The 67,437-nt window shown below is 46.4% G+C and overlaps 27 non-coding genes across 27 annotated transcripts; all 27 read left to right on the top strand.

Annotated features, from left to right (window-relative positions):
• Positions 1-29,577: 29,577 nt before the first annotated feature.
• TRNAY-GUA (transfer RNA tyrosine (anticodon GUA)) lies at positions 29,578-29,650 on the top strand. Its single transcript has one exon. It is a non-coding gene; the product is annotated as a tRNA-Tyr (tRNA).
• A 368-nt stretch (positions 29,651-30,018) lies between these two features.
• On the top strand, positions 30,019-30,091 carry TRNAY-GUA (transfer RNA tyrosine (anticodon GUA)). The gene has a single exon. It is a non-coding gene; the product is annotated as a tRNA-Tyr (tRNA).
• Positions 30,092-30,459: 368 nt separating this feature from the next.
• Positions 30,460-30,532, top strand: TRNAY-GUA (transfer RNA tyrosine (anticodon GUA)). Its single transcript has one exon. It is a non-coding gene; the product is annotated as a tRNA-Tyr (tRNA).
• A 368-nt stretch (positions 30,533-30,900) lies between these two features.
• Positions 30,901-30,973, top strand: TRNAY-GUA (transfer RNA tyrosine (anticodon GUA)). Its single transcript has one exon. It is a non-coding gene; the product is annotated as a tRNA-Tyr (tRNA).
• A 367-nt stretch (positions 30,974-31,340) lies between these two features.
• On the top strand, positions 31,341-31,413 carry TRNAY-GUA (transfer RNA tyrosine (anticodon GUA)). Its single transcript has one exon. It is a non-coding gene; the product is annotated as a tRNA-Tyr (tRNA).
• Positions 31,414-31,781: 368 nt separating this feature from the next.
• On the top strand, positions 31,782-31,854 carry TRNAY-GUA (transfer RNA tyrosine (anticodon GUA)). Its single transcript has one exon. It is a non-coding gene; the product is annotated as a tRNA-Tyr (tRNA).
• Positions 31,855-32,810: 956 nt separating this feature from the next.
• TRNAY-GUA (transfer RNA tyrosine (anticodon GUA)) lies at positions 32,811-32,883 on the top strand. The gene has a single exon. It is a non-coding gene; the product is annotated as a tRNA-Tyr (tRNA).
• A 368-nt stretch (positions 32,884-33,251) lies between these two features.
• TRNAY-GUA (transfer RNA tyrosine (anticodon GUA)) lies at positions 33,252-33,324 on the top strand. The gene has a single exon. It is a non-coding gene; the product is annotated as a tRNA-Tyr (tRNA).
• Positions 33,325-33,692: 368 nt separating this feature from the next.
• Positions 33,693-33,765, top strand: TRNAY-GUA (transfer RNA tyrosine (anticodon GUA)). Its single transcript has one exon. It is a non-coding gene; the product is annotated as a tRNA-Tyr (tRNA).
• Positions 33,766-34,133: 368 nt separating this feature from the next.
• Positions 34,134-34,206, top strand: TRNAY-GUA (transfer RNA tyrosine (anticodon GUA)). Its single transcript has one exon. It is a non-coding gene; the product is annotated as a tRNA-Tyr (tRNA).
• Positions 34,207-34,574: 368 nt separating this feature from the next.
• Positions 34,575-34,647, top strand: TRNAY-GUA (transfer RNA tyrosine (anticodon GUA)). The gene has a single exon. It is a non-coding gene; the product is annotated as a tRNA-Tyr (tRNA).
• A 368-nt stretch (positions 34,648-35,015) lies between these two features.
• On the top strand, positions 35,016-35,088 carry TRNAY-GUA (transfer RNA tyrosine (anticodon GUA)). Its single transcript has one exon. It is a non-coding gene; the product is annotated as a tRNA-Tyr (tRNA).
• Positions 35,089-35,456: 368 nt separating this feature from the next.
• TRNAY-GUA (transfer RNA tyrosine (anticodon GUA)) lies at positions 35,457-35,529 on the top strand. Its single transcript has one exon. It is a non-coding gene; the product is annotated as a tRNA-Tyr (tRNA).
• Positions 35,530-35,897: 368 nt separating this feature from the next.
• Positions 35,898-35,970, top strand: TRNAY-GUA (transfer RNA tyrosine (anticodon GUA)). The gene has a single exon. It is a non-coding gene; the product is annotated as a tRNA-Tyr (tRNA).
• Positions 35,971-36,338: 368 nt separating this feature from the next.
• TRNAY-GUA (transfer RNA tyrosine (anticodon GUA)) lies at positions 36,339-36,411 on the top strand. Its single transcript has one exon. It is a non-coding gene; the product is annotated as a tRNA-Tyr (tRNA).
• Positions 36,412-36,778: 367 nt separating this feature from the next.
• TRNAY-GUA (transfer RNA tyrosine (anticodon GUA)) lies at positions 36,779-36,851 on the top strand. The gene has a single exon. It is a non-coding gene; the product is annotated as a tRNA-Tyr (tRNA).
• Positions 36,852-37,219: 368 nt separating this feature from the next.
• TRNAY-GUA (transfer RNA tyrosine (anticodon GUA)) lies at positions 37,220-37,292 on the top strand. Its single transcript has one exon. It is a non-coding gene; the product is annotated as a tRNA-Tyr (tRNA).
• A 1,982-nt stretch (positions 37,293-39,274) lies between these two features.
• On the top strand, positions 39,275-39,347 carry TRNAY-GUA (transfer RNA tyrosine (anticodon GUA)). Its single transcript has one exon. It is a non-coding gene; the product is annotated as a tRNA-Tyr (tRNA).
• Positions 39,348-39,715: 368 nt separating this feature from the next.
• Positions 39,716-39,788, top strand: TRNAY-GUA (transfer RNA tyrosine (anticodon GUA)). Its single transcript has one exon. It is a non-coding gene; the product is annotated as a tRNA-Tyr (tRNA).
• A 368-nt stretch (positions 39,789-40,156) lies between these two features.
• On the top strand, positions 40,157-40,229 carry TRNAY-GUA (transfer RNA tyrosine (anticodon GUA)). The gene has a single exon. It is a non-coding gene; the product is annotated as a tRNA-Tyr (tRNA).
• Positions 40,230-40,450: 221 nt separating this feature from the next.
• On the top strand, positions 40,451-40,523 carry TRNAY-GUA (transfer RNA tyrosine (anticodon GUA)). The gene has a single exon. It is a non-coding gene; the product is annotated as a tRNA-Tyr (tRNA).
• A 221-nt stretch (positions 40,524-40,744) lies between these two features.
• Positions 40,745-40,817, top strand: TRNAY-GUA (transfer RNA tyrosine (anticodon GUA)). Its single transcript has one exon. It is a non-coding gene; the product is annotated as a tRNA-Tyr (tRNA).
• A 514-nt stretch (positions 40,818-41,331) lies between these two features.
• On the top strand, positions 41,332-41,404 carry TRNAY-GUA (transfer RNA tyrosine (anticodon GUA)). The gene has a single exon. It is a non-coding gene; the product is annotated as a tRNA-Tyr (tRNA).
• Positions 41,405-41,772: 368 nt separating this feature from the next.
• On the top strand, positions 41,773-41,845 carry TRNAY-GUA (transfer RNA tyrosine (anticodon GUA)). Its single transcript has one exon. It is a non-coding gene; the product is annotated as a tRNA-Tyr (tRNA).
• A 367-nt stretch (positions 41,846-42,212) lies between these two features.
• On the top strand, positions 42,213-42,285 carry TRNAY-GUA (transfer RNA tyrosine (anticodon GUA)). Its single transcript has one exon. It is a non-coding gene; the product is annotated as a tRNA-Tyr (tRNA).
• A 220-nt stretch (positions 42,286-42,505) lies between these two features.
• On the top strand, positions 42,506-42,578 carry TRNAY-GUA (transfer RNA tyrosine (anticodon GUA)). Its single transcript has one exon. It is a non-coding gene; the product is annotated as a tRNA-Tyr (tRNA).
• Positions 42,579-42,799: 221 nt separating this feature from the next.
• On the top strand, positions 42,800-42,872 carry TRNAY-GUA (transfer RNA tyrosine (anticodon GUA)). Its single transcript has one exon. It is a non-coding gene; the product is annotated as a tRNA-Tyr (tRNA).
• The last annotated feature ends 24,565 nt before the right edge of the window (positions 42,873-67,437 follow it).

Genomic DNA, 67,437 nt, shown 5'->3' with positions numbered 1-67,437 from the left:
TCCACAATACCTGACGTCCATTTAATTTTTGGGCTTCCGAGGCGCAATGGTTATCGCGTTCATCTGCTTACCGAAAGGTTGGTGGTTCCAGCCCACCCGGGAACGTTGGTGTTAAGTTTTATAAGTAACGTAAAAAGTCAAAGTTTTCCCACAATACCTGAAGACCATTTAATTTTTGGGCTTCCGTTGCGCAATGGTTATCGCGTTCATCTGTTAACCGAAAGTTTGGTGGTTCGAGCCCACCCAGGAGAGGTGTTGTGGGGTCTCAGATGTAGCGTAAAAAGTCAGTGTTTTTCCACCACACCTGACGAAAGTTTAATTTTTGGGCTTCCGTGGCGCAATGGTTGGCGCGTTCAGCTGTTAAATGAAAGGTTGGTGGTTCGAGCCCACCCAGGAGAGGTGTTGTGGGGTCTCAGATGTAGCGTAAAAAGTCAAAGTTTTTCCACAATACCTGAAGACCATTTAATTTTTGGGCTTCCGTTGCGCAATGGTTATCGCGTTCATCTGTTAACCGAAAGGTTGGTGGTTCGAACCCACCCCGGGGCGGTGCTGTGAGGTTTCAGATGTTACGTAAAAAGTCAAAGTTTTTCCACAATACCTGAAGACCATTTAATTTTTGGGCTTCCGTTGCGCAATGGTTATCGCGTTCATCTGTTAACCGAAAGGTTGGTGGTTCGAACCCACCCCGGAGCGGTGCTGTGAGGTTTCAGATGTTACGTAAAAAGTCAAAGTTTTTCCACAATACCTGACGACCATTTAATTTCAGAGCGTCCGTGGCTCAATGGTTACTGCGTTCGGCTTTTAACCGATAGGTTGGCGGTTCGAGCCCATCCAAGAGCGTTGTTGTGAGGTCTCAGATGTAACGTAATAAGTCAGTGTTTTTCCACAATACCTGAAGACCATTTAATTTTTGGGCTTCCGTTGCGCAATGGTTATCGTGTTCATCTGTTAACCGAAAGGTTGGTGGTTCGAGCCCACCCAGGAGAGGTGTTGTGGGGTCTCAGATGTAGCGTAAAAAGTCATAAGTTTTCCACAATACCTGACGTCCATTCAATTTTTGGGCTTCCGGGGCGCAATGGTTATCGCGTTCATCTGTTTACTGAAAGGGTGGTGGTTCCAGCCCACCCGGGAACGTTGGTGTTAAGTTTTATAAGTAACGTAAAAAGTCAGAGTTTTTCCACAATACCTGAAGACCATTTAATTTTTGGGCTTCCGTTGCGCAATGGTTATCGCGTTCATCTGTTAACCGAAAGTTTGGTGGTTCGAGCCCACCAAGGAGAGGTGTTGTGGGGTCTCAGATGTAGCGTAAAAAGTCAGTGTTTTTCCACAATACCTGACGAAAGTTTAATTTTTGGGCTTCCGTGGCGCAATGGTTGGCGCGTTCAGCTGTTAAATGAAAGGTTGGTGGTTCGAGCCCACCCAGGAGAGGTGTTGTGGGGTCTCAGATGTAGCGTAAAAAGTCAAAGTTTTTCCACAATACCTGAAGACCATTTAATTTTTGGGCTTCCGTTGCGCAATGGTTATCGTGTTCATCTGTTAACCGAAAGGTTGGTGGTTCGAGCCCACCCAGGAGAGGTGTTGTGGGGTCTCAGATGTAGCGTAAAAAGTCATAAGTTTTCCACAATACCTGACGACCATTTAATTTCAGAGCTTCCGTGGCTCAATGGTTAGCACGATCGGCTTTTATCCGATAGTTTGGTGGTTCGAGCCTATCCATGAGCGTTGTTGTGAGGTCTCAGATGTAACGTAGTAAGTCAGAGTTTTTCCACAATACCTGACGAACGTTTAAGTTTTGGGCTTCCGTGGCGCAATGGTTGGCGCGTTCAGCTGTTAACCGAAAGGTAGGTGGTTCGAGCCCACCCAGGAGAGGTGTTGTGGGGTCTCAGATGTAGCGTAAAAAGTAATAAGTTTTCCACAATACCTGACAACCATTGAATTTCTGAGCTTCCGTGGCTAAATGGTTAGCGCGTTCCGCTGTTAACCGAAAGGTTGGTGGTTCGTGCCCACCCGAGAGCGGTGTTGTGAGGTCTCAGATGTGACGTAAAAGGTCAAGGTTTTTCCACAATACCTGACGTCCATTTAATTTTTGGGCTTCCGAGGCGCAATGGTTATCGCGTTCATCTGCTTACCGAAAGGTTGGTGGTTCCAGCCCACCCGGGAACGTTGGTGTTAAGTTTTATAAGTAACGTAAAAAGTCAAAGTTTTCCCACAATACCTGAAGACCATTTAATTTTTGGGCTTCCGTTGCGCAATGGTTATCGCGTTCATCTGTTAACCGAAAGTTTGGTGGTTCGAGCCCACCCAGGAGAGGTGTTGTGGGGTCTCAGATGTAGCGTAAAAAGTCAGTGTTTTTCCACAATACCTGACGAAAGTTTAATTTTTGGGCTTCCGTGGCGCAATGGTTGGCGCGTTCAGCTGTTAAATGAAAGGTTGGTGGTTCGAGCCCACCCAGGAGAGGTGTTGTGGGGTCTCAGATGTAGCGTAAAAAGTCAAAGTTTTTCCACAATACCTGAAGACCATTTAATTTTTGGGCTTCCGTTGCGCAATGGTTATCGCGTTCATCTGTTAACCGAAAGGTTGGTGGTTCGAACCCACCCCGGAGCGGTGCTGTGAGGTTTCAGATGTTACGTAAAAAGTCAAAGTTTTTCCACAATACCTGACGACCATTTAATTTCAGAGCTTCCGTGGCTCAATGGTTAGCGCGTTCGGCTTTTAACCGATAGGTTGGCGGTTCGACCCCATCCAAGAGCGTTGTTGTGAGGTCTCAGATGTAACGTAATAAGTCAGTGTTTTTCCACAATACCTGAAGACCATTTAATTTTTGGGCTTCCGTTGCGCAATGGTTATCGTGTTCATCTGTTAACCGAAAGGTTGGTGGTTCGAGCCCACCCAGGAGAGGTGTTGTGGGGTCTCAGATGTAGCGTAAAAAGTCATAAGTTTTCCACAATACCTGACGTCCATTCAATTTTTGGGGTTCCGGGGCGCAATGGTTATCGCGTTCATCTGTTTACTGAAAGGGTGGTGGTTCCAGCCCACCCGGGAACGTTGGTGTTAAGTTTTATAACTAACGTAAAAAGTCAGAGTTTTTCCACAATACCTGAAGACCATTTAATTTTTGGGCTTCCGTTGCGCAATGGTTATCGCGTTCATCTGTTAACCGAAAGTTTGGTGGTTCGAGCCCACCCAGGAGAGGTGTTGTGGGGTCTCAGATGTAGCGTAAAAAGTCAGTGTTTTTCCACAATACCTGACGAAAGTTTAATTTTTGGGCTTCCGTGGCGCAATGGTTGGCGCGTTCAGCTGTTAAATGAAAGGTTGGTGGTTCGAGCCCACCCAGGAGAGGTGTTGTGGGGTCTCAGATGTAGCGTAAAAAGTCAAAGTTTTTCCACAATACCTGAAGACCATTTAATTTTTGGGCTTCCGTTGCGCAATGGTTATCGTGTTCATCTGTTAACCGAAAGGATGGTGGTTCGAGCCCACCCAGGAGAGGTGTTGTGGGGTCTCAGATGTAGCGTAAAAAGTCATAAGTTTTCCACAATACCTGACGACCATTTAATTTCAGAGCTTCCGTGGCTCAATGGTTAGCACGATCGGCTTTTATCCGATAGTTTGGTGGTTCGAGCCTATCCAAGAGCGTTGTTGTGAGGTCTCAGATGTAACGTAGTAAGTCAGAGTTTTTCCACAATACCTGACGAACGTTTAAGTTTTGGGCTTCCGTGGCGCAATGGTTGGCGCGTTCAGCTGTTAACCGAAAGGTAGGTGGTTCGAGCCCACCCAGGAGAGGTGTTGTGGGGTCTCAGATGTAGCGTAAAAAGTAATAAGTTTTCCACAATACCTGACAACCATTGAATTTCTGAGCTTCCGTGGCTAAATGGTTAGCGCGTTCCGCTGTTAACCGAAAGGTTGGTGGTTCGTGCCCACCCGAGAGCGGTGTTGTGAGGTCTCAGATGTGACGTAAAAGGTCAAGGTTTTTCCACAATACCTGACGTCCATTTAATTTTTGGGCTTCCGAGGCGCAATGGTTATCGCGTTCATCTGCTTACCGAAAGGTTGGTGGTTCCAGCCCACCCGGGAACGTTGGTGTTAAGTTTTTTAAGTAACGTAAAAAGTCAAAGTTTTCCCACAATACCTGAAGACCATTTAATTTTTGGGCTTCCGTTGCGCAATGGTTATCGCGTTCATCTGTTAACCGAAAGTTTGGTGGTTCGAGCCCACCCAGGAGAGGTGTTGTGGGGTCTCAGATGTAGCGTAAAAAGTCAGTGTTTTTCCACAATACCTGACGAAAGTTTAATTTTTGGGCTTCCGTGGCGCAATGGTTGGCGCGTTCAGCTGTTAAATGAAAGTTTGGTGGTTCGAGCCCACCCAGGAGAGGTGTTGTGGGGTCTCAGATGTAGCGTAAAAAGTCAAAGTTTTTCCACAATACCTGAAGACCATTTAATTTTTGGGCTTCCGTTGCGCAATGGTTATCGTGTTCATCTGTTAACCGAAAGGTTGGTGGTTCGAGCCCACCCAGGAGAGGTGTTGTGGGGTCTCAGATGTAGCGTAAAAAGTCATAAGTTTTCCACAATACCTGACGACCATTTAATTTCAGAGCTTCCGTGGCTCAATGGTTAGCACGATCGGCTTTTAACCGATAGTTTGGTGGTTCGAGCCTATCCAAGAGCGTTGTTGTGAGGTCTCAGATGTAACGTAGTAAGTCAGTGTTTTTCCACAATACCTGACGAACGTTTAAGTTTTGGGCTTCCGTGGCGCAATGGTTGGCGCGTTCAGCTGTTAACCGAAAGGTAGGTGGTTCGAGCCCACCCAGGAGAGGTGTTGTGGGGTCTCAGATGTAGCGTAAAAAGTAATAAGTTTTCCACAATACCTGACAACCATTGAATTTCTGAGCTTCCGTGGCTAAATGGTTAGCGCGTTCCGCTGTTAACCGAAAGGTTGGTGGTTCGTGCCCACCCGAGAGCGGTGTTGTGAGGTCTCAGATGTGACGTAAAAGGTCAAGGTTTTTCCACAATACCTGACGTCCATTTAATTTTTGGGCTTCCGAGGCGCAATGGTTATCGCGTTCATCTGCTTACCGAAAGGTTGGTGGTTCCAGCCCACCCGGGAACGTTGGTGTTAAGTTTTATAAGTAACGTAAAAAGTCAAAGTTTTCCCACAATACCTGAAGACCATTTAATTTTTGGGCTTCCGTTGCGCAATGGTTATCGCGTTCATCTGTTAACCGAAAGTTTGGTGGTTCGAGCCCACCCAGGAGAGGTGTTGTGGGGTCTCAGATGTAGCGTAAAAAGTCAGTGTTTTTCCACAATACCTGACGAAAGTTTAATTTTTGGGCTTCCGTGGCGCAATGGTTGGCGCGTTCAGCTGTTAAATGAAAGGTTGGTGGTTCGAGCCCACCCAGGAGAGGTGTTGTGGGGTCTCAGATGTAGCGTAAAAAGTCAAAGTTTTTCCACAATACCTGAAGACCATTTAATTTTTGGGCTTCCGTTGCGCAATGGTTATCGCGTTCATCTGTTAACCGAAAGGTTGGTGGTTCGAACCAACCCAGGAGCGGTGTTGTGAGGTTTCAGATGTTACGTAAAAAGTCAAAGTTTTTCCACAATGCCTGAAGACCATTTAATTTTTGGGCTTCCGTTGCGCAATGGTTATCGCGTTCATCTGTTAACCGAAAGGTTGGTGGTTCGAACCCACCCCGGAGCGGTGCTGTGAGGTTTCAGATGTTACGTAAAAAGTCAAAGTTTTTCCACAATACCTGACGACCATTTAATTTCAGAGCTTCCGTGGCTCACTGGTTAGCGCGTTAGGCTTTTAACCGATAGGTTGGCGGTTCGAGCCCATCCAAGAGCGTTGTTGTGAGGTCTCAGATGTAACGTAATAAGTCAGTGTTTTTCCACAATACCTGAAGACCATTTAATTTTTGGGCTTCCGTTGCGCAATGGTTATCGTGTTCATCTGTTAACCGAAAGGTTGGTGGTTCGAGCCCACCCAGGAGAGGTGTTGTGGGGTCTCAGATGTAGCGTAAAAAGTCATAAGTTTTCCACAATACCTGACGTCCATTCAATTTTTGGGCTTCCGGGGCGCAATGGTTATCGCGTTCATCTGTTTACTGAAAGGGTGGTGGTTCCAGCCCACCCGGGAACGTTGGTGTTAAGTTTTATAAGTAACGTAAAAAGTCAGAGTTTTTCCACAATACCTGAAGACCATTTAATTTTTGGGCTTCCGTTGCGCAATGGTTATCGCGTTCATCTGTTAACCGAAAGTTTGGTGGTTCGAGCCCACCCAGTAGATGTGTTGTGGGTCCTCAGATGTAGCGTAAAAAGTCAGTGTTTTTCCACAATACCTGACGAAAGTTTAATTTTTGGGCTTCCGTGGCGCAATGGTTGGCGCGTTCAGCTGTTAAATGAAAGGTTGGTGGTTCGAGCCCACCCAGGAGAGGTGTTGTGGGGTCTCAGATGTAGCGTAAAAAGTCAAAGTTTTTCCACAATACCTGAAGACCATTTAATTTTTGGGCTTCCGTTGCGCAATGGTTATCGTGTTCATCTGTTAACCGAAAGGTTGGTGGTTCGAGCCCACCCAGGAGAGGTGTTGAGGGGTCTCAGATGTAGCGTAAAAAGTCATAAGTTTTCCACAATACCTGACGAAAATTTAATTTCAGAGCTTCCGTGGCTCAATGGTTAGCACGATCGGCTTTTAACCGATAGTTTGGTGGTTCGAGCCTATCCAAGAGCGTTGTTGTGAGGTCTCAGATGTAACGTAGTAAGTCAGTGTTTTTCCACAATACCTGACGAACGTTTAAGTTTTGGGCTTCCGTGGCGCAATGGTTGGCGCGTTCAGCTGTTAACCGAAAGGTAGGTGGTTCGAGCCCACCCAGGAGAGGTGTTGTGGGGTCTCAGATGTAGCGTAAAAAGTAATAAGTTTTCCACAATACCTGACAACCATTGAATTTCTGAGCTTCCGTGGCTAAATAGTTAGCGCGTTCCGCTGTTAACCGAAAGGTTGGTGGTTCGTGCCCACCCGAGAGCGGTGTTGTGAGGTCTCAGATGTGACGTAAAAGGTCAAGGTTTTTCCACAATACCTGACGTCCATTTAATTTTTGGGCTTCCGAGGCGCAATGGTTATCGCGTTCATCTGCTTACCGAAAGGTTGGTGGTTCCAGCCCACCCGGGAACGTTGGTGTTAAGTTTTATAAGTAACGTAAAAAGTCAAAGTTTTCCCACAATACCTGAAGACCATTTAATTTTTGGGCTTCCGTTGCGCAATGGTTATCGCGTTCATCTGTTAACCGAAAGGTTGGTGGTTCGAGCCCACCCAGGAGCGGTGCTGTGAGGTTTCAGATGTTACGTAAAAAGTCAAAGTTTTTCCACAATACCTGACGTCCATTTAATTTTTGGGCTTCCGAGGCGCAATGGTTATCGCGTTCATCTGCTTACCGAAAGGTTGGTGGTTCCAGCCCACCCGGGAACGTTGGTGTTAAGTTTTATAAGTAACGTAAAAAGTCAAAGTTTTTCCACAATACCTGAAGACCATTTAATTTTTGGGCTTCCGTTGCGCAATGGTTATCGCGTTCATCTGTTAACCGAAAGATTGGTGGTTCGAGTCCACCCAGGAGAGGTTTTGTGGGGTCTCAGATGTAGCGTAAAAAGTCATAAGTTTTCCACAAAACCTGACAACCATTGAATTTCTGAGCTTCCGTGGCTAAATGGTTAGCTCGTTCCGCTGTTAACCGAAAGGTTGGTGGTTCGAGCCCACCCGGGAGCGGTGTTGTGAGGTCTCAGATGTGACGTAAAAGGTCAAGGTTTTTCCACAATACCTGACGTCCATTTAATTTTTGGGCTTCCGAGGCGCAATGGTTATCGCGTTCATCTGCTTACCGAAAGGTTGGTGGTTCCAGCCCACCCGGGAACGTTGGTGTTAAGTTTTATAAGTAACGTAAAAAGTCAAAGTTTTCCCACAATACCTGAAGACCATTTAATTTTTGGGCTTCCGTTGCGCAATGGTTATCGCGTTCATCTGTTAACCGAAAGTTTGGTGGTTCGAGCCCACGCAGGAGAGGTGTTGTGGGGTCTCAGATGTAGCGTAAAAAGTCAGTGTTTTTCCACAATACCTGACGAAAGTTTAATTTTTGGGCTTCCGTGGCGCAATGGTTGGCGCGTTCAGCTGTTAAATGAAAGGTTGGTGGTTCGAGCCCACCCAGGAGAGGTGTTGTGGGGTCTCAGATGTAGCGTAAAAAGTCAAAGTTTTTCCACAATACCTGAAGACCATTTAATTTTTGGGCTTCCGTTGCGCAATGGTTATCGCGTTCATCTGTTAACCGAAAGGTTGGTGGTTCGAGCCCACCCAGGAGAGGTGTTGAGGGGTCTCAGATGTAGCGTAAAAAGTCATAAGTTTTCCACAATACCTGACGAAAATTTAATTTCAGAGCTTCCGTGGCTCAATGGTTAGCACGATCGGCTTTTAACCGATAGTTTGGTGGTTCGAGCCTATCCAAGAGCGTTGTTGTGAGGTCTCAGATGTAACGTAGTAAGTCAGTGTTTTTCCACAATACCTGACGAACGTTTAAGTTTTGGGCTTCCGTGGCGCAATGGTTGGCGCGTTCAGCTGTTAACCGAAAGGTAGGTGGTTCGAGCCCACCCAGGAGAGGTGTTGTGGGGTCTCAGATGTAGCGTAAAAAGTAATAAGTTTTCCACAATACCTGACAACCATTGAATTTCTGAGCTTCCGTGGCTAAATAGTTAGCGCGTTCCGCTGTTAACCGAAAGGTTGGTGGTTCGTGCCCACCCGAGAGCGGTGTTGTGAGGTCTCAGATGTGACGTAAAAGGTCAAGGTTTTTCCACAATAACTGACGTCCATTTAATTTTTGGGCTTCCGAGGCGCAATGGTTATCGCGTTCATCTGCTTACCGAAAGGTTGGTGGTTCCAGCCCACCCGGGAACGTTGGTGTTAAGTTTTATAAGTAACGTAAAAAGTCAAAGTTTTCCCACAATACCTGAAGACCATTTAATTTTTGGGCTTCCGTTGCGCAATGGTTATCGCGTTCATCTGTTAACCGAAAGGTTGGTGGTTCGAGCCCACCCAGGAGCGGTGCTGTGAGGTTTCAGATGTTACGTAAAAAGTCAAAGTTTTTCCACAATACCTGACGTCCATTTAATTTTTGGGCTTCCGAGGCGCAATGGTTATCGCGTTCATCTGCTTACCGAAAGGTTGGTGGTTCCAGCCCACCCGGGAACGTTGGTGTTAAGTTTTATAAGTAACGTAAAAAGTCAAAGTTTTTCCACAATACCTGAAGACCATTTAATTTTTGGGCTTCCGTTGCGCAATGGTTATCGCGTTCATCTGTTAACCGAAAGATTGGTGGTTCGAGTCCACCCAGGAGAGGTTTTGTGGGGTCTCAGATGTAGCGTAAAAAGTCATAAGTTTTCCACAAAACCTGACAACCATTGAATTTCTGAGCTTCCGTGGCTAAATGGTTAGCTCGTTCCGCTGTTAACCGAAAGGTTGGTGGTTCGAGCCCACCCGGGAGCGGTGTTGTGAGGTCTCAGATGTGACGTAAAAGGTCAAGGTTTTTCCACAATACCTGACGTCCATTTAATTTTTGGGCTTCCGAGGCGCAATGGTTATCGCGTTCATCTGCTTACCGAAAGGTTGGTGGTTCCAGCCCACCCGGGAACGTTGGTGTTAAGTTTTATAAGTAACGTAAAAAGTCAAAGTTTTCCCACAATACCTGAAGACCATTTAATTTTTGGGCTTCCGTTGCGCAATGGTTATCGCGTTCATCTGTTAACCGAAAGTTTGGTGGTTCGAGCCCACGCAGGAGAGGTGTTGTGGGGTCTCAGATGTAGCGTAAAAAGTCAGTGTTTTTCCACAATACCTGACGAAAGTTTAATTTTTGGGCTTCCGTGGCGCAATGGTTGGCGCGTTCAGCTGTTAAATGAAAGGTTGGTGGTTCGAGCCCACCCAGGAGAGGTGTTGTGGGGTCTCAGATGTAGCGTAAAAAGTCAAAGTTTTTCCACAATACCTGAAGACCATTTAATTTTTGGGCTTCCGTTGCGCAATGGTTATCGCGTTCATCTGTTAACCGAAAGGTTGGTGGTTCGAACCAACCCAGGAGCGGTGTTGTGAGGTTTCAGATGTTACGTAAAAAGTCAAAGTTTTTCCACAATACCTGAAGACCATTTAATTTTTGGGCTTCCGTTGCGCAATGGTTATCGCGTTCATCTGTTAACCGAAAGGTTGGTGGTTCGAACCAACCCAGGAGCGGTGTTGTGAGGTTTCAGATGTTACGTAAAAAGTCAAAGTTTTTCCACAATACCTGACGACCATTTAATTTCAGAGCTTCCGTGGCTCAATGGTTAGCGCGTTCGGCTTTTAACCGATAGTTTGGTGGTTCGAGCCCATCCAAGAGCGTTGTTGTGAGGTCTCAGATGTAACGTAATAAGTCAGTGTTTTTCCACAATACCTGAAGACCATTTAATTTTTGGGCTTCCGTTGCGCAATGGTTATCGTGTTCATCTGTTAACCGAAAGGTTGGTGGTTCGAGCCCACCCAGGAGAGGTGTTGTGGGGTCTCAGATGTAGCGTAAAAAGTCATAAGTTTTCCACAATACCTGACGTCCATTCAATTTTTGGGCTTCCGGGGCGCAATGGTTATCGCGTTCATCTGTTTACTGAAAGGGTGGTGGTTCCAGCCCACCCGGGAACGTTGGTGTTAAGTTTTATAAGTAACGTAAAAAGTCAGAGTTTTTCCACAATACCTGAAGACCATTTAATTTTTGGGCTTCCGTTGCGCAATGGTTATCGCGTTCATCTGTTAACCGAAAGTTTGGTGGTTCGAGCCCACCCAGTAGATGTGTTGTGGGTCCTCAGATGTAGCGTAAAAAGTCAGTGTTTTTCCACAATACCTGACGAAAGTTTAATTTTTGGGCTTCCGTGGCGCAATGGTTGGCGCGTTCAGCTGTTAAATGAAAGGTTGGTGGTTCGAGCCCACCCAGGAGAGGTGTTGTGGGGTCTCAGATGTAGCGTAAAAAGTCAAAGTTTTTCCACAATACCTGAAGACCATTTAATTTTTGGGCTTCCGTTGCGCAATGGTTATCGTGTTCATCTGTTAACCGAAAGGTTGGTGGTTCGAGCCCACCCAGGAGAGGTGTTGAGGGGTCTCAGATGTAGCGTAAAAAGTCATAAGTTTTCCACAATACCTGACGAAAATTTAATTTCAGAGCTTCCGTGGCTCAATGGTTAGCACGATCGGCTTTTAACCGATAGTTTGGTGGTTCGAGCCTATCCAAGAGCGTTGTTGTGAGGTCTCAGATGTAACGTAGTAAGTCAGTGTTTTTCCACAATACCTGACGAACGTTTAAGTTTTGGGCTTCCGTGGCGCAATGGTTGGCGCGTTCAGCTGTTAACCGAAAGGTAGGTGGTTCGAGCCCACCCAGGAGAGGTGTTGTGGGGTCTCAGATGTAGCGTAAAAAGTAATAAGTTTTCCACAATACCTGACAACCATTGAATTTCTGAGCTTCCGTGGCTAAATAGTTAGCGCGTTCCGCTGTTAACCGAAAGGTTGGTGGTTCGTGCCCACCCGAGAGCGGTGTTGTGAGGTCTCAGATGTGACGTAAAAGGTCAAGGTTTTTCCACAATACCTGACGTCCATTTAATTTTTGGGCTTCCGAGGCGCAATGGTTATCGCGTTCATCTGCTTACCGAAAGGTTGGTGGTTCCAGCCCACCCGGGAACGTTGGTGTTAAGTTTTATAAGTAACGTAAAAAGTCAAAGTTTTTCCACAATACCTGAAGACCATTTAATTTTTGGGCTTCCGTTGCGCAATGGTTATCGCGTTCATCTGTTAACCGAAAGATTGGTGGTTCGAGTCCACCCAGGAGAGGTTTTGTGGGGTCTCAGATGTAGCGTAAAAAGTCATAAGTTTTCCACAAAACCTGACAACCATTGAATTTCTGAGCTTCCGTGGCTAAATGGTTAGCTCGTTCCGCTGTTAACCGAAAGGTTGGTGGTTCGAGCCCACCCGGGAGCGGTGTTGTGAGGTCTCAGATGTGACGTAAAAGGTCAAGGTTTTTCCACAATACCTGACGTCCATTTAATTTTTGGGCTTCCGAGGCGCAATGGTTATCGCGTTCATCTGCTTACCGAAAGGTTGGTGGTTCCAGCCCACCCGGGAACGTTGGTGTTAAGTTTTATAAGTAACGTAAAAAGTCAAAGTTTTCCCACAATACCTGAAGACCATTTAATTTTTGGGCTTCCGTTGCGCAATGGTTATCGCGTTCATCTGTTAACCGAAAGTTTTTTGGTTCGAGCCCACGCAGGAGAGGTGTTGTGGGGTCTCAGATGTAGCGTAAAAAGTCAGTGTTTTTCCACAATACCTGACGAAAGTTTAATTTTTGGGCTTCCGTGGCGCAATGGTTGGCGCGTTCAGCTGTTAAATGAAAGGTTGGTGGTTCGAGCCCACCCAGGAGAGGTGTTGTGGGGTCTCAGATGTAGCGTAAAAAGTCAAAGTTTTTCCACAATACCTGAAGACCATTTAATTTTTGGGCTTCCGTTGCGCAATGGTTATCGCGTTCATCTGTTAACCGAAAGGTTGGTGGTTCGAACCAACCCAGGAGCGGTGTTGTGAGGTTTCAGATGTTACGTAAAAAGTCAAAGTTTTTCCACAATACCTGAAGACCATTTAATTTTTGGGCTTCCGTTGCGCAATGGTTATCGCGTTCATCTGTTAACCGAAAGGTTGGTGGTTCGAACCAACCCAGGAGCGGTGTTGTGAGGTTTCAGATGTTACGTAAAAAGTCAAAGTTTTTCCACAATACCTGACGACCATTTAATTTCAGAGCTTCCGTGGCTCAATGGTTAGCGCGTTCGGCTTTTAACCGATAGTTTGGTGGTTCGAGCCCATCCAAGAGCGTTGTTGTGAGGTCTCAGATGTAACGTAATAAGTCAGTGTTTTTCCACAATACCTGAAGACCATTTAATTTTTGGGCTTCCGTTGCGCAATGGTTATCGTGTTCATCTGTTAACCGAAAGGTTGGTGGTTCGAGCCCACCCAGGAGAGGTGTTGTGGGGTCTCAGATGTAGCGTAAAAAGTCATAAGTTTTCCACAATACCTGACGTCCATTCAATTTTTGGGCTTCCGGGGCGCAATGGTTATCGCGTTCATCTGTTTACTGAAAGGGTGGTGGTTCCAGCCCACCCGGGAACGTTGGTGTTAAGTTTTATAAGTAACGTAAAAAGTCAGAGTTTTTCCACAATACCTGAAGACCATTTAATTTTTGGGCTTCCGTTGCGCAATGGTTATCGCGTTCATCTGTTAACCGAAAGTTTGGTGGTTCGAGCCCACCCAGGAGAGGTGTTGTGGGGTCTCAGATGTAGCGTAAAAAGTCAGTGTTTTTCCACAATACCTGACGAAAGTTTAATTTTTGGGCTTCCGTGGCGCAATGGTTGGCGCGTTCAGCTGTTAAATGAAAGGTTGGTGGTTCGAGCCCACCCAGGAGAGGTGTTGTGGGGTCTCAGATGTAGCGTAAAAAGTCAAAGTTTTTCCACAATACCTGAAGACCATTTAATTTTTGGGCTTCCGTTGCGCAATGGTTATCGTGTTCATCTGTTAACCGAAAGGTTGGTGGTTCGAGCCCACCCAGGAGAGGTGTTGTGGGGTCTCAGATGTAGCGTAAAAAGTCATAAGTTTTCCACAATACCTGACGACCATTTAATTTCAGAGCTTCCGTGGCTCAATGGTTAGCACGATCGGCTTTTAACCGATAGTTTGGTGGTTCGAGCCTATCCAAGAGCGTTGTTGTGAGGTCTCAGATGTAACGTAGTAAGTCAGTGTTTTTCCACAATACCTGACGAACGTTTAAGTTTTGGGCTTCCGTGGCGCAATGGTTGGCGCGTTCAGCTGTTAACCGAAAGGTAGGTGGTTCGAGCCCACCCAGGAGAGGTGTTGTGGGGTCTCAGATGTAGCGTAAAAAGTAATAAGTTTTCCACAATACCTGACAACCATTGAATTTCTGAGCTTCCGTGGCTAAATAGTTAGCGCGTTCCGCTGTTAACCGAAAGGTTGGTGGTTCGTGCCCACCCGAGAGCGGTGTTGTGAGGTCTCAGATGTGACGTAAAAGGTCAAGGTTTTTCCACAATACCTGACGTCCATTTAATTTTTGGGCTTCCGAGGCGCAATGGTTATCGCGTTCATCTGCTTACCGAAAGGTTGGTGGTTCCAGCCCACCCGGGAACGTTGGTGTTAAGTTTTATAAGTAACGTAAAAAGTCAAAGTTTTCCCACAATACCTGAAGACCATTAAATTTTTGGGCTTCCGTTGCGCAATGGTTATCGCGTTCATCTGTTAACCGAAAGGTTGGTGGTTCGAGCCCACCCAGGAGCGGTGCTGTGAGGTTTCAGATGTTACGTAAAAAGTCAAAGTTTTTCCACAATACCTGACGTCCATTTAATTTTTGGGCTTCCGAGGCGCAATGGTTATCGCGTTCATCTGCTTACCGAAAGGTTGGTGGTTCCAGCCCACCCGGGAACGTTGGTGTTAAGTTTTATAAGTAACGTAAAAAGTCAAAGTTTTCCCACAATACCTGAAGACCATTTAATTTTTGGGCTTCCGTTGCGCAATGGTTATCGCGTTCATCTGTTAACCGAAAGTTTGGTGGTTCGAGCCCACCCAGGAGAGGTGTTGTGGGGTCTCAGATGTAGCGTAAAAAGTCAGTGTTTTTCCACAATACCTGACGAAAGTTTAATTTTTGGGCTTCCGTGGCGCAATGGTTGGCGCGTTCAGCTGTTAAATGAAAGGTTGGTGGTTCGAACCCACCCAGGAGAGGTGTTGTGGGGTCTCAGATGTAGCGTAAAAAGTCAAAGTTTTTCCACAATACCTGAAGACCATTTAATTTTTGGGCTTCCGTTGCGCAATGGTTATCGCGTTCATCTGTTAACCGAAAGGTTGGTGGTTCGAACCCACCCCGGGGCGGTGCTGTGAGGTTTCAGATGTTACGTAAAAAGTCAAAGTTTTTCCACAATACCTGAAGACCATTTAATTTTTGGGCTTCCGTTGCGCAATGGTTATCGCGTTCATCTGTTAACCGAAAGGTTGGTGGTTCGAACCCACCCCGGAGCGGTGCTGTGAGGTTTCAGATGTTACGTAAAAAGTCAAAGTTTTTCCACAATACCTGACGACCATTTAATTTCAGAGCGTCCGTGGCTCAATGGTTACTGCGTTCGGCTTTTAACCGATAGGTTGGCGGTTCGAGCCCATCCAAGAGCGTTGTTGTGAGGTCTCAGATGTAACGTAATAAGTCAGTGTTTTTCCACAATACCTGAAGACCATTTAATTTTTGGGCTTCCGTTGCGCAATGGTTATCGTGTTCATCTGTTAACCGAAAGGTTGGTGGTTCGAGCCCACCCAGGAGAGGTGTTGTGGGGTCTCAGATGTAGCGTAAAAAGTCATAAGTTTTCCACAATACCTGACGTCCATTCAATTTTTGGGCTTCCGGGGCGCAATGGTTATCGCGTTCATCTGTTTACTGAAAGGGTGGTGGTTCCAGCCCACCCGGGAACGTTGGTGTTAAGTTTTATAAGTAACGTAAAAAGTCAGAGTTTTTCCACAATACCTGAAGACCATTTAATTTTTGGGCTTCCGTTGCGCAATGGTTATCGCGTTCATCTGTTAACCGAAAGTTTGGTGGTTCGAGCCCACCCAGGAGAGGTGTTGTGGGGTCTCAGATGTAGCGTAAAAAGTCAGTGTTTTTCCACAATACCTGACGAAAGTTTAATTTTTGGGCTTCCGTGGCGCAATGGTTGGCGCGTTCAGCTGTTAAATGAAAGGTTGGTGGTTCGAGCCCACCCAGGAGAGGTGTTGTGGGGTCTCAGATGTAGCGTAAAAAGTCAAAGTTTTTCCACAATACCTGAAGACCATTTAATTTTTGGGCTTCCGTTGCGCAATGGTTATCGTGTTCATCTGTTAACCGAAAGGTTGGTGGTTCGAGCCCACCCAGGAGAGGTGTTGTGGGGTCTCAGATGTAGCGTAAAAAGTCATAAGTTTTCCACAATACCTGACGACCATTTAATTTCAGAGCTTCCGTGGCTCAATGGTTAGCACGATCGGCTTTTAACCGATAGTTTGGTGGTTCGAGCCTATCCAAGAGCGTTGTTGTGGGGTCTCAGATGTAACGTAGTAAGTCAGTGTTTTTCCACAATACCTGACGAACGTTTAAGTTTTGGGCTTCCGTGGCGCAATGGTTGGCGCGTTCAGCTGTTAACCGAAAGGTAGGTGGTTCGAGCCCACCCAGGAGAGGTGTTGTGGGGTCTCAGATGTAGCGTAAAAAGTAATAAGTTTTCCACAATACCTGACAACCATTGAATTTCTGAGCTTCCGTGGCTAAATGGTTAGCGCGTTCCGCTGTTAACCGAAAGGTTGGTGGTTCGTGCCCACCCGAGAGCGGTGTTGTGAGGTCTCAGATGTGACGTAAAAGGTCAAGGTTTTTCCACAATACCTGACGTCCATTTAATTTTTGGGCTTCCGAGGCGCAATGGTTATCGCGTTCATCTGCTTACCGAAAGGTTGGTGGTTCCAGCCCACCCGGGAACGTTGGTGTTAAGTTTTATAAGTAACGTAAAAAGTCAAAGTTTTCCCACAATACCTGAAGACCATTTAATTTTTGGGCTTCCGTTGCGCAATGGTTATCGCGTTCATCTGTTAACCGAAAGTTTGGTGGTTCGAGCCCACCCAGGAGAGGTGTTGTGGGGTCTCAGATGTAGCGTAAAAAGTCAGTGTTTTTCCACAATACCTGACGAAAGTTTAATTTTTGGGCTTCCGTGGCGCAATGGTTGGCGCGTGCAGCTGTTAAATGAAAGGTTGGTGGTTCGAGCCCACCCAGGAGAGGTGTTGTGGGGTCTCAGATGTAGCGTAAAAAGTCAAAGTTTTTCCACAATACCTGAAGACCATTTAATTTTTGGGCTTCCGTTGCGCAATGGTTATCGCGTTCATCTGTTAACCGAAAGGTTGGTGGTTCGAACCAACCCAGGAGCGGTGTTGTGAGGTTTCAGATGTTACGTAAAAAGTCAAAGTTTTTCCACAATACCTGAAGACCATTTAATTTTTGGGCTTCCGTTGCGCAATATTTATCGCGTTCATCTGTTAACCGAAAGGTTGGTGGTTCGAACCCACCCCGGAGCGGTGCTGTGAGGTTTCAGATGTTACGTAAAAAGTCAAAGTTTTTCCACAATACCTGACGACCATTTAATTTCAGAGCTTCCGTGGCTCAATGGTTAGCGCGTTAGGCTTTTAACCGATAGGTTGGCGGTTCGAGCCCATCCAAGAGCGTTGTTGTGAGGTCTCAGATGTAACGTAATAAGTCAGTGTTTTTCCACAATACCTGAAGACCATTTAATTTTTGGGCTTCCGTTGCGCAATGGTTATCGTGTTCATCTGTTAACCGAAAGGTTGGTGGTTCGAGCCCACCCAGGAGAGGTGTTGTGGGGTCTCAGATGTAGCGTAAAAAGTCATAAGTTTTCCACAATACCTGACGTCCATTCAATTTTTGGGCTTCCGGGGCGCAATGGTTATCGCGTTCATCTGTTTACTGAAAGGGTGGTGGTTCCAGCCCACCCGGGAACGTTGGTTTTAAGTTTTATAAGTAACGTAAAAAGTCAGAGTTTTTCCACAATACCTGAAGACCATTTAATTTTTGGGCTTCCGTTGCGCAATGGTTATCGCGTTCATCTCTTAACCGAAAGTTTGGTGGTTCGAGCCCACCCAGGAGATGTGTTGTGGGTCCTCAGATGTAGCGTAAAAAGTCAGTGTTTTTCCACAATACCTGACGAAAGTTTAATTTTTGGGCTTCCGTGGCGCAATGGTTGGCGCGTTCAGCTGTTAAATGAAAGGTTGGTGGTTCGAGCCCACCCAGGAGAGGTGTTGTGGGGTCTCAGATGTAGCGTAAAAAGTCAAAGTTTTTCCACAATACCTGAAGACCATTTAATTTTTGGGCTTCCGTTGCGCAATGGTTATCGTGTTCATCTGTTAACCGAAAGGTTGGTGGTTCGAGCCCACCCAGGAGAGGTGTTGAGGGGTCTCAGATGTAGCGTAAAAAGTCATAAGTTTTCCACAATACCTGACGAAAATTTAATTTCAGAGCTTCCGTGGCTCAATGGTTAGCACGATCGGCTTTTAACCGATAGTTTGGTGGTTCGAGCCTATCCAAGAGCGTTGTTGTGAGGTCTCAGATGTAACGTAGTAAGTCAGTGTTTTTCCACAATACCTGACGAACGTTTAAGTTTTGGGCTTCCGTGGCGCAATGGTTGGCGCGTTCAGCTGTTAACCGAAAGGTAGGTGGTTCGAGCCCACCCAGGAGAGGTGTTGTGGGGTCTCAGATGTAGCGTAAAAAGTAATAAGTTTTCCACAATACCTGACAACCATTGAATTTCTGAGCTTCCGTGGCTAAATAGTTAGCGCGTTCCGCTGTTAACCGAAAGGTTGGTGGTTCGTGCCCACCCGAGAGCGGTGTTGTGAGGTCTCAGATGTGACGTAAAAGGTCAAGGTTTTTCCACAATACCTGACGTCCATTTAATTTTTGGGCTTCCGAGGCGCAATGGTTATCGCGTTCATCTGCTTACCGAAAGGTTGGTGGTTCCAGCCCACCCGGGAACGTTGGTGTTAAGTTTTATAAGTAACGTAAAAAGTCAAAGTTTTCCCACAATACCTGAAGACCATTTAATTTTTGGGCTTCCGTTGCGCAATGGTTATCGCGTTCATCTGTTAACCGAAAGGTTGGTGGTTCGAGCCCACCCAGGAGCGGTGCTGTGAGGTTTCAGATGTTACGTAAAAAGTCAAAGTTTTTCCACAATACCTGACGTCCATTTAATTTTTGGGCTTCCGAGGCGCAATGGTTATCGCGTTCATCTGCTTACCGAAAGGTTGGTGGTTCCAGCCCACCCGGGAACGTTGGTGTTAAGTTTTATAAGTAACGTAAAAATTCAAAGTTTTTCCACAATACCTGAAGACCATTTAATTTTTGGGCTTCCGTTGCGCAATGGTTATCGCGTTCATCTGTTAACCGAAAGATTGGTGGTTCGAGTCCACCCAGGAGAGGGTTTGTGGGGTCTCAGATGTAGCGTAAAAAGTCATAAGTTTTCCACAAAACCTGACAACCATTGAATTTCTGAGCTTCCGTGGCTAAATGGTTAGCTCGTTCCGCTGTTAACCGAAAGGTTGGTGGTTCGAGCCCACCCGGGAGCGGTGTTGTGAGGTCTCAGATGTGACGTAAAAGGTCAAGGTTTTTCCACAATACCTGACGTCCATTTAATTTTTGGGCTTCCGAGGCGCAATGGTTATCGCGTTCATCTGCTTACCGAAAGGTTGGTGGTTCCAGCCCACCCGGGAACGTTGGTGTTAAGTTTTATAAGTAACGTAAAAAGTCAAAGTTTTCCCACAATACCTGAAGACCATTTAATTTTTGGGCTTCCGTTGCGCAATGGTTATCGCGTTCATCTGTTAACCGAAAGTTTGGTGGTTCGAGCCCACGCAGGAGAGGTGTTGTGGGGTCTCAGATGTAGCGTAAAAAGTCAGTGTTTTTCCACAATACCTGACGAAAGTTTAATTTTTGGGCTTCCGTGGCGCAATGGTTGGCGCGTTCAGCTGTTAAATGAAAGGTTGGTGGTTCGAGCCCACCCAGGAGAGGTGTTGTGGGGTCTCAGATGTAGCGTAAAAAGTCAAAGTTTTTCCACAATACCTGAAGACCATTTAATTTTTGGGCTTCCGTTGCGCAATGGTTATCGCGTTCATCTGTTAACCGAAAGTTTGGTGGTTCGAGCCCACGCAGGAGAGGTGTTGTGGGGTCTCAGATGTAGCGTAAAAAGTCAGTGTTTTTCCACAATACCTGACGAAAGTTTAATTTTTGGGCTTCCGTGGCGCAATGGTTGGCGCGTTCCGCTGTTAAATGAAAGGTTGGTGGTTCGAGCCCACCCAGGAGAGGTGTTGTGGGGTCTCAGATGTAGCGTAAAAAGTCAAAGTTTTTCCACAATACCTGAAGACCATTTAATTTTTGGGCTTCCGTTGCGCAATGGTTATCGCGTTCATCTGTTAACCGAAAGGTTGGTGGTTCGAACCAACCCAGGAGCGGTGTTGTGAGGTTTCAGATGTTACGTAAAAAGTCAAAGTTTTTCCACAATACCTGAAGACCATTTAATTTTTGGGCTTCCGTTGCGCAATGGTTATCGCGTTCATCTGTTAACCGAAAGGTTGGTGGTTCGAACCCACCCCGGAGCGGTGCTGTGAGGTTTCAGATGTTACGTAAAAAGTCAAAGTTTTTCCACAATACCTGACGACCATTTAATTTCAGAGCTTCCGTGGCTCAATGGTTAGCGCGTTAGGCTTTTAACCGATAGGTTGGCGGTTCGAGCCCATCCAAGAGCGTTGTTGTGAGGTCTCAGATGTAACGTAATAAGTCAGTGTTTTTCCACAATACCTGAAGACCATTTAATTTTTGGGCTTCCGTTGCGCAATGGTTATCGTGTTCATCTGTTAACCGAAAGGTTGGTGGTTCGAGCCCACCCAGGAGAGGTGTTGTGGGGTCTCAGATGTAGCGTAAAAAGTCATAAGTTTTCCACAATACCTGACGTCCATTCAATTTTTGGGCTTCCGGGGCGCAATGGTTATCGCGTTCATCTGTTTACTGAAAGGGTGGTGGTTCCAGCCCACCCGGGAACGTTGGTGTTAAGTTTTATAAGTAACGTAAAAAGTCAGAGTTTTTCCACAATACCTGAAGACCATTTAATTTTTGGGCTTCCGTTGCGCAATGGTTATCGCGTTCATCTGTTAACCGAAAGTTTGGTGGTTCGAGCCCACCCAGGAGATGTGTTGTGGGTCCTCAGATGTAGCGTAAAAAGTCAGTGTTTTTCCACAATACCTGACGAAAGTTTAATTTTTGGGCTTCCGTGGCGCAATGGTTGGCGCGTTCAGCTGTTAAATGAAAGGTTGGTGGTTCGAGCCCACCCAGGAGAGGTGTTGTGGGGTCTCAGATGTAGCGTAAAAAGTCAAAGTTTTTCCACAATACCTGAAGACCATTTAATTTTTGGGCTTCCGTTGCGCAATGGTTATCGTGTTCATCTGTTAACCGAAAGGTTGGTGGTTCGAGCCCACCCAGGAGAGGTGTTGAGGGGTCTCAGATGTAGCGTAAAAAGTCATAAGTTTTCCACAATACCTGACGAAAATTTAATTTCAGAGCTTCCGTGGCTCAATGGTTAGCACGATCGGCTTTTAACCGATAGTTTGGTGGTTCGAGCCTATCCAAGAGCGTTGTTGTGAGGTCTCACATGTAACGTAGTAAGTCAGTGTTTTTCCACAATACCTGACGAACGTTTAAGTTTTGGGCTTCCGTGGCGCAATGGTTGGCGCGTTCAGCTGTTAACCGAAAGGTAGGTGGTTCGAGCCCACCCAGGAGAGGTGTTGTGGGGTCTCAGATGTAGCGTAAAAAGTAATAAGTTTTCCACAATACCTGACAACCATTGAATTTCTGAGCTTCCGTGGCTAAATAGTTAGCGCGTTCCGCTGTTAACCGAAAGGTTGGTGGTTCGTGCCCACCCGAGAGCGGTGTTGTGAGGTCTCAGATGTGACGTAAAAGGTCAAGGTTTTTCCACAATACCTGACGTCCATTTAATTTTTGGGCTTCCGAGGCGCAATGGTTATCGCGTTCATCTGCTTACCGAAAGGTTGGTGGTTCCAGCCCACCCGGGAACGTTGGTGTTAAGTTTTATAAGTAACGTAAAAAGTCAAAGTTTTCCCACAATACCTGAAGACCATTTAATTTTTGGGCTTCCGTTGCGCAATGGTTATCGCGTTCATCTGTTAACCGAAAGGTTGGTGGTTCGAGCCCACCCAGGAGCGGTGCTGTGAGGTTTCAGATGTTACGTAAAAAGTCAAAGTTTTTCCACAATACCTGACGTCCATTTAATTTTTGGGCTTCCGAGGCGCAATGGTTATCGCGTTCATCTGCTTACCGAAAGGTTGGTGGTTCCAGCCCACCCGGGAACGTTGGTGTTAAGTTTTATAAGTAACGTAAAAAGTCAAAGTTTTCCCACAATACCTGAAGACCATTTAATTTTTGGGCTTCCGTTGCGCAATGGTTATCGCGTTCATCTGTTAACCGAAAGTTTGGTGGTTCGAGCCCACGCAGGAGAGGTGTTGTGGGGTCTCAGATGTAGCGTAAAAAGTCAGTGTTTTTCCACAATACCTGACGAAAGTTTAATTTTTGGGCTTCCGTGGCGCAATGGTTGGCGCGTTCAGCTGTTAAATGAAAGGTTGGTGGTTCGAGCCCACCCAGGAGAGGTGTTGTGGGGTCTCAGATGTAGCGTAAAAAGTCAAAGTTTTTCCACAATACCTGAAGACCATTTAATTTTTGGGCTTCCGTTGCGCAATGGTTATCGCGTTCATCTGTTAACCGAAAGGTTGGTGGTTCGAACCAACCCAGGAGCGGTGTTGTGAGGTTTCAGATGTTACGTAAAAAGTCAAAGTTTTTCCACAATACCTGAAGACCATTTAATTTTTGGGCTTCCGTTGCGCAATGGTTATCGCGTTCATCTGTTAACCGAAAGGTTGGTGGTTCGAACCAACCCAGGAGCGGTGTTGTGAGGTTTCAGATGTTACGTAAAAAGTCAAAGTTTTTCCACAATACCTGAAGACCATTTAATTTTTGGGCTTCCGTTGCGCAATGGTTATCGCGTTCATCTGTTAACCGAAAGGTTGGTGGTTCGAACCCACTCCGGAGCGGTGCTGTGAGGTTTCAGATGTTACGTAAAAAGTCAAAGTTTTTCCACTATACCTGACGACCATTTAATTTCAGAGCTTCCGTGGCTCAATGGTTAGCGCGTTCGGCTTTTAACCGATAGGTTGGCGGTTCGAGCCCATCCAAGAGCGTTGTTGTGAGGTCTCAGATGTAACGTAATAAGTCAGTGTTTTTCCACAATACCTGAAGACCATTTAATTTTTGGGCTTCCGTTGCGCAATGGTTATCGCGTTCATCTGTTAACCGAAAGGTTGGTGGTTCGAACCCACCCCGGGGCGGTGCTGTGAGGTTTCAGATGTTACGTAAAAAGTCAAAGTTTTTCCACAATACCTGAAGACCATTTTATTTTTGGGCTTCCGTTGCGCAATGGTTATCGCGTTCATCTGTTAACCGAAAGGTTGGTGGTTCGAACCCACCCCGGAGCGGTGCTGTGAGGTTTCAGATGTTACGTAAAAAGTCAAAGTTTTTCCACAATACCTGACGACCATTTAATTTCAGAGCGTCCGTGGCTCAATGGTTACTGCGTTCGGCTTTTAACCGATAGGTTGGCGGTTCGAGCCCATCCAAGAGCGTTGTTGTGAGGTCTCAGATGTAACGTAATAAGTCAGTGTTTTTCCACAATACCTGACGTCCATTCAATTTTTGGGCTTCCGGGGCGCAATGGTTATCGTGTTCATCTGTTAACCGAAAGGTTGGTGGTTCGAGCCCACCCAGGAGAGGTGTTGTGGGGTCTCAGATGTAGCGTAAAAAGTCATAAGTTTTCCACAATACCTGACGTCCATTCAATTTTTGGGCTTCCGGGGCGCAATGGTTATCGCGTTCATCTGTTTACTGAAAGGGTGGTGGTTCCAGCCCACCCGGGAACGTTGGTGTTAAGTTTTATAAGTAACGTAAAAAGTCGGAGTTTTTCCACAATACCTGAAGACCATTTAATTTTTGGGCTTCCGTTGCGCAATGGTTATCGCGTTCATCTGTTAACCGAAAGTTTGGTGGTTCGAGCCCACCCAGGAGAGGTGTTGTGGGTCCTCAGATGTAGCGTAAAAAGTCAGTGTTTTTCCACAATACCTGACGAAAGTTTAATTTTTGGGCTTCCGTGGCGCAGTGGTTGGCGCGTTCAGCTGTTAAATGAAAGGTTGGTGGTTCGAGCCCACCCAGGAGAGGTGTTGTGGGGTCTCAGATGTAGCGTAAAAAGTCAAAGTTTTTCCACAATACCTGAAGACCATTTAATTTTTGGGCTTCCGTTGCGCAATGGTTATCGTGTTCATCTGTTAACCGAAAGGTTGGTGGTTCGAGCCCACCCAGGAGAGGTGTTGAGGGGTCTCAGATGTAGCGTAAAAAGTCATAAGTTTTCCACAATACCTGACGAAAATTTAATTTCAGAGCTTCCGTGGCTCAATGGTTAGCACGATCGGCTTTTAACCGATAGTTTGGTGGTTCGAGCCTATCCAAGAGCGTTGTTGTGAGGTCTCAGATGTAACGTAGTAAGTCAGTGTTTTTCCACAATACCTGACGAACGTTTAAGTTTTGGGCTTCCGTGGCGCAATGGTTGGCGCGTTCAGCTGTTAACCGAAAGGTAGGTGGTTAGAGCCCACCCAGGAGAGGTGTTGTGGGGTCTCAGATGTAGCGTAAAAAGTAATAAGTTTTCCACAATACCTGACAACCATTGAATTTCTGAGCTTCCGTGGCTAAATAGTTAGCGCGTTCCGCTGTTAACCGAAAGGTTGGTGGTTCGTGCCCACCCGAGAGCGGTGTTGTGAGGTCTCAGATGTGACGTAAAAGGTCAAGGTTTTTCCACAATACCTGACGTCCATTTAATTTTTGGGCTTCCGAGGCGCAATGGTTATCGCGTTCATCTGCTTACCGAAAGGTTGGTGGTTCCAGCCCACCCGGGAACGTTGGTGTTAAGTTTTATAAGTAACGTAAAAAGTCAAAGTTTTCCCACAATACCTGAAGACCATTTAATTTTTGGGCTTCCGTTGCGCAATGGTTATCGCGTTCATCTGTTAACCGAAAGGTTGGTGGTTCGAGCCCACCCAGGAGCGGTGCTGTGAGGTTTCAGATGTGACGTAAAAAGTCAAAGTTTTTCCACAATACCTGACGTCCATTTAATTTTTGGGCTTCCGAGGCGCAATGGTTATCGCGTTCATCTGTTTACCGAAAGGTTGGTGGTTCCAGCCCGACCGGGAACGTTGGTGTGAAGTTTTATAAGTAACGTAAAAAGTCAAAGTTTTTCCACAATACTTGAAGACCATTTAATTTTTGGGCTTCCGTTGCGCAATGGTTATCGCGTTCATTTGTTAACCGAAAGGTTGGTGGTTCGAACCCAACCCAAAGCGGTGCTGTGAGGTTTCAGATGTTACGTAAAAAGTCATAGTTTTTCCACGATACCTGACGACCATTTAATTTCAGAGCTTCCGTGGCTCAATGGTTAGCGCGTTCGGCTTTTAACCGATAGTTTGGTGGTTCGAGCCCATCCAAGAATGGTGTTGTGAGGTCTCAGATGTAGCGTAAAAAGTCATAAGTTTTCCACAATACCTAACAACCATTGAATTTCTGAGCTTCCGTGGCTAAATGGTTAGCTCGTTCCGCTGTTAACCGAAAGGTTGGTGGTTCGAGCCCACCCGGGAGCGGTGTTGTGAGGTCTCAGATGTGACGTAAAAGGTCAAGGTTTTTCCACAATACCTGACGTCCATTTAATTTTTGGGCTTCCGAGGCGCAATGGTTATCGCGTTCATCTGCTTACCGAAAGGTTGGTGGTTCCAGCCCACCCGGGAACGTTGGTGTTAAGTTTTATAAGTAACGTAAAAAGTCAAAGTTTTCCCACAATACCTGAAGACCATTTAATTTTTGGGCTTCCGTTGCGCAATGGTTATCGCGTTCATCTGTTAACCGAAAGGTTGGTGGTTCGAGCCCACCCAGGAGCGGTGCTGTGAGGTTTCAGATGTTACGTAAAAAGTCAAAGTTTTTCCACAATACCTGACGTCCATTTAATTTTTGGGCTTCCGAGGCGCAATGGTTATCGCGTTCATCTGCTTACCGAAAGGTTGGTGGTTCCAGCCCACCCGGGAACGTTGGTGTTAAGTTTTATAAGTAACGTAAAAAGTCAAAGTTTTTCCACAATACCTGAAGACCATTTAATTTTTGGGCTTCCGTTGCGCAATGGTTATCGCGTTCATCTGTTAACCGAAAGATTGGTGGTTCGAGTCCACCCAGGAGAGGTTTTGTGGGGTCTCAGATGTAGCGTAAAAAGTCATAAGTTTTCCACAAAACCTGACAACCATTGAATTTCTGAGCTTCCGTGGCTAAATGGTTAGCTCGTTCCGCTGTTAACCGAAAGGTTGGTGGTTCGAGCCCACCCGGGAGCGGTGTTGTGAGGTCTCAGATGTGACGTAAAAGGTCAAAGTTTTTCCACAATACCTGACGTCCATTTAATTTTTGGGCTTCCGGGGCGCAATGGTTATCGCGTTCATCTGTTTACCGAAAGGTTGGTGGTTCCAGCCCGACCGGGAACGTTGGTGTGAAGTTTTATAAGTAACGTAAAAAGTCAAAGTTTTTCCACAATACTTGAAGACCATTTAATTTTTGGGCTTCCGTTGCGCAATGGTTATCGCGTTCATTTGTTAACCGAACGGTTGGTGGTTCGAACCCAACCCAAAGCGGTGCTGTGAGGTTTCAGATGTTACGTAAAAAGTCATAGTTTTTCCACGATACCTGACGACCATTTAATTTCAGAGCTTCCGTGGCTCAATGGTTAGCGCGTTCGGCTTTTAACCGATAGTTTGGTGGTTCGAGCCCATCCAAGAATGGTGTTGTGAGGTCTCAGATGTAGCGTAAAAAGTCATAAGTTTTCCACAATACCTAACAACCATTGAATTTCTGAGCTTCCGTGGCTAAATGGTTAGCTCGTTCCGCTGTTAACCGAAAGGTTGGTGGTTCGAGCCCACCCGGGAGCGGTGTTGTGAGGTCTCAGATGTGACGTAAAAGGTCACGGTTTTTCCACAATACCTGACGTCCATTTAATTTTTGGGCTTCCGAGGCGCAATGGTTATCGCGTTCATCTGCTTACCGAAAGGTTGGTGGTTCCAGCCCACCCGGGAACGTTGGTGTTAAGTTTTATAAGTAACGTAAAAAGTCAAAGTTTTCCCACAATACCTGAAGACCATTTAATTTTTGGGCTTCCGTTGCGCAATGGTTATCGCGTTCATCTGTTAACCGAAAGGTTGGTGGTTCGAGCCCACCCAGGAGCGGTGCTGTGAGGTTTCAGATGTTACGTAAAAAGTCAAAGTTTTTCCACAATACCTGACGTCCATTTAATTTTTGGGCTTCCGAGGCGCAATGGTTATCGCGTTCATCTATTTACCGAAAGGTTGGTGGTTCCAGCCCACCCGGGAACGTTGGTGTTAAGTTTTATAAGTAACGTAAAAAGTCAAAGATTTTCCACAATACCTGAAGACCATTTAATTTTTGGGCTTCCGTTGCGCAATGGTTATCGCGTTCATCTGTTAACCGAAAGATTGGTGGTTCGAGTCCACCCAGGAGAGGTTTTGTGGGGTCTCAGATGTAGCGTAAAAAGTCATAAGTTTTCCACAATACCTAACAACCATTGAATTTCTGAGCTTCCGTGGCTAAATGGTTAGCTCGTTCCGCTGTTAACCGAAAGGTTGGTGGTTCGAGCCCACCCGGGAGCGGTGTTGTGAGGTCTCAGATGTGACGTAAAAGGTCAAAGTTTTTCCACAATACCTGACGTCCATTTAATTTTTGGGCTTCCGGGGCGCAATGGTTATCGCGTTCATCTGTTTACCGAAAGGTTGGTGGTTCCAGCCCGACCGGGAACGTTGGTGTGAAGTTTTATAAGTAACGTAAAAAGTCAAAGTTTTTCCACAATACCTGAAGACCATTTAATTTTTGGGCTTCCGTTGCGCAATGGTTATCGCGTTCATCTGTCAACCGAAAGGTTGGTGGTTCGAACCCAACCCAAAGCGGTGCTGTGAGGTTTCAGATGTTACGTAAAAAGTCATAGTTTTTCCACAATACCTGACGACCATTTAATTTCAGAGCTTCCGTGGCTCAATGGTTAGCGCGTTCGGCTTTTAACCGATAGTTTGGAGGTTCGAGCCCATCCAAGAATGGTGTTGTGAGGTCTCAGATGTAACGTAAAAAGTCAGTGTTTTTCCACAATACCTGACAAACATTTAATTTCTGAGCTTCCGTGGCTCAATGGTTAGCGCGTTCGGCTGTTAACCAATAGGTTGGTTGTTCGAGCCGACCCGGGAGCGGTGTTATGGGATCTCAAATGTAACGTAAAAAGTCAAGGTTTTTCCACAATACCTGACGAACATTTTATTTTTGGGCTTCCGTGGCGCAATGGTTAGCGCGTTCAGCTGTTAACCGAAAGGTTGGTGGTTCGAGCCCACCCGGGAGAGGTGTTGTGGGGTCTCAGATGTGGCGTGAAAAGTCATAACTTTTCCATAATACCTGACAACCATTTAATTTCTGAGCTTCCGTGGCTCAATGGTTAGTGCGTTCGGCTGTTAACCAATAGGTTGGTGGTTCGAGCCCACCCGGGAGCGGTGTTATGGGATCTCAAATGTAACGTAAAAATCATAAGTTTTCCACAATACCTGACAACCATTGAATTTCTGAGCTTCCGTGGCTAAATGGCTAGCTCGTTCCGCGGTTAACCGAAAGGTTGGTGGTTCGAGCCCACCCGGGAGCGGTGTTGTGAGGTCTCAGATGTGACGTAAAAGGTCAAAGTTTTTCCACAATACCTGACGTCCATTTAATTTTTGGGCTTCCGGGGCGCAATGGTTATCGCGTTCATCTGTTTACCAATAGGTTGGTTGTTCGATCCCACCCGTTAGCGGTGTTATGGGATCTCAAATGTAATGTAAAAAGTCAGAGTTTTTCCACAATACCTGACAACCATTTAATTTCTGAGCTCCCGTGGCTCAATGGTTGTCGCGTTCGGCTGTTAACCAATAGGTTGGTGGTTCGAGCCCACCCGGGAGAGGTGTTGTGGGGTCTCAGATGTAGCGTGAAAAGTCATAACTTTTCCACAATACCTGACAACCATTTAATTTCTGAGCTTCGTGGCTCAATGGTTAGCGCGTTCGGCTGTTAACCAATAGGTTGGTTGTTCGATCCCACCCGGGAGCGGTGTTATGGGATCTCAAATGTAACGTAAAAAGTCAGAGTTTTTCCACAATACCTGACGATCATTTAATTTTTGGGCTTCCGTGGCGCAATGGTTAGTGCGTTCAGCTGTTAACCGAAAGGTTTTTGGTTCGAGCCCACCCGGGAGAGGTGTTGCGGGGTCTCAGATGTAGCGTGAAAAGTCATAACTTTTCCACAATACGTGACAACCATTTAATTTCTGAGCTCCCGTGGCTCAATGGTTGTCGCGTTCGGCTGTTAACCAATAGGTTGGTGGTTCGAGCCCACCCGGGAGAGGTGTTGTGGGGTCTCAGATGTAGCGTAAAAAGTCAAAACTTTTCCACAATACGTGACAAACATTTAATTTCTGAGCTTCCGTGGCTCAATGGTTAGCGCCTTCGGCTGTTAACCAATAGGTTGGTTGTTCGATCCCACCTGGGAGCGGTGTTATGGGATCTCAAATGTAACGTAAAAAGTCAGAGTTTTTCCACAATACCTGACGAACATTTAATTTTTGGGCTTCCGTGGCGCAATGGTTAGCGCGTTCAGCTGTTAACCGAAAGGTTGTTGGTTCGAGCCCACCCGGGAGCGGTGTTATGGGATCTCGAATGTAACGTAAAAAGTCAAAGTTTTTCCACAATACCTGACGAACATTTAATTTTTGGGCTTCCGTGGCGCAATGGTTAGCGCGTTCAGCTGTAAACCGAAAGGTTGGTGGTTCGAGCCCTCCCGGGAGAGGTGTTGTGGGGTCTCAGATATAGCGTGAAAAGTCATAACTTTTCCACAATACCTGACAAACATTTAATTTCTGAGCTTCCGTGGCTCAATGGTTAGCGCGTTCGGCTGTTAACCAATAGGTTGGTTGTTCGATCCCACCCGTTAGCGGTGTTATGGGATCTCGAATGTAACGTAAAAAGTCAGAGTTTTTCCACAATACCTGACGAACATTTAATTTTTGGGCTTCCGTGGCGCAATGGTTAGCGCGTTCAGCTGTTAACCGAAAGGTTGTTGGTTCGAGCCCACCCGGGAGCGGTGTTATGGGATCTCGAATGTAACGTAAAAAGTCAAAGTTTTTCCACAATACCTGACGAACATTTAATTTTTGGGCTTCCGTGGCGCAATGGTTAGCGCGTTCAGCTGTAAACCGAAAGGTTGGTGGTTCGAGCCCTCCCGGGAGAGGTGTTGTGGGGTCTCAGATGTAGCGTGAAAAGTCATAACTTTTCCACAATACCTGACAAACATTTAATTTCTGAGCTTCCGTGGCTCAATGGTTAGCGCGTTCGGCTGTTAACCAATAGGTTGGTTGTTCGATCCCACCCGTTAGCGGTGTTATGGGATCTCGAATGTAACGTAAAAAGTCAGAGTTTTTCCACAATACCTGACGAACATTTAATTTTTGGGCTTCCGTGGCGCAATGGTTAGCGCGTTCAGCTGTTAACCGAAAGGTTGTTGGTTCGAGCCCACCCGGGAGCGGTGTTAGGGGATCTCGAATGTAACGTAAAAAGTCAAAGTTTTTCCACAATACCTGACGAACATTTAATTTTTGGGCTTCCGTGGCGCAATGGTTAGCGCGTTCAGCTGTAAACCGAAAGGTTGGTGGTTCGAGCCCTCCCGGGAGAGGTGTTGTGGGGTCTCAGATGTAGCGTGAAAAGTCATAACTTTTCCACAATACCTGACAAACATTTAATTTCTGAGCTTCCGTGGCTCAATGGTTAGCGCGTTCGGCTGTTAACCAATAGGTTGGTTGTTCGATCCCACCTGGGAGCGGTGTTATGGGATCTCAAATGTAACGTAAAAAGTCAGAGTTTTTCCACAATACCTGACGAACATTTAATTTTTGGGCTTCCGTGGCGCAATGGTTAGCGCGTTCAGCTGTTAACCGAAAGGTTGTTGGTTCGAGCCCACCCGGGAGCGGTGTTAGGGGATCTCGAATGTAACGTAAAAAGTCAAAGTTTTTCCACAATACCTGACGAACATTTAATTTTTGGGCTTCCGTGGCGCAATGGTTAGCGCGTTCAGCTGTAAACCGAAAGGTTGGTGGTTCGAGCCCTCCCGGGAGAGGTGTTGTGGGGTCTCAGATGTAGCGTGAAAAGTCATAACTTTTCCACAATACCTGACAAACATTTAATTTCTGAGCTTCCGTGGCTCAATGGTTAGCGCCTTCGGCTGTTAACCAATAGGTTGGTTGTTCGATCCCACCTGGGAGCGGTGTTATGGGATCTCAAATGTAACGTAAAAAGTCAGAGTTTTCCACAATACCTGACGAACATTTAATTTTTGGGCTTCCGTGGCGCAATGGTTAGCGCGTTCAGCTGTTAACCGAAAGGTTGTTGGTTCGAGCCCACCCGGGAGCGGTGTTAGGGGATCTCGAATGTAACGTAAAAAGTCAAAGTTTTTCCACAATACCTGACGAACATTTAATTTTTGGGCTTCCGTGGCGCAATGGTTAGCGCGTTCAGCTGTAAACCGAAAGGTTGGTGGTTCGAGCCCTCCCGGGAGAGGTGTTGTGGGGTCTCAGATGTAGCGTGAAAAGTCATAACTTTTCCACAATACCTGACAAACATTTAATTTCTGAGCTTCCGTGGCTCAATGGTTAACGCGTTCGGCTGTTAACCAATAGGTTGGTTGTTCGATCCCACCCGTTAGCGGTGTTATGGGATCTCGAATGTAACGTAAAAAGTCAGAGTTTTTCCACAATACCTGATGAACATTTAATTTTTGGGCTTCCTTGGCGCAATGGTTAGCGCGTTCAGCTGTTAACCGAAAGGTTGTTGGTTCGAGCCCACCCGGGAGCGGTGTTATGGGATCTCGAATGTAACGTAAAAAGTCAAAGTTTTTCCACAATACCTGACGAACATTTAATTTTTGGGCTTCCGTGGCGCAATGGTTAGCGCGTTCAGCTGTAAACCGAAAGGTTGGTGGTTCGAGCCCTCCCGGGAGAGGTGTTGTGGGGTCTCAGATGTAGCTTGAAAAGTCATAACTTTTCCACAATACCTGACAAACATTTAATTTCTGAGCTTCCGTGGCTCAATGGTTAGCGCGTTCGGCTGTTAACCAATAGGTTGGTTGTTCGATCCCACCCGTTAGCGGTGTTATGGGATCTCGAATGTAACGTAAAAAGTCAGAGTTTTTCCACAATACCTGACGAACATTTAATTTTTGGGCTTCCGTGGCGCAATGGTTAGTGCGTTCAGCTGTTAACCGAAAGGTTTTTGGTTCGAGCCCACCCGGGAGAGGTGTTGCGGGGTCTCAGATGTAGCGTGAAAAGTCATAACTTTTCCACAATACGTGACAACCATTTAATTTCTGAGCTCCCGTGGCTCAATGGTTGTCGCGTTCGGCTGTTAACCAATATGTTGGTGGTTCGAGCCCACCCGGGAGAGGTGTTTTAGGGTCTCAGATGTAGCGTGAAAAGTCATAACTTTTCCACAATACGTGACAACCATTTAATTTCTGAGCTCCCGTGGCTCAATGGTTGTCGCGTTCGGCTGTTAACCAATAGGTTGGTGGTTCGAGCCCACCCGGGAGAGGTGTTGTGGGGTCTCAGATGTAGCGTAAAAAGTCAAAACTTTTCCACAATACGTGACAAACATTTAATTTCTGAGCTTCCGTGGCTCAATGGTTAGCGCCTTCGGCTGTTAACCAATAGGTTGGTTGTTCGATCCCACCTGGGAGCGGTGTTATGGGATCTCAAATGTAACGTAAAAAGTCAGAGTTTTTCCACAATACCTGACGAACATTTAATTTTTGGGCTTCCGTGGCGCAATGGTTAGCGCGTTCAGCTGTTAACCGAAAGGTTGTTGGTTCGAGCCCACCCGGGAGCGGTGTTATGGGATCTCGAATGTAACGTAAAAAGTCAAAGTTTTTCCACAATACCTGACGAACATTTAATTTTTGGGCTTCCGTGGCGCAATGGTTAGCGCGTTCAGCTGTAAACCGAAAGGTTGGTGGTTCGAGCCCTCCCGGGAGAGGTGTTGTGGGGTCTCAGATATAGCGTGAAAAGTCATAACTTTTCCACAATACCTGACAAACATTTAATTTCTGAGCTTCCGTGGCTCAATGGTTAGCGCGTTCGGCTGTTAACCAATAGGTTGGTTGTTCGATCCCACCCGTTAGCGGTGTTATGGGATCTCGAATGTAACGTAAAAAGTCAGAGTTTTTCCACAATACCTGACGAACATTTAATTTTTGGGCTTCCGTGGCGCAATGGTTAGCGCGTTCAGCTGTTAACCGAAAGGTTGTTGGTTCGAGCCCACCCGGGAGCGGTGTTATGGGATCTCGAATGTAACGTAAAAAGTCAAAGTTTTTCCACAATACCTGACGAACATTTAATTTTTGGGCTTCCGTGGCGCAATGGTTAGCGCGTTCAGCTGTAAACCGAAAGGTTGGTGGTTCGAGCCCTCCCGGGAGAGGTGTTGTGGGGTCTCAGATGTAGCGTGAAAAGTCATAACTTTTCCACAATACCTGACAAACATTTAATTTCTGAGCTTCCGTGGCTCAATGGTTAGCGCGTTCGGCTGTTAACCAATAGGTTGGTTGTTCGATCCCACCCGTTAGCGGTGTTATGGGATCTCGAATGTAACGTAAAAAGTCAGAGTTTTTCCACAATACCTGACGAACATTTAATTTTTGGGCTTCCGTGGCGCAATGGTTAGCGCGTTCAGCTGTTAACCGAAAGGTTGTTGGTTCGAGCCCACCCGGGAGCGGTGTTAGGGGATCTCGAATGTAACGTAAAAAGTCAAAGTTTTTCCACAATACCTGACGAACATTTAATTTTTGGGCTTCCGTGGCGCAATGGTTAGCGCGTTCAGCTGTAAACCGAAAGGTTGGTGGTTCGAGCCCTCCCGGGAGAGGTGTTGTGGGGTCTCAGATGTAGCGTGAAAAGTCATAACTTTTCCACAATACCTGACAAACATTTAATTTCTGAGCTTCCGTGGCTCAATGGTTAGCGCGTTCGGCTGTTAACCAATAGGTTGGTTGTTCGATCCCACCTGGGAGCGGTGTTATGGGATCTCAAATGTAACGTAAAAAGTCAGAGTTTTTCCACAATACCTGACGAACATTTAATTTTTGGGCTTCCGTGGCGCAATGGTTAGCGCGTTCAGCTGTTAACCGAAAGGTTGTTGGTTCGAGCCCACCCGGGAGCGGTGTTAGGGGATCTCGAATGTAACGTAAAAAGTCAAAGTTTTTCCACAATACCTGACGAACATTTAATTTTTGGGCTTCCGTGGCGCAATGGTTAGCGCGTTCAGCTGTAAACCGAAAGGTTGGTGGTTCGAGCCCTCCCGGGAGAGGTGTTGTGGGGTCTCAGATGTAGCGTGAAAAGTCATAACTTTTCCACAATACCTGACAAACATTTAATTTCTGAGCTTCCGTGGCTCAATGGTTAGCGCGTTCGGCTGTTAACCAATAGGTTGGTTGTTCGATCCCACCCGTTAGCGGTGTTATGGGATCTCGAATGTAACGTAAAAAGTCAGAGTTTTTCCACAATACCTGACGAACATTTAATTTTTGGGCTTCCGTGGCGCAATGGTTAGCGCGTTCAGCTGTTAACCGAAAGGTTGTTGGTTCGAGCCCACCCGGGAGCGGTGTTAGGGGATCTCGAATGTAACGTAAAAAGTCAAAGTTTTTCCACAATACCTGACGAACATTTAATTTTTGGGCTTCCGTGGCGCAATGGTTAGCGCGTTCAGCTGTAAACCGAAAGGTTGGTGGTTCGAGCCCTCCCGGGAGAGGTGTTGTGGGGTCTCAGATGTAGCGTGAAAAGTCATAACTTTTCCACAATACCTGACAAACATTTAATTTCTGAGCTTCCGTGGCTCAATGGTTAGCGCGTTCGGCTGTTAACCAATAGGTTGGTTGTTCGATCCCACCCGTTAGCGGTGTTATGGGATCTCGAATGTAACGTAAAAAGTCAGAGTTTTTCCACAATACCTGACGAACATTTAATTTTTGGGCTTCCGTGGCGCAATGGTTAGCGCGTTCAGCTGTTAACCGAAAGGTTGTTGGTTCGAGCCCACCCGGGAGCGGTGTTAGGGGATCTCGAATGTAACGTAAAAAGTCAAAGTTTTTCCACAATACCTGACGAACATTTAATTTTTGGGCTTCCGTGGCGCAATGGTTAGCGCGTTCAGCTGTAAACCGAAAGGTTGGTGGTTCGAGCCCTCCCGGGAGAGGTGTTGTGGGGTCTCAGATGTAGCGTGAAAAGTCATAACTTTTCCACAATACCTGACAAACATTTAATTTCTGAGCTTCCGTGGCTCAATGGTTAGCGCGTTCGGCTGTTAACCAATAGGTTGGTTGTTCGATCCCACCTGGGAGCGGTGTTATGGGATCTCAAATGTAACGTAAAAAGTCAGAGTTTTTCCACAATACCTGACGAACATTTAATTTTTGGGCTTCCGTGGCGCAATGGTTAGCGCGTTCAGCTGTTAACCGAAAGGTTGTTGGTTCGAGCCCACCCGGGAGCGGTGTTATGGGATCTCGAATGTAACGTAAAAAGTCAAAGTTTTTCCACAATACCTGACGAACATTTAATTTTTGGGCTTCCGTGGCGCAATGGTTAGCGCGTTCAGCTGTAAACCGAAAGGTTGGTGGTTCGAGCCCTCCCGGGAGAGGTGTTGTGGGGTCTCAGATGTAGCGTGAAAAGTCATAACTTTTCCACAATACCTGACAAACATTTAATTTCTGAGCTTCCGTGGCTCAATGGTTAGCGCGTTCGGCTGTTAACCAATAGGTTGGTTGTTCGATCCCACCCGTTAGCGGTGTTATGGGATCTCGAATGTAACGTAAAAAGTCAGAGTTTTTCCACAATACCTGACGAACATTTAATTTTTGGGCTTCCGTGGCGCAATGGTTAGCGCGTTCAGCTGTTAACCGAAAGGTTGTTGGTTCGAGCCCACCCGGGAGCGGTGTTAGGGGATCTCGAATGTAACGTAAAAAGTCAAAGTTTTTCCACAATACCTGACGAACATTTAATTTTTGGGCTTCCGTGGCGCAATGGTTAGCGCGTTCAGCTGTAAACCGAAAGGTTGGTGGTTCGAGCCCTCCCGGGAGAGGTGTTGTGGGGTCTCAGATGTAGCGTGAAAAGTCATAACTTTTCCACAATACCTGACAAACATTTAATTTCTGAGCTTCCGTGGCTCAATGGTTAGCGCGTTCGGCTGTTAACCAATAGGTTGGTTGTTCGATCCCACCTGGGAGCGGTGTTATGGGATCTCAAATGTAACGTAAAAAGTCAGAGTTTTTCCACAATACCTGACGAACATTTAATTTTTGGGCTTCCGTGGCGCAATGGTTAGCGCGTTCAGCTGTTAACCGAAAGGTTGTTGGTTCGAGCCCACCCGGGAGCGGTGTTAGGGGATCTCGAATGTAACGTAAAAAGTCAAAGTTTTTCCACAATACCTGACGAACATTTAATTTTTGGGCTTCCGTGGCGCAATGGTTAGCGCGTTCAGCTGTAAACCGAAAGGTTGGTGGTTCGAGCCCTCCCGGGAGAGGTGTTGTGGGGTCTCAGATGTAGCGTGAAAAGTCATAACTTTTCCACAATACCTGACAAACATTTAATTTCTGAGCTTCCGTGGCTCAATGGTTAGCGCCTTCGGCTGTTAACCAATAGGTTGGTTGTTCGATCCCACCTGGGAGCGGTGTTATGGGATCTCAAATGTAACGTAAAAAGTCAGAGTTTTCCACAATACCTGACGAACATTTAATTTTTGGGCTTCCGTGGCGCAATGGTTAGCGCGTTCAGCTGTTAACCGAAAGGTTGTTGGTTCGAGCCCACCCGGGAGCGGTGTTAGGGGATCTCGAATGTAACGTAAAAAGTCAAAGTTTTTCCACAATACCTGACGAACATTTAATTTTTGGGCTTCCGTGGCGCAATGGTTAGCGCGTTCAGCTGTAAACCGAAAGGTTGGTGGTTCGAGCCCTCCCGGGAGAGGTGTTGTGGGGTCTCAGATGTAGCGTGAAAAGTCATAACTTTTCCACAATACCTGACAAACATTTAATTTCTGAGCTTCCGTGGCTCAATGGTTAACGCGTTCGGCTGTTAACCAATAGGTTGGTTGTTCGATCCCACCCGTTAGCGGTGTTATGGGATCTCGAATGTAACGTAAAAAGTCAGAGTTTTTCCACAATACCTGATGAACATTTAATTTTTGGGCTTCCTTGGCGCAATGGTTAGCGCGTTCAGCTGTTAACCGAAAGGTTGTTGGTTCGAGCCCACCCGGGAGCGGTGTTATGGGATCTCGAATGTAACGTAAAAAGTCAAAGTTTTTCCACAATACCTGACGAACATTTAATTTTTGGGCTTCCGTGGCGCAATGGTTAGCGCGTTCAGCTGTAAACCGAAAGGTTGGTGGTTCGAGCCCTCCCGGGAGAGGTGTTGTGGGGTCTCAGATGTAGCTTGAAAAGTCATAACTTTTCCACAATACCTGACAAACATTTAATTTCTGAGCTTCCGTGGCTCAATGGTTAGCGCGTTCGGCTGTTAACCAATAGGTTGGTTGTTCGATCCCACCCGTTAGCGGTGTTATGGGATCTCGAATGTAACGTAAAAAGTCAGAGTTTTTCCACAATACCTGACGAACATTTAATTTTTGGGCTTCCGTGGCGCAATGGTTAGCGCGTTCAGCTGTTAACCGAAAGGTTGTTGGTTCGAGCCCACCCGGGAGCGGTGTTATGGGATCTCGAATGTAACGTAAAAAGTCAAAGTTTTTCCACAATACCTGACGAACATTTAATTTTTGGGCTTCCGTGGGCAATGGTTAGCGCGTTCAGCTGTAAACCGAAAGGTTGGTGGTTCGAGCCCTCCCGGGAGAGGTGTTGTGGGGTCTCAGATGTAGCGTGAAAAGTCATAACTTTTCCACAATACCTGACAAACATTTAATTTCTGAGCTTCCGTGGCTCAATGGTTAGCGCGTTCGGCTGTTAACCAATAGGTTGGTTGTTCGATCCCACCCGTTATCGGTGTTATGGGATCTCAAATGTAATGTAAAAAGTCAGAGTTTTTCCACAATACCTGACAACCATTTAATTTCTGAGCTCCCGTGGCTCAATGGTTGTCGCGTTCGGGTGTTAACCAATAGGTTGGTGGTTCGAGCCCACCCGGGAGAGGTGTTGTGGGGTCTCAGATAAAGCGTGAAAAGTCATAACTTTTCCACAATACCTGACAACCATTTAATTTCTGAGCTTCGTGGCTCAATGGTTAGCGCGTTCGGCTGTTAACCAATAGGTTGGTTGTTCGATCCCACCCGGGAGCGGTGTTATGGGATCTCAAATGTAACGTAAAAAGTCAGAGTTTTTCCACAATACCTGACGATCATTTAATTTTTGGGCTTCCGTGGCGCAATGGTTAGTGCGTTCAGCTGTTAACCGAAAGGTTTTTGGTTCGAGCCCACCCGGGAGAGGTGTTGTGGGGTCTCAGATGTAGCGTGAAAAGTCATAACTTTTCCACAATACCTGACAACCATTTAATTTCTGAGCTTCCGTGGCTCAATGGTTATTGCGTTCGGCTGTTAACCAATAGGTTGGTTGTTCGATCCCACCCGTTAGCGGTGTTATGGGATCTCAAATGTAATGTAAAAAGTCAGAGTTTTTCCACAATACCTGACAACCATTTAATTTCTGAGCTCCCGTGGCTCAATGGTTGTCGCGTTCGGCTGTTAACCAATAGGTTGGTGGTTCGAGCCCACCCGGGAGAGGTGTTGTGGGGTCTCAGATGTAGCGTGAAAAGTCATAACTTTTCCACAATACCTGACAACCATTTAATTTCTGAGCTTCGTGGCTCAATGGTTAGCGCGTTCGGCTGTTAACCAATAGGTTGGTTGTTCGATCCCACCCGGGAGCGGTGTTATGGGATCTCAAATGTAACGTAAAAAGTCAGAGTTTTTCCACAATACCTGACGATCATTTAATTTTTGGGCTTCCGTGGCGCAATGGTTAGTGCGTTCAGCTGTTAACCGAAAGGTTTTTGGTTCGAGCCCACCCGGGAGAGGTGTTGTGGGGTCTCAGATGTAGCGTAAAAAGTCAAAACTTTTCCACAATACGTGACAAACATTTAATTTCTGAGCTTCCGTGGCTCAATGGTTAGCGCGTTCGGCTGTTAACCAATAGGTTGGTTGTTCGATCCCACCTGGGAGCGGTGTTATGGGATCTCAAATGTAACGTAAAAAGTCAGAGTTTTTCCACAATACCTGACGAACATTTGATTTTTGGGCTTCCGTGGCGCAATGGTTAGCGCGTTCAGCTGTTAACCGAAAGGTTGTTGGTTCGAGCCCACCCGGGAGCGGTGTTATGGGATCTCGAATGTAACGTAAAAAGTCAAAGTTTTTCCACAATACCTGACGAACATTTAATTTTTGGGCTTCCGTGGCGCAATGGTTAGCGCGTTCAGCTGTAAACCGAAAGGTTGGTGGTTCGAGCCCTCCCGGGAGAGGTGTTGTGGGGTCTCAGATGTAGCGTGAAAAGTCATAACTTTTCCACAATACCTGACAAACATTTAATTTCTGAGCTTCCGTGGCTCAATGGTTAGCGCGTTCGGCTGTTAACCAATAGGTTGGTTGTTCGATCCCACCCGTTAGCGGTGTTATGGGATCTCGAATGTAACGTAAAAAGTCAGAGTTTTTCCACAATACCTGATGAACATTTAGTTTTTGGGCTTCCGTGGCGCAATGGTTAGCGCGTTCAGCTGTTAACCGAAAGGTTGTTGGTTCGAGCCCACCCGGGAGCGGTGTTATGGGATCTCGAATGTAACGTAAAAAGTCAAAGTTTTTCCACAATACCTGACGAACATTTAATTTTTGGGCTTCCGTGGCGCAATGGTTAGCGCGTTCAGCTGTAAACCGAAAGGTTGGTGGTTCGAGCCCTCCCGGGAGAGGTGTTGTGGGGTCTCAGATGTAGCGTGAAAAGTCATAACTTTTCCACAATACCTGACAAACATTTAATTTCTGAGCTTCCGTGGCTCAATGGTTAGCACGTTCGGCTGTTAACCAATAGGTTGGATGTTCGATCCCACCCGTTAGCGGTGTTATGGGATCTCGAATGTAACGTAAAAAGTCAGAGTTTTTCCACAATACCTGACGAACATTTAATTTTTGGGCTTCCGTGGCGCAATGGTTAGCGCGTTCAGCTGTTAACCGAAAGGTTGTTGGTTCGAGCCCACCCGGGAGCGGTGTTATGGGATCTCGAATGTAACGTAAAAAGTCAAAGTTTTTCCACAATACCTGACGAACATTTAATTTTTGGGCTTCCGTGGCGCAATGGTTAGTGCGTTCAGCTGTAAACCGAAAGGTTGGTGGTTCGAGCCCTCCCGGGAGAGGTGTTGTGGGGTCTCAGATGTAGCGTGAAAAGTCATAACTTTTTCCACAATACCTGACAAACATTTAATTTCTGAGCTTCCGTGGCTCAATGGTTAGCGCGTTCGGCTGTTAACCAATAGGTTGGTTGTTCGATCCCACCCGTTAGCGGTGTTATGGGATCTCGAATGTAACGTAAAATTCAGAGTTTTTCCACAATACCTGACAAACATTTAATTTTTGGGCTTCCGTGGCGCAATGGTTAGCGCGTTCAGCTGTAAACCGAAAGGTTGGTGGTTCGATTCCTCCCGGGAGAGGTGTTGTGGGGTCTCAGATGTAGCGTGAAAAGTCATAACTTTTCCACAATACCTGACAACCATTTAATTTCTGAGCTTCCGTGGCTCAATGGTTAGCGCGTTCGGCTGTTAACCAATAGGTTGGTGGTTCGAGCCCACCCGGGAGCGGTGTTATGGGATCTCGAATGTAACGTAAAAAGTCAAAGTTTTTCCACAATACGTGACGAACATTTAATTTTTGGGCTTCCGTGGCGCAATGGTTAGCGCGTTCAGCTGTAAACCGAAAGGTTGGTGGTTCGAGCCCTCCCGGGAGAGGTGTTGTGGGGTCTCAGATGTAGCGTGAAAAGTCATAACTTTTCTACAATACCTGACAAACATTTAATTTCTGAGCTTCCGTGGCTCAATGGTTAGCGCGTTCGGCTGTTAACCAATAGGTTGGTTGTTCGATCCCACCCGTTAGCGGTGTTATGGGATCTCAAATGTAATGTAAAAAGTCAGAGTTTTTCCACAATACCTGACAACCATTTAATTTCTGAGCTCCCGTGGCTCAATGGTTGTCGCGTTCGGCTGTTAACCAATAGGTTGGTGGTTCGAGCCCACCCGGGAGAGGTGTTGTGGGGTCTCAGATGTAGCGTGAAAAGTCATAACTTTTCCACAATACCTGACAACCATTTAATTTCTGAGCTTCGTGGCTCAATGGTTAGCGCGTTCGGCTGTTAACCAATAGGTTGGTTGTTCGATCCCACCCGGGAGCGGTGTTATGGGATCTCAAATGTAACGTAAAAAGTCAGAGTTTTTCCACAATACCTGACGATCATTTAATTTTTGGGCTTCCGTGGCGCAATGGTTAGCGCGTTCAGCTGTAAACCGAAAGGTTGGTGGTTCGAGCCCTCCCGGGAGAGGTGTTGTGGGGTCTCAGATGTAGCGTGAAAAGTCATAACTTTTCCACAATACCTGACAAACATTTAATTTCAGAGCTTCCGTGGCTCAATGGTTAGCGCGTTCGGCTGTTAACCAATAGGTTGGTTGTTCGATCCCACCCGTTAGCGGTGTTATGGGATCTCGAATGTAACGTAAAAAGTCAGAGTTTTTCCACAATACCTGATGAACATTTAATTTTTGGGCTTCCGTGGCGCAATGGTTAGCGCGTTCAGCTGTTAACCGAAAGGTTGTTGGTTCGAGCCCACCCGGGAGCGGTGTTATGGGATCTCGAATGTAACGTAAAAAGTCAAAGTTTTTCCACAATACCTGACGAACATTTAATTTTTGGGCTTCCGTGGCGCAATGGTTAGCGCGTTCAGCTGTAAACCGAAAGGTTGGTGGTTCGAGCCCTCCCGGGAGAGGTGTTGTGGGGTCTCAGATGTAGCGTGAAAAGTCATAACTTTTCCACAATACCTGACAAACATTTAATTTCTGAGCTTCCGTGGCTCAATGGTTAGCGCGTTCGGCTGTTAACCAATAGGTTGGATGTTCGATCCCACCCGTTAGCGGTGTTATGGGATCTCGAATGTAACGTAAAAGTCAGAGTTTTTCCACAATACCTGACGAACATTTAATTTTTGGGCTTCCGTGGCGCAATGGTTAGCGCGTTCAGCTGTTAACCGAAAGGTTGTTGGTTCGAGCCCACCCGGGAGCGGTGTTATGGGATCTCGAATGTAACGTAAAAAGTCAAAGTTTTTCCACAATACCTGACGAACATTTAATTTTTGGGCTTCCGTGGCGCAATGGTTAGCGCGTTCAGCTGTAAACCGAAAGGTTGGTGGTTCGAGCCCTCCCGGGAGAGGTGTTGTGGGGTCTCAGATGTAGCGTGAAAAGTCATAACTTTTCCACAATACCTGACAAACATTTAATTTCTGAGCTTCCGTGGCTCAATGGTTAGCGCGTTCGGCTGTTAACCAATAGGTTGGTTGTTCGATCCCACCCGTTAGCGGTGTTATGGGATCTCGAATGTAACGTAAAATTCAGAGTTTTTCCACAATACCTGACGAACATTTAATTTTTGGGCTTCCGTGGCGCAATGGTTAGCGCGTTCAGCTGTAAACCGAAAGGTTGGTGGTTCGAGCCCTCCCGGGAGAGGTGTTGTGGGGTCTCAGATGTAGCGTGAAAAGTCATAACTTTTCCACAATACCTGACAACCATTTAATTTCTGAGCTTCCGTGGCTCAATGGTTAGCGCGTTCGGCTGTTAACCAATAGGTTGGTGGTTCGAGCCCACCCGGGAGCGGTGTTATGGGATCTCGAATGTAACGTAAAAAGTCAAAGTTTTTCCACAATACGTGACGAACATTTAATTTTTGGGCTTCCGTGGCGCAATGGTTAGCGCGTTCAGCTGTAAACCGAAAGGTTGGTGGTTCGAGCCCTCCCGGGAGAGGTGTTGTGGGGTCTCAGATGTAGCGTGAAAAGTCATAACTTTTCCACAATACCTGACAAACATTTAATTTCTGAGCTTCCGTGGCTCAATGGTTAGCGCGTTCGGCTGTTAACCAATAGGTTGGTTGTTCGATCCCACCCGTTAGCGGTGTTATGGGATCTCAAATGTAATGTAAAAAGTCAGAGTTTTTCCACAATACCTGACAACCATTTAATTTCTGAGCTCCCGTGGCTCAATGGTTGTCGCGTTCGGCTGTTAACCAATAGGTTGGTGGTTCGAGCCCACCCGGGAGAGGTGTTGTGGGGTCTCAGATGTAGCGTGAAAAGTCATAACTTTTCCACAATACCTGACAACCATTTAATTTCTGAGCTTCGTGGCTCAATGGTTAGCGCGTTCGGCTGTTAACCAATAGGTTGGTTGTTCGATCCCACCCGGGAGCGGTGTTATGGGATCTCAAATGTAACGTAAAAAGTCAGAGTTTTTCCACAATACCTGACGATCATTTAATTTTTGGGCTTCCGTGGCGCAATGGTTAGTGCGTTCAGCTGTTAACCGAAAGGTTTTTGGTTCGAGCCCACCCGGGAGAGGTGTTTTAGGGTCTCAGATGTAGCGTGAAAAGTCATAACTTTTCCACAATACGTGACAAACATTTAATTTCTGAGCTTCCGTGGCTCAATGGTTAGCGCGTTCGGCTGTTAACCAATAGGTTGGTGGTTCGAGCCCACCCGGGAGCGGTGTTATGGGATCTCAAATGTAACGTAAAAAGTCAGAGTTTTTCCACAATACCTGACGAACATTTAATTTTTGGGCTTCCGTGGCGCAATGGTTAGCGCGTTCAGCTGTTAACCGAAAGGTTGTTGGTTCGAGCCCACCCGGGAGAGGTGTTGTGGGGTCTCAGATGTAGCGTGAAAAGTCATAACTTTTCCACAATACGTGACAACCATTTAATTTCTGAGCTTCCGTGGCTCAATGGTTAGCGCGTTCGGCTGTTAACCAATAGGTTGGGGGTTCGAGCCCACCCGGGAGCGGTGTTATGGGATCTCAAATGTAACGTAAAAAGTCAGAGTTTTTCCACAATACCTGACGATCATTTAATTTTTGGGCTTCCGTTGCGCACTGGTTAGCGCGTTCAGCTGTTAACCGAAAGGTTGTTGGTTCGAGCCCACCCGGGAGAGGTGTTGTGGGGTCTCAGATGTAGCGTGAAAAGTCATAACTTTTCCACAATACCTGACAAACATTTAATTTCTGAGCTTCCGTGGCTCAATGGTTAGCGCGTTCGGCTGTTAACCAATAGGTTGGTTGTTCGATCCCACCCGTTAGCGGTGTTATGGGATCTCAAATGTAATGTAAAAAGTCAGAGTTTTTCCACAATACCTGACAACCATTTAATTTCTGAGCTCCCGTGGCTCAATGGTTGTCGCGTTCGGCTGTTAACCAATAGGTTGGTGGTTCGAGCCCACCCGGGAGAGGTGTTGTGGGGTCTCAGATGTAGCGTGAAAAGTCATAACTTTTCCACAATACGTGACAACCATTTAATTTCTGAGCTTCCGTGGCTCAATGGTTAGCGCGTTCGGCTGTTAACCAATAGGTTGGAGGTTCGAGCCCACCCGGGAGCGGTGTTATGGGATCTCAAATGTAACGTAAAAAGTCAGAGTTTTTCCACAATACCAGACGAAAATTTAATTTTTTGGCTTCCGTGGCGCAATGGTTAGTGCGTTCAGCTGTTAACCGAAAGGTTTTTGGTTCGAGCCCACCCGGGAGAGGTGTTGTGGGGTCTCAGATGTAGCGTGAAAAGTCATAACTTTTCCACAATACGTGACAACCATTTAATTTCTGAGCTTCCGTGGCTCAATGGTTAGCGCGTTCGGCTGTTAACCAATAGGTTGGTTGTTCGATCCCACCTGGGAGCGGTGTTATGGGATCTCAAATGTAACGTAAAAAGTCAGAGTTTTTCCACAATACCTGACGAACCTTTAATTTTTGGGCTTCCGTGGCGCAATGGTTAGCGCGTTCAGCTGTTAACCGAAAGGTTGTTGGTTCGAGCCCACCCGGGAGAGATGTTGTGGGGTCTCAGATGTAGCGTGAAAAGTCATAACTTTTCCACAAAACGTGACAACCATTTAATTTCTGAGCTCCCGTGGCTCAATGGTTGTCGCGTTCGGCTGTTAACCAATAGGTTGGTGGTTCGAGCCCACCCGGGAGAGGTGTTGTGGGGTCTCAGATGTAGCGTAAAAAGTCAAAACTTTTCCACAATACGTGACAAACATTTAATTTCTGAGCTTCCGTGGCTCAATGGTTAGCGCGTTCGGCTGTTAACCAATAGGTTGGTTGTTCGATCCCACCTGGGAGCGGTGTTATGGGATCTCAAATGTAACGTAAAAAGTCAGAGTTTTTCCACAATACGTGACAACCATTTAATTTCTGAGCTCCCGTGGCTCAATGGTTGTCGCGTTCGGCTGTTAACCAATAGGTTGGTGGCTCGAGCCCACCCGGGAGAGGTGTTGTGGGGTCTCAGATGTAGCGTAAAAAGTCAAAACGTTTCCACAATACGTGACAAACATTTAATTTCTGAGCTTCCGTGGCTCAATGGTTAGCGCGTTCGGCTGTTAACCAATAGGTTGGTTGTTCGATCCCACCTGGGAGCGGTGTTATGGGATCTCAAATGTAACGTAAAAAGTCAGAGTTTTTCCACAATACCTGACGAACATTTAATTTTTGGGCTTCCGTGGCGCAATGGTTAGCGCGTTCAGCTGTTAACCGAAAGGTTGTTGGTTCGAGCCCACCCGGGAGAGATGTTGTGGGGTCTCAGATGTAGCGTGAAAAGTCATAACTTTTCCACAATACGTGACAACCATTTAATTTCTGAGCTCCCGTGGCTCAATGGTTGTCGCGTTCGGCTGTTAACCAATAGGTTGGTGGTTCGAGCCCACCCGGGAGAGGTGTTGTGGTGTCTCAGATGTAGCGTAAAAAGTCAAAACTTTTCCACAATACGTGACAAACATTTAATTTCTGAGCTTCCGTGGCTCAATGGTTAGCGCGTTCGGCTGTTAACCAATAGGTTGGTTGTTCGATCCCACCTGGGAGCGGTGTTATGGGATCTCAAATGTAACGTAAAAAGTCAGAGTTTTTCCACAATACGTGACAACCATTTAATTTCTGAGCTCCCGTGGCTCAATGGTTGTCGCGTTCGGCTGTTAACCAATAGGTTGGTGGTTCGAGCCCACCCGGGAAATGTGTTGTGGGGTCTCAGATGTAGCGTAAAAAGTCAAAACGTTTCCACAATACGTGACAAACATTTAATTTCTGAGCTTCCGTGGCTCAATGGTTAGCGCGTTCGGCTGTTAACCAATAGGTTGGTTGTTCGATCCCACCTGGGAGCGGTGTTATGGGATCTCAAATGTAACGTAAAAAGTCAGAGTTTTTCCACAATACCTGACGAACATTTAATTTTTGGGCTTCCGTGGCGCAAAGGTTAGCGCGTTCAGCTGTTAACCGAAAGGTTGTTGGTTCGAGCCCACCCGGGAGAGATGTTGTGGGGTCTCAGATGTAGCGTGAAAAGTCATAACTTTTCCACAATACGTGACAATCATTTAATTTCTGAGCTCCCGTGGCTCAATGGTTGTCGCGTTCGGCTGTTAACCAATAGGTTGGTGGTTCGAGCCCACCCGGGAGAGGTGTTGTGGGGTCTCAGATGTAGCGTAAAAAGTCAAAACTTTTCCACAATACGTGACAAACATTTAATTTCTGAGCTTCCGTGGCTCAATGGTTAGCGCGTTCGGCTGTTAACCAATAGGTTGGTTGTTCGAGTCGACCCGGGAGCGGTGTTATGGGATCTCAAATGTAACGTAAAAAGTCAAAGTTTTTCCACAATACCTGACGAACATTTAATTTTTGGGCTTCCGTGGCGCAATGGTTAGCGCGTTCAGCTGTTAACCGAAAGATTGTTGGTTCGAGCCCACCCGGGAGAGGTGTTGTGGGGTCTCAGATGTAGCGTGAAAAGTCATAACTTTTCCACAATACGTGACAACCATTTAATTTCTGAGCTCCCGTGGCTCAATGGTTGTCGCGTTCGGCTGTTAACCAATATGTTGGTGGTTCGAGCCCACCCGGGAGAGGTGTTGTGGGGTCTCAGATGTAGCGTGAAAAGTCATAACTTTTCCACAATACCTGACAACCATTTAATTTCTCAGCTTCCGTGGCTCAATGGTTAGCGCGTTCGGCTGTTAACCAATAGGTTGTTTGTTCGATCCCACCCGGGAGCGGTGTTATGGGATCTCAAATGTAACGTAAAAAGTCAGTTTTTCCACAATACCTGACGAACATTTAATTTTTGGGCTTCCGTGGCGCAATGGTTAGCGCGTTCAGCTGTTTAACCGAAAGGTTGTTGGTTCGAGCCCACCCGGGAGAGATGTTGTGGGGTCTCAGATGTAGCGTGAAAAGTCATAACTTTTCCACAATACGTGACAACCATTTAATTTCTGAGCTCCCGTGGCTCAATGGTTAGCGCGTTCAGCTGTTTAACCGAAAGGTTGTTGGTTCGAGCCCACCCGGGAGAGATGTTGTGGGGTCTCAGATGTAGCGTGAAAAGTAATAACTTTTCCACAATACGTGACAACCATTTTATTTCTGAGCTCCCGTGGCTCAATGGTTGTCGCGTTCGGCTGTTAACCAATAGGTTGGTGGTTCGAGCCCACCCGGGAGAGGTGACGTGGAGTCTCAGATGTAGCGTAAAAAGTCAAAACTTTTCCACAAAACGTGACAACCATTTAATTTCTGAGCTTCCGTGGCTCAATGGTTAGCGCGTTCGGCTGTTAACCAATAGGTTGGTGGTTCGAGCCCACCCGGGAGCGGTGTTATGGGATCTCAAATGTAACGTAAAAAGTCAGAGTTTTTCCACATAACCTGAGGAACATTTAATTTTTGGGCTTCCGTTGCGCAATGGTTAGCGCGTTCAGCTGTTAACCGAAAGGTTGTTGGTTCGAGCCCACCCGGGAGAGGTGTTGTGGGGTCTCAGATGTAGCGTGAAAAGTCATAACTTTTCCACAATACGTGACAACCATTTAATTTCTGAGCTCCCGTGGCTCAATGGTTAGCGCGTTCGGCGGTTAACCAATAGGTTGGAGGTTCGAGCCCACCCGGGAGCGGTGTTATGGGATCTCAAATGTAACGTAAAAAGTCAGAGTTTTTCCACAATACCTGACGAACATTTAATTTTTGGGCTTCCGTGGCGCAATGGTTAGCGCATTCGACTGTTAACCGAAAGGTTGGTGGTTTGAGCCCACCCGGGAGCGGTGTTGTGTAGTCTCAAATGTAACGTAAAAAGAAAAGTTTTTCCACAATACCTAACGACCATTTATTTTTTGGGCTTCCTTGGCGCAATGGTTAGCGCGTTCGGCTGTTAACCGAAAGGTTGGTGGTTCGAGCTCACCCGGGAGAGGTGTTGTGGGGTCTCAGATGTAGCGTAAAAAGTCAAAACTTTTCCACAATACGTGACAAACATTTAATTTCTGAGCTTCCGTGGCTCAATGGTTAGCGCGTTCGGCTGTTAACCAATAGGTTGGTGGTTCGAGCCCACCCGGGAGCGGTGTTATGGGTTCTCAAATGTAACGTAAAAGTCAGAGTTTTTCCACAATACCTGACGAACATTTAATTTTTGGGCTTCCGTGGCGCAATGGTTAGCGCGTTCAGCTGTTTAACCGAAAGGTTGTTGGTTCGAGCCCACCCGGGAGAGGTGTTGTGGGGTCTCAGATGTAGCGTGAAAAGTCATAACTGTTCCACAATACGTGACAACCATTTGATTTCTGAGCTCTCGTGGCTCAATGGTTGTCGCGCTTGGCTGTTAACCAATAGGTTGGTGGTTCGAGCCCACCCGGGAGAGGTGACGTGGAGTCTCAGATGTAGCGTAAAAAGTCAAAACTTTTCCACAATACCTGACATCCATTTAATTTCTGAGCTTCCGTGGCTCAATGGTTAGCGCGTTCGGCTGTTAACCAATAGGTTGATTGTTCGAGCCCAACCGGGAGCGGTGTTATGGGATCTCAAATGTAACGTAAAAAGTCAGAGTTTTTCCACAATACCTGACGAACATTTAATTTTTTGGCTTCCGTGGCGCAATGGTTAGTGCGTTCAGCTGTTAACCGAAAGGTTGTTGGTTCGAGCCCACCCAGGAGAGGTGTTGTGGGGTCTCAGATGTAGCGTGAAAAGTCATAACTTTTCCACAATACGTGACAACCATTTAATTTCTGAGCTCCCGTGGCTCAATGGTTGTCGCGTTCGGCTGTTAACCAATATGTTGGTGGTTCGAGCCCACCCGGGAGAGGTGTTGTGGGGTCTCAGATGTAGCGTGAAAAGTCATAACTTTTCCACAATACCTGACAACCATTTAATTTCTGAGCTTCCGTGGCTCAATGGTTAGCGCGTTCGGCTGTTAACCAATAGGTTGGTTGTTCGATCCCACCCGGGAGCGGTGTTATGGGATCTCAAATGTAACGTAAAAAGTCAGTTTTTCCACAATACCTGACGAACATTTAATTTTTGGGCTTCCGTGGCGCAATGGTTAGCGCGTTCAGCTGTTTAACCGAAAGGTTGTTGGTTCGAGCCCACCCGGGAGAGATGTTGTGGGGTCTCAGATGTAGCGTGAAAAGTCATAACTTTTCCACAATACGTGACAATCATTTAATTTCTGAGCTCCCGTGGCTCAATGGTTGTCGCGTTCGGCTGTTAACCAATAGGTTGGTGGTTCGAGCCCACCCGGGAGAGGTGTTGTGGGGTCTCAGATGTAGCGTAAAAAGTCAAAACTTTTCCACAATACGTGACAAACATTTAATTTCTGAGCTTCCGTGGCTCAATGGTTAGCGCGTTCGGCTGTTAACCAATAGGTTGGTTGTTCGAGTCGACCCGGGAGCGGTGTTATGGGATCTCAAATGTAACGTAAAAAGTCAAAGTTTTTCCACAATACCTGACGAACATTTAATTTTTGGGCTTCCGTGGCGCAATGGTTAGCGCGTTCAGCTGTTAACCGAAAGGTTGTTGGTTCGAGCCCACCCGGGAGAGGTGTTGTGGGGTCTCAGATGTAGCGTGAAAAGTCATAACTTTTCCACAATACGTGACAACCATTTAATTTCTGAGCTCCCGTGGCTCAATGGTTGTCGCGTTCGGCTGTTAACCAATATGTTGGTGGTTCGAGCCCACCCGGGAGAGGTGTTGTGGGGTCTCAGATGTAGCGTGAAAAGTCATAACTTTTCCACAATACCTGACAACCATTTAATTTCTCAGCTTCCGTGGCTCAATGGTTAGCGCGTTCGGCTGTTAACCAATAGGTTGTTTGTTCGATCCCACCCGGGAGCGGTGTTATGGGATCTCAAATGTAACGTAAAAAGTCAGTTTTTCCACAATACCTGACGAACATTTAATTTTTGGGCTTCCGTGGCGCAATGGTTAGCGCGTTCAGCTGTTTAACCGAAAGGTTGTTGGTTCGAGCCCACCCGGGAGAGATGTTGTGGGGTCTCAGATGTAGCGTGAAAAGTCATAACTTTTCCACAATACGTGACAACCATTTAATTTCTGAGCTCCCGTGGCTCAATGGTTAGCGCGTTCAGCTGTTTAACCGAAAGGTTGTTGGTTCGAGCCCACCCGGGAGAGATGTTGTGGGGTCTCAGATGTAGCGTGAAAAGTCATAACTTTTCCACAATACGTGACAACCATTTAATTTCTGAGCTTCCGTGGCTCAATGGTTAGCGCGTTCGGCTGTTAACCAATAGGTTGGTGGTTCGAGCCCACCCGGGAGCGGTGTTATGGGATCTCAAATGTAACGTAAAAAGTCAGAGTTTTTCCACATAACCTGACGAACATTTAATTTTTGGGCTTCCGTTGCGCAATGGTTAGCGCGTTCAGCTGTTAACCGAAAGGTTGTTGGTTCGAGCCCACCCGGGAGAGGTGTTGTGGGGTCTCAGATGTAGCGTGAAAAGTCATAACTTTTCCACAATACGTGACAACCATTTAATTTCTGAGCTCCCGTGGCTCAATGGTTAGCGCGTTCGGCGGTTAACCAATAGGTTGGAGGTTCGAGCCCACCCGGGAGCGGTGTTATGGGATCTCAAATGTAACGTAAAAAGTCAGAGTTTTTCCACAATACCTGACGAACATTTAATTTTTGGGCTTCCGTGGCGCAATGGTTAGCGCATTCGACTGTTAACCGAAAGGTTGGTGGTTTGAGCCCACCCGGGAGCGGTGTTGTGTAGTCTCAAATGTAACGTAAAAAGAAAAGTTTTTCCACAATACCTAACGACCATTTATTTTTTGGGCTTCCTTGGCGCAATGGTTAGCGCGTTCGGCTGTTAACCGAAAGGTTGGTGGTTCGAGCTCACCCGGGAGAGGTGTTGTGGGGTCTCAGATGTAGCGTAAAAAGTCAAAACTTTTCCACAATACGTGACAAACATTTAATTTCTGAGCTTCCGTGGCTCAATGGTTAGCGCGTTCGGCTGTTAACCAATAGGTTGGTGGTTCGAGCCCACCCGGGAGCGGTGTTATGGGTTCTCAAATGTAACGTAAAAGTCAGAGTTTTTCCACAATACCTGACGAACATTTAATTTTTGGGCTTCCGTGGCGCAATGGTTAGCGCGTTCAGCTGTTTAACCGAAAGGTTGTTGGTTCGATCCCACCCGGGAGAGGTGTTGTGGGGTCTCAGATGTAGCGTGAAAAGTCATAACTGTTCCACAATACGTGACAACCATTTGATTTCTGAGCTCCCGTGGCTCAATGGTTGTCGCGCTTGGCTGTTAACCAATAGGTTGGTGGTTCGAGCCCACCCGGGAGAGGTGACGTGGAGTCTCAGATGTAGCGTAAAAAGTCAAAACTTTTCCACAATACCTGACATCCATTTAATTTCTGAGCTTCCGTGGCTCAATGGTTAGCGCGTTCGGCTGTTAACCAATAGGTTGATTGTTCGAGCCCAACCGGGAGCGGTGTTATGGGATCTCAAATGTAACGTAAAAAGTCAGAGTTTTTCCACAATACCTGACGAACATTTAATTTTTTGGCTTCCGTGGCGCAATGGTTAGTGCGTTCAGCTGTTAACCGAAAGGTTGTTGGTTCGAGCCCACCCAGGAGAGGTGTTGTGGGGTCTCAGATGTAGCGTGAAAAGTCATAACTTTTCCACAATACGTGACAACCATTTAATTTCTGAGCTCCCGTGGCTCAATGGTTGTCGCGTTCGGCTGTTAACCAATATGTTGGTGGTTCGAGCCCACCCGGGAGAGGTGTTGTGGGGTCTCAGATGTAGCGTGAAAAGTCATAACTTTTCCACAATACCTGACAACCATTTAATTTCTGAGCTTCCGTGGCTCAATGGTTAGCGCGTTCGGCTGTTAACCAATAGGTTGGTTGTTCGATCCCACCCGGGAGCGGTGTTATGGGATCTCAAATGTAACGTAAAAAGTCAGTTTTTCCACAATACCTGACGAACATTTAATTTTTGGGCTTCCGTGGCGCAATGGTTAGCGCGTTCAGCTGTTTAACCGAAAGGTTGTTGGTTCGAGCCCACCCGGGAGAGATGTTGTGGGGTCTCAGATGTAGCGTGAAAAGTCAAAACTTTTCCACAATACGTGACAACCATTTAATTTCTGAGCTCCCGTGGCTCAATGGTTAGCGCGTTCAGCTGTTTAACCGAAAGGTTGTTGGTTCGAGCCCACCCGGGAGAGATGTTGTGGGGTCTCAGATGTAGCGTGAAAAGTAATAACTTTTCCACAATACGTGACAACCATTTGATTTCTGAGCTCCCGTGGCTCAATGGTTGTCGCGTTCGGCTGTTAACCAATAGGTTGGTGGTTCGAGCCCACCCGGGAGAGGTGACGTGGAGTCTCAGATGTAGCGTGAAAAGTCAAAACTTTTCCACAAAACGTGACAACCATTTAATTTCTGAGCTTCCGTGGCTCAATGGTTAGCGCGTTCGGCTGTTAACCAATAGGTTGGTGGTTCGAGCCCACCCGGGAGCGGTGTTATGGGATCTCAAATGTAACGTAAAAAGTCAGAGTTTTTCCACATAACCTGACGAACATTTAATTTTTGGGCTTCCGTTGCGCAATGGCTAGCGCGTTCAGCTGTTAACCGAAAGGTTGTTGGTTCGAGCCCACCCGGGAGAGGTGTTGTGGGGTCTCAGATGTAGCGTGAAAAGTCATAACTTTTCCACAATACGTGACAACCATTTAATTTCTGAGCTCCCGTGGCTCAATGGTTAGCGCGTTCGGCTGTTAACCAATAGGTTGGAGGTTCGAGCCCACCCGGGAGCGGTGTTATGGGATCTCAAATGTAACGTAAAAAGTCAGAGTTTTTCCACAATACCTGACGAACATTTAATTTTTGGGCTTCCGTGGCGCAATGGTTAGCGCATTCGGCTGTTAACCGAAAGGTTGGTGGTTCGAGCCCACCCGGGAGCGGTGTTGTGTAGTCTCAAATGTAACGTAAAAAGAAAAGTTTTTCCACAATACCTAACGACCATTTATTTTTTGGGCTTCCTTGGCGCAATGGTTAGCGCGTTCGGCTGTTAACCGAAAGGTTGCTGGTTCGAGCCCACCCGGGAGAGGTGTTGTGGGGTCTCAGATGTAGCGTAAAAAGTCAAAACTTTTCCACAATACGTGACAAATATTTAATTTCTGAGCTTCCGTGGCTCAATGGTTAGCGCGTTCGGCTGTTAACCAATAGGTTGGTGGTTCGAGCCCACCCGGGAGCGGTGTTATGGCATCTCAAATGTAACGTAAAAAGTCAGAGTTTTTCCACAATACCTGACGAACATTTAATTTTTGGGCTTCCGTGGCGCAATGGTTAGCGCGTTCAGCTGTTTAGCCGAAAGGTTGTTGGTTCGAGCCCACCCGGAAGAGGTGTTGTGGGGTCTCAGATGTAGCGTGAAAAGTCATAACTTTTCCACAATACGTGACAACCATTTAATTTCTGAGCTTCCGTGGCTCAATTGGTTAGCGCGTTCGGCTGTTAACCAATAGGTTGGTGGTTCGAGCCCACCCGGGAGCGGTGTTATGGGATCTCAAATGTAACGTAAAAAGTCAGAGTTTTTCCACAATACCTGACGAACACTTAATTGTTGGGCTTCCGTGGCGCAATGGTTAGCGCGTTCAGCTGTTAACAGAAAAGTTGGTGGTTCGAGCCCTCCCGGGAGAGGTGTTGTGGGGTCTCAGATGTAGCGTGAAAAGTCATAACTTTTCCACAATACCTGACAACCATTTAATTTCTGATCTTCCGTGGCTCAATGGTTAGCGCGTTCGGCTGTTAAACAATAGGTTGATTGTTCGAGCCCACCCGGGAGCGGTGTTATGGGATCTCAAATGTAACGTAAAAAGTCAGAGTTTTTCCACAATACCTGACGAACATTTAATTTTTGGGCTTCCGTGGCGCAATGGTTAGCGCGTTCAGCTGTTAACCGAAAGGTTGTTGTTTCGAGCCCACCCGGGAGAGGTGTTGTGGGGTCTCAGATGTAGCGTGAAAAGTCATAACTTTTCCACAATACGTGACAACCATTTAATTTCTGAGCTCCCGTGGCTCAATGGTTGTCGAGTTCGGCTGTTAACCAATAGGTTGGTGGTTCGAGCCCACCCGGGAGCGGTGTTATGGGGTCTCAAATGTAACGTAAAAAGTCAGAGTTTTTCCACATTACCTGACGAACATTTAATTTTTGAGCTTCCGTGGCGCAATGGTTAGCGCGTTCAGCTGTTAATCGAAAGGTTGGTGGTTCGAGCCCTCCCGGGAGAGGTGTTGTGGGGTCTCAGATGTAGCGTGAAAAGTCATAACTTTTCCACAATACGTGACAACCATTTAATTTCTGAGCTCCCGTGGCTCAATGGTTAGCGCGTTCGGCTGTTAACCAATAGGTTGGAGGTTCGAGCCCACCCGGGAGCGGTGTTATGGGATCTCAAATGTAACGTAAAAAGTCAGAGTTTTTCCACAATACCTGACAACCATTTAATTTCTCAGCTTCCGTGGCTCAATGGTTAGCGCGTTCGGCTGTTAACCAATAGGTTGTTTGTTCGATCCCACCCGGGAGCGGTGTTATGGGATCTCAAATGTAACGTAAAAAGTCAGTTTTTCCACAATACCTGACGAACATTTAATTTTTGGGCTTCCGTGGCGCAATGGTTAGCGCGTTCAGCTGTTTAACCGAAAGGTTGTTGGTTCGAGCCCACCCGGGAGAGATGTTGTGGGGTCTCAGATGTAGCGTGAAAAGTCATAACTTTTCCACAATACGTGACAACCATTTAATTTCTGAGCTCCCGTGGCTCAATGGTTAGCGCGTTCAGCTGTTTAACCGAAAGGTTGTTGGTTCGAGCCCACCCGGGAGAGATGTTGTGGGGTCTCAGATGTAGCGTGAAAAGTAATAACTTTTCCACAATACGTGACAACCATTTTATTTCTGAGCTCCCGTGGCTCAATGGTTGTCGCGTTCGGCTGTTAACCAATAGGTTGGTGGTTCGAGCCCACCCGGGAGAGGTGACGTGGAGTCTCAGATGTAGCGTAAAAAGTCAAAACTTTTCCACAAAACGTGACAACCATTTAATTTCTGAGCTTCCGTGGCTCAATGGTTAGCGCGTTCGGCTGTTAACCAATAGGTTGGTGGTTCGAGCCCACCCGGGAGCGGTGTTATGGGATCTCAAATGTAACGTAAAAAGTCAGAGTTTTTCCACATAACCTGACGAACATTTAATTTTTGGGCTTCCGTTGCGCAATTGCTAGCGCGTTCAGCTGTTAACCGAAAGGTTGTTGGTTCGAGCCCACCCGGGAGAGGTGTTGTGGGGTCTCAGATGTAGCGTGAAAAGTCATAACTTTTCCACAATACGTGACAACCATTTAATTTCTGAGCTCCCGTGGCTCAATGGTTAGCGCGTTCGGCGGTTAACCAATAGGTTGGAGGTTCGAGCCCACCCGGGAGCGGTGTTATGGGATCTCAAATGTAACGTAAAAAGTCAGAGTTTTTCCACAATACCTGACGAACATTTAATTTTTGGGCTTCCGTGGCGCAATGGTTAGCGCATTCGACTGTTAACCGAAAGGTTGGTGGTTTGAGCCCACCCGGGAGCGGTGTTGTGTAGTCTCAAATGTAACGTAAAAAGAAAAGTTTTTCCACAATACCTAACGACCATTTATTTTTTGGGCTTCCTTGGCGCAATGGTTAGCGCGTTCGGCTGTTAACCGAAAGGTTGGTGGTTCGAGCTCACCCGGGAGAGGTGTTGTGGGGTCTCAGATGTAGCGTAAAAAGTCAAAACTTTTCCACAATACGTGACAAACATTTAATTTTTGGGCTTCCGTGGCGCAATGGTTAGCGCGTTCAGCTGTTTAACCGAAAGGTTGTTGGTTCGAGCCCACCCGGGAGAGGTGTTGTGGGGTCTCAGATGTAGCGTGAAAAGTCATAACTGTTCCACAATACGTGACAACCATTTGATTTCTGAGCTCCCGTGGCTCAATGGTTGTCGCGCTTGGCTGTTAACCAATAGGTTGGTGGTTCGAGCCCACCCGGGAGAGGTGACGTGGAGTCTCAGATGTAGCGTAAAAAGTCAAAACTTTTCCACAATACCTGACATCCATTTAATTTCTGAGCTTCCGTGGCTCAATGGTTAGCGCGTTCGGCTGTTAACCAATAGGTTGATTGTTCGAGCCCAACCGGGAGCGGTGTTATGGGATCTCAAATGTAACGTAAAAAGTCAGAGTTTTTCCACAATACCTGACGAACATTTAATTTTTTGGCTTCCGTGGCGCAATGGTTAGTGCGTTCAGCTGTTAACCGAAAGGTTGTTGGTTCGAGCCCACCCAGGAGAGGTGTTGTGGGGTCTCAGATGTAGCGTGAAAAGTCATAACTTTTCCACAATACGTGACAACCATTTAATTTCTGAGCTCCCGTGGCTCAATGGTTGTCGCGTTCGGCTGTTAACCAATATGTTGGTGGTTCGAGCCCACCCGGGAGAGGTGTTGTGGGGTCTCAGATGTAGCGTGAAAAGTCATAACTTTTCCACAATACCTGACAACCATTTAATTTCTGAGCTTCCGTGGCTCAATGGTTAGCGCGTTCGGCTGTTAACCAATAGGTTGGTTGTTCGATCCCACCCGGGAGCGGTGTTATGGGATCTCAAATGTAACGTAAAAAGTCAGTTTTTCCACAATACCTGACGAACATTTAATTTTTGGGCTTCCGTGGCGCAATGGTTAGCGCGTTCAGCTGTTTAACCGAAAGGTTGTTGGTTCGAGCCCACCCGGGAGAGATGTTGTGGGGTCTCAGATGTAGCGTGAAAAGTCAAAACTTTTCCACAATACGTGACAACCATTTAATTTCTGAGCTCCCGTGGCTCAATGGTTAGCGCGTTCAGCTGTTTAACCGAAAGGTTGTTGGTTCGAGCCCACCCGGGAGAGATGTTGTGGGGTCTCAGATGTATCGTGAAAAGTAATAACTTTTCCACAATACGTGACAACCATTTGATTTCTGAGCTCCCGTGGCTCAATGGTTGTCGCGTTCGGCTGTTAACCAATAGGTTGGTGGTTCGAGCCCACCCGGGAGAGGTGACGTGGAGTCTCAGATGTAGCGTGAAAAGTCAAAACTTTTCCACAAAACGTGACAACCATTTAATTTCTGAGCTTCCGTGGCTCAATGGTTAGCGCGTTCGGCTGTTAACCAATAGGTTGGTGGTTCGAGCCCACCCGGGAGCGGTGTTATGGGATCTCAAATGTAACGTAAAAAGTCAGAGTTTTTCCACATAACCTGACGAACATTTAATTTTTGGGCTTCCGTTGCGCAATTGCTAGCGCGTTCAGCTGTTAACCGAAAGGTTGTTGGTTCGAGCCCACCCGGGAGAGGTGTTGTGGGGTCTCAGATGTAGCGTGAAAAGTCATAACTTTTCCACAATACGTGACAACCATTTAATTTCTGAGCTCCCGTGGCTCAATGGTTAGCGCGTTCGGCTGTTAACCAATAGGTTGGAGGTTCGAGCCCACCCGGGAGCGGTGTTATGGGATCTCAAATGTAACGTAAAAAGTCAGAGTTTTTCCACAATACCTGACGAACATTTAATTTTTGGGCTTCCGTGGCGCAATGGTTAGCGCATTCGGCTGTTAACCGAAAGGTTGGTGGTTCGAGCCCACCCGGGAGCGGTGTTGTGTAGTCTCAAATGTAACGTAAAAAGAAAAGTTTTTCCACAATACCTAACGACCATTTTTTTTTTGGGCTTCCTTGGCGCAATGGTTAGCGCGTTCGGCTGTTAACCGAAAGGTTGCTGGTTCGAGCCCACCCGGGAGAGGTGTTGTGGGGTCTCAGATGTAGCGTAAAAAGTCAAAACTTTTCCACAATACGTGACAAATATTTAATTTCTGAGCTTCCGTGGCTCAATGGTTAGCGCGTTCGGCTGTTAACCAATAGGTTGGTGGTTCGAGCCCACCCGGGAGCGGTGTTATGGCATCTCAAATGTAACGTAAAAAGTCAGAGTTTTTCCACAATACCTGACGAACATTTAATTTTTGGGCTTCCGTGGCGCAATGGTTAGCGCGTTCAGCTGTTTAGCCGAAAGGTTGTTGGTTCGAGCCCACCCGGAAGAGGTGTTGTGGGGTCTCAGATGTAGCGTGAAAAGTCATAACTTTTCCACAATACGTGACAACCATTTAATTTCTGAGCTTCCGTGGCTCAATTGGTTAGCGCGTTCGGCTGTTAACCAATAGGTTGGTGGTTCGAGCCCACCCGGGAGCGGTGTTATGGGATCTCAAATGTAACGTAAAAAGTCAGAGTTTTTCCACAATACCTGACGAACACTTAATTGTTGGGCTTCCGTGGCGCAATGGTTAGCGCGTTCAGCTGTTAACAGAAAAGTTGGTGGTTCGAGCCCTCCCGGGAGAGGTGTTGTGGGGTCTCAGATGTAGCGTGAAAAGTCATAACTTTTCCACAATACCTGACAACCATTTAATTTCTGATCTTCCGTGGCTCAATGGTTAGCGCGTTCGGCTGTTAAACAATAGGTTGATTGTTCGAGCCCACCCGGGAGCGGTGTTATGGGATCTCAAATGTAACGTAAAAAGTCAGAGTTTTTCCACAATACCTGACGAACATTTAATTTTTGGGCTTCCGTGGCGCAATGGTTAGCGCGTTCAGCTGTTAACCGAAAGGTTGTTGTTTCGAGCCCACCCGGGAGAGGTGTTGTGGGGTCTCAGATGTAGCGTGAAAAGTCATAACTTTTCCACAATACGTGACAACCATTTAATTTCTGAGCTCCCGTGGCTCAATGGTTGTCGAGTTCGGCTGTTAACCAATAGGTTGGTGGTTCGAGCCCACCCGGGAGCGGTGTTATGGGGTCTCAAATGTAACGTAAAAAGTCAGAGTTTTTCCACATTACCTGACGAACATTTAATTTTTGAGCTTCCGTGGCGCAATGGTTAGCGCGTTCAGCTGTTAATCGAAAGGTTGGTGGTTCGAGCCCTCCCGGGAGAGGTGTTGTGGGGTCTCAGATGTAGCGTGAAAAGTCATAACTTTTCCACAATACGTGACAACCATTTAATTTCTGAGCTCCCGTGGCTCAATGGTTAGCGCGTTCGGCTGTTAACCAATAGGTTGGAGGTTCGAGCCCACCCGGGAGCGGTGTTATGGGATCTCAAATGTAACGTAAAAAGTCAGAGTTTTTCCACAATACCTGACGAACATTTAATTTTTGGGCTTCCGTGGCGCAATGGTTAGCGCATTCGGCTGTTAACCGAAAGGTTGGTGGTTCGAGCCCACCCGGGAGCGGTGTTGTGTAGTCTCAAATGTAACGTAAAAAGAAAAGTTTTTCCACAATACCTAACGACCATTTATTTTTTGGGCTTCCTTGGCGCAATGGTTAGCGCGTTCGGCTGTTAACCGAAAGGTTGGTGGTTCGAGCCCACCCGGGAGAGGTGTTGTGGGGTCTCAGATGTAGCGTAAAAAGTCAAAACTTTTCCACAATACGTGACAAATATTTAATTTCTGAGCTTCCGTGGCTCAATGGTTAGCGCGTTCGGCTGTTAACCAATAGGTTGGTGGTTCGAGCCCACCCGGGAGCGGTGTTATGGCATCTCAAATGTAACGTAAAAAGTCAGAGTTTTTCCACAATACCTGACGAACATTTAATTTTTGGGCTTCCGTGGCGCAATGGTTAGCGCGTTCAGCTGTTTAGCCGAAAGGTTGTTGGGTCGAGCCCACCCGGAAGAGGTGTTGTGGGGTCTCAGATGTAGCAAGAAAAGTCATAACTTTTCCACAATACGTGACAACCATTTAATTTCTGCGCTTCCGTGGCTCAATTGGTTAGCGCGTTCGGCTGTTAACCAATAGGTTGGTGGTTCGAGCCCACCCGGGAGCGGTGTTATGGGATCTCAAATGTAACGTAAAAAGTCAGAGTTTTTCCACAATACCTGACGAACACTTAATTTTTGGGCTTCCGTGGCGCAATGGTTAGCGCATTCGGCTGTTAACCGAAAGGTTGGTGGTTCGAGCCCACCCGGGAGAGGTGTTGTGGGGTCTCAGATGTAGCGTGAAAAGTCATAACTTTTCCACAATACCTGACAACCATTTAATTTCTGATCTTCCGTGGCTCAATGGTTAGCGCGTTCGGCTGTTAAACAATAGGTTGATTGTTCGAGCCCACCCGGGAGCGGTGTTATGGGATCTCAAATGTAACGTAAAAAGTCAGAGTTTTTCCACAATACCTGACGAACATTTAATTTTTGGGCTTCCGTGGCGCAATGGTTAGCGCGTTCAGCTGTTAACCGAAAGGTTGTTGTTTCGAGCCCACCCGGGAGAGGTGTTGTGGGGTCTCAGATGTAGCGTGAAAAGTCATAACTTTTCCACAATACGTGACAACCATTTAATTTCTGAGCTTCCGTGGCTCAATTGGTTAGCGCGTTCGGCTGTTAACCAATAGGTTGGTGGTTCGAGCCCACCCGGGAGCGGTGTTATGGGATCTCAAATGTAACGTAAAAAGTCAGAGTTTTTCCACAATACCTGACGAACACTTAATTGTTGGGCTTCCGTGGCGCAATGGTTAGCGCGTTCAGCTGTTAACAGAAAAGTTGGTGGTTCGAGCCCTCCCGGGAGAGGTGTTGTGGGGTCTCAGATGTAGCGTGAAAAGTCATAATTTTCCACAATACCTGACAACCATTTAATTTCTGATCTTCCGTGGCTCAATGGTTAGCGCGTTCGGCTGTTAAACAATAGGTTGATTGTTCGAGCCCACCCGGGAGCGGTGTTATGGGATCTCAAATGTAACGTAAAAAGTCAGAATTTTTCCACAATACCTGACGAACATTTAATTTTTGAGCTTCCGTGGCGCAATGGTTAGCGCGTTCAGCTGTTAACCGAAAGGTTGTTGTTTCGAGCCCACCCGGGAGAGGTGTTGTGGGGTCTCAGATGTAGCGTGAAAAGTCATAACTTTTCCACAATACGTGACAACCATTTAATTTCTGAGCTCCCGTGGCTCAATGGTTGTCGCGTTCGGCTGTTAACCAATAGGTTGGTGGTTCGAGCCCACCCAGGAGCGGTGTTATGGGGTCTCAAATGTAACGTAAAAAGTCAGAGTTTTTCCACATTACCTGACGAACATTTAATTTTTGAGCTTCCGTGGCGCAATGGTTAGCGCGTTCAGCTGTTAATCGAAAGGTTGGTGGTTCGAGCCCTCCCGGGAGAGGTGTTGTGGGGTCTCAGATGTAGCGTGAAAAGTCAACTTTTCAACAATACCTGACAACCATTTAATTTCTGATCTTCCGTGGCTCAATGGTTAGCGCGTTCGGCTGTTAAGCAATAGGTTGGTGGTTCGAGCCCACCCGGGAGCGGTGTTATGGGATCTTAAATGTAACGTAAAAAGTCAGAGTTTTTCCACAATACCTGAAGAACATTTAATTTTTGGGCTTCCGTGGCGCAATGGTTAGCGCGTTCAGCTGTTAACCGAAAGGTTGGTGGTTCGAGCCCTCCCGGGAGAGGTGTTGTGGGGTCTCAGTTGTAGCGTGAAAAGTCATAACTTTTCCACAATACCTGACAACCATTTAATTTCTGAGCTTCCGTGGCTCAATGGTTAGCGCGTTCGGCTGTTAACCAATAGGTTTGTGGTTCGAGCCCAGCCGGGAGAGGTGTAGTGGGGTCTCAGATGTAGCGTGAAAAGTCATAACTTTTCCACAATACCTGACGAACATTTAATTTTTGGGCTACCGTGGCGCAATGGTTAGCGCGTTCGGCTGTTAACCGAAAGGTTGCTGGTTCGAGCCCACCCGGGAGAGGTGTTGTGGGGTCTCAGATGTAGCGTAAAAAGTCAAAACTTTTCCACAATACGTGACAAACATTTAATTTCTGAGCTTCCGTGGCTCAATGGTTAGCGCTTTCGGCTGTTAACCAATAGGTTGGTGGTTCGAACCCACCCGGGAGAGGTGTTATGGGATCTCAAATGTAACGTAAAAAGTCAGAGTTTTTCCACAATACCTGACGAACATTTAATTTTTAGGCTTCCGTGGCGCAATGGTTATCGCGTTCGGCTGTTAACCAATAGGTTGCTGGTTCGAGCCGACCCGGGAGCGGTGTTGTGAAGTCTCAAATGTAACGTAAAAAGCCAAAGTTTTTCCACAATACCTGACGACCATTTAATTTTTGGGCTTCCGTGGCGCAATGGTAAGCGCGTTCGAATGTTAACCAATAGGTTGGTGGTTCGAGCCCAGCCGGGAGAGGTGTTGTGGGGTCTCAGATGTAGCGTGAAAAGTCATAACTTTTCCACAATACCTGACAACCATTTAATTTCTGAGCTTCCATGGCTCAATGGTTAGCGCGTTCGGCTGTTAACCAATAGGTTTGTTGTTCGAGCCCACCCGGGAGCGGTGTTATGGGATCTCAAAAGTAACGTAAAAAGTCAAGAGTTTTTCCACAATACCTGACGAACATTTAATTTTCGGGCTTCCGTGGCGCAATGGTTAGCGCGTTCTGTTGTTAACCCAAAGGTTGGTGGTTCTAGCCCACCCGGGAGAGGTGTTGTGGGGTCTCAGATGTAGCGTGAAAAGTCATAACTTTTCCACAATACGTGACAACCATTTAATTTCTGAGCTTCCGTGGCTCAATGGTTAGCGCGTTCGGCTGTTTACCGAAACTTTGGTGGTTCGAGCCCACCCGGGAGCGGTGTTGTGAAGTCTCAAATGTAACGTAAAAAGCCAAAGTTTGCAGCGGCCTCACCTCTGAAGCCGCTGCAGACGATGATGGAGGGCTGAGCACCCTAGTCCACTTTTGGGACTATGTTCAGCCCGCCATCATCTAAGCTTCCCCTCCTTCTTTCTTATCCCATCTGAAAAACCCCTGTCCCCAAACAAAACTCAAACCGAGACGTAAAGAAACGCCGGTTTGTGTTAGTCAAGTTAGTTCAAGTTTGGTTCTCGAACCATAAGTTCGTTTTTATTTTGTCGCCATCTATGATGGAGAAAAAATATTACGGAGACATAAAAGACATAAAAACGGAAGATTAGCTCCGCCTTCGTCGTCAGCTCCGCCTTCGTCGTCGTCTCGCCTTCGCTCTCTTTAAACTACTCCAGAGCAATGAGATAGAATATATATATGAAACCTAGAGTCACAACGTGAGATCTCGAGATCGACGTTTCGCAATACACCTTTTATCGAGCATGAATCTTTATCAAATACGGGTGGCGCCACCCTAAGAACTTTTTTTATTAACGTCTGCTGCTATAATCTGTGTAACAAGCTGTCAAGATAGTTTTTAAACGTGTTAAATAAAATACGCATACGCGAGTATTTGAATTGTAACTCTATCTATCTCATAGAGATCTAACTCATTGCTCCAGAGCCGCATTGTAGCCGTAACAGGCTGAGAAATAAGGATCTTTTTGCTGAGCGCGTGATCGAGTTGGCTTCGTTTGATTTTTGCACATAACGACTTCTAAAGCCTTCCGTTAACGGTAATCAAACTTAATTTTCAGTGATTTAAACTATTTTTCGTGTTATCGCCGTCTTTTGGTTTTATCTACTGGCAGCGTTTTGCCATAGGTCTTGGAAAAGCTCGTATTGTTTGTTCCTCGGGACTCATGACGGGGCTTTTCTATAACTGTGTTTGAGACCTTACTAAAAATACCTCCACTCTCATGTTTTCGCTGTTATTTTTTGAATTTCGGTAATTAAACGTGCGGACTCGACATTTTTTGTTGCTCACTGCATTCCGCTAACGGTGTTTAATTTTTTAATTCGGTTTCATCGTTATTTTTAATTCGGTTTCATCGTTATTTGGCTCATTTTCGCCGAAAGTGACGCTGTAACGCCGACGGGGATATTGCCTAGTCCTTGTCTCAGACCGTCCTAAAAAGTTTAAAATTCATTATGCCGTCTGCTAAACACTATGATCTCATTTAAATTGTGCGGAAACGTGTTTTAAACTAATATGGGTCATTCCAAGGACACGTGTCTTTTGTGTGACCTCTTTATGTTCGGCTCCCTGTCATTGTAGCCGTAACAGGCTGAGAAATAAGGATTTTTTGGGGTTTGTTGTATCTCGGCTTTTGTTGAGGAGATATTCTTTATACGATTTCAATATTAATTAGCAATGTTACTGTATATAAGTAAGGCATTAATTATACAGTGCCTAAATATAGTTTTTGTAATAATTATCCTTTGCTATTAAATCAATATGGAGTTCATTATACATTGCTAAAATACATTAGAAAGCGCGACAAAATTGTAAGGGTTTACTTGTAACCTCTTGTTTTTACTGCGGGTCAGATCCGCTTCGTTTCGAACGAGATAGTTCGCGTTTTCCGCGGGACCAGGCACGGGTCCGTTTTGTTTTGATTTATACGAATTTCGAGAAAAAACAAGATTTGTATTCCGCGTGACATCGCGTTTCCACATTTGGATCTTCGCTTAAATATTTTTCAAAGTACATATCATTCAACTAAATAAAGAATTTTTCAAAAGATCAACTTCAAGGTATGTTTATTTTCCTCTGGTTTAAATTCCCTTATGGGACGATAGTGACGATTTGAGTTAGGCCTACATAACTCCCCTCGCTATCGGACATTAGGGACTTGTAACGCGAATCCCCCTCCACGACCGGCCACATAGTTTATCCCTGGGCGATCCGTTTCAAATGGTGCCGTGCCCGTAGTTTTTGGGCCTCGGTCTCTTTTTTTCGGCGGGGTGCTTGGGCCCGATTCGTGAGCTTAGCTACAGGTTGAAACGTGTTTAGACAGAAAGCCGCCATGTTGGATCCCTATCTTCGCGAACATTCGAGAAGGCTTTCCCGATTTTTATTTTTGTATCAAATTAAGTTATAGATTATTACTGCTATCATGGATTTAGATTGAATTAATTATTTTTGGAATTAACGGCGTGTTAAATCGTATTCTTTTCGGGATAAATATTTTTGAATAAATTATTTTATGAATTAAATGAACACTCCCGAATCGTTCCCAAATTTAAATTTATACCGTGAAAGACGCGATACTGAGTCTACTTCAACTCAAGATAATAATTCGGACTCCTCAGATTCAACATTACCGTTAGCTAAGCCTAACATCGTGGCTGCTGATATAATACGCCCCCCTAAATTGCGTGATTTAAATATGGCATATTCCCAAAACCCAAATAACGATCCCCTATGGGACGATAATCTGGATTTAACCCCATACCTCAATACCAAGGAAGAAAGATCTAGACAGGAGGACAATTTAGCCCTATTTGAGAACATAAGACAAAGTTATTACCCCCAGGGGAGTAGTCTCACTAGAAACAGACACGCGGGGAGTATCCCCGATTTAGTCGAGTTAAGTGACATAACTAGCCCAACCAAACAAAAGGTAGAAGTTCACTTAAGTGCATATGAAAAGGCAAAACAGTCTCTGAATAATTGGGTTTCCTCAAGGAAACGTATAGCAAAGGCTACGCCAATTTCAAATATTTCACAAGTCCCATTACAAGGTACTTCCCCCATCGGGGCAAATCCCCGTAGAAGCTCTGTCGGGTAAACATCTGCTCCTAGTAGACCAAATAGACCCAGTCCCGTAAATCCTGGACAACCACAAAATCCTACAGGACAGAACCCACAGGGAATTTCTCAGTCCCCACCTAGAGGTAGCTCTCAAAGTACCCAGGGTGCTAGTCAAACCCAGGGAACAGCAAATCCGCAACCCCAAACTAATCCAAATACGGGAGGTGCCCAACAGGCTGCATTTCTAGCATCAGTCTTACAGTCCTTTACAAACCTGGCAACATCAAATCAGGGACATGTGAAAAGTTTAGAACCCCCAGAGAGATTAGCGTTTTATGGTAGAAAGGATGAAAGCGTTCCTGAATTCATAAGAAAATTCGAGGAATATGTTAACTTCCATAAAATCAGTGAGAATGATAAGATGCTTTTCATGCCCATTATATTAAGAGACAATGCCCTACATTGGTACCGTTCCCTTCCCCCAGGAGTAGATTGGGCAGAATTTAAGGGACGTATCAAACGGCGTTTTGGGCTTAAGGATGAGGGAGCTAAGGCCCGAATAGCGTTACATAATAGAAAACAAAACCAAAATGAGTCCATCGAGGATTTTTTTGGCTATTTCGTGAAAGTAAATCAGAATTTAAACCCTCCAATACCTGAAGATGAATTACTCCTTATAATTAAACAAAATTTAAGGATGGAGTTTAAGGGATTACTTATGGTTTTGCCAGCGCAAACGTTGTCCGATTTACAAGATGTTTGTTTACAAATAGAGCAAACGTTTGAGTTAGACCAACCCTCCTCGTCACAAGACAACCCAAATCCAGTTTCACAACACAATAGGGATGTTAGAGAGCAATCCATACAACAGATCCCACCATATCTAGCCCACAGAAAAAGAGTAAATCAAGGGAATATCCCGAGCATGGGAACTCATACTAACAGGGACATCCCGCATGGGAACACTAACAACCCCCATCGGGACGAATATTACAATCCTCCCCCAGTCCGAAATGATTCCCAAAGCTATCCGAATCAAGATTATCGAGCTCCCTTCCCGAGGCCAAATTCCCAACCAAGGCAATCCCACCTTGCGTCCAGACCTCCTCGAAGAAGAAGCCTACCCAGGGATTTTCCTCAACAAACTCGAGTCTTTGAGAGGAGCAATCCTGAAGTTGAGCCTCGAGAAAACCAGCCTCAACAAAATGAAATGCAACTCGTCCCAAGACGTCCACAGAACCAAAGCCAGGATAACCAAGATCCTCCGAGAGTCACTCAGGATGATCGACCGATCACATGCTTCAACTGCGGTGGCTTACGTCATTATGCCAGTGAATGTCCATCACCAAGGGTGGAAAGACAAAGAGGTTCGTTTCCGGGAAACGCCAACCCGGGAGGGAATTCCAGAGGACGTCTCCCTCCCGCCAACCAATAGTCCCGCAAGATGAAAACCAAATTGTGACAACACCACCGTTACAATTGGCCACAATTCGAAGAAGAAGAAGACCCCGAAAAAGAAATCCACATCTAATAAACATTAAATTTGAACATGAAACCCTACAGACTAGAATAGACAATGGTGCAGAAGTTTCCATGATTAGTTTAGACCAATGGCGAAC

Source organism: Phalangium opilio, unplaced genomic scaffold, assembly GCF_054372755.1.
Source record: "Phalangium opilio isolate 3A_F unplaced genomic scaffold, DU_Popi_V2 ptg000017l_1, whole genome shotgun sequence".
Classification (NCBI taxonomy): domain Eukaryota; kingdom Metazoa; phylum Arthropoda; class Arachnida; order Opiliones; family Phalangiidae; genus Phalangium; species Phalangium opilio.
This window is presented reverse-complemented; position numbering and strand designations above follow the sequence as displayed.